Below are 64,571 nucleotides of genomic sequence, written 5' to 3'. Positions count from 1 at the left end.
CACACACACACACACACACACACACACACACACACACACACACACACACACACACACACACACACACACACAACATAGCTTCTCCTCTGGGCCTCTCCTGCCTACATCTGACAGTGTGCAGCAGCACTCTGCTATTGTTGGAAGTGCTTTGAAATGTCCTACATGAAAGAGACTAGATGGCAAGCTGTTCAGAGGCCAAATGAAATGCTCCATTAGTAGTATTTGTTTGGGGAATTGGACTGTATTTCCTACATCCCTAGTGTAATGTATGTTAGGTTATGTCTGTGTGAGTTTATGTATCGACTGAGCCCCAGTGCGTGTGCGCTCCATATCCACCCTCTCTTCTTAATCTCTTCTCTTCCTTTCATCCTTCCTTTCATCCCCCTACGTCTCTCTACGATCCCTTGCTACAACCCTCTCTCCATTTCACTCGACCTCTGTCCATTCCCTCCCTCCCTCCCTCCCTCCCTCCCTCCCTCCCTCCGTAGGGGTGATGGATGTGCAGACAGGCTTTGCTACTCAGGGCTGGTTTATTGGGCTCGTGACCGCCATCGTGCTGTTGCTGCTGGTACTGCTTATCCTCTGCTTTATCAAGAGGGGCAAAGGGGGAAAGTATTCAGGTAGGTGTAAATAGAACACCACCAGATACCAGACAAACCACGCCAGGTCTAACAAACCACATATACTGTAGAATATAGTTTCTAACAAATTGCATATATTCCTGTAGGTAGTTCTAACAAACCACATATAAAATATGGTAAGTAAGTAGCCTTGCAGAAGCCTTGGCTGTTTCTATAGTTTGAGGCAGCTTGATGTACAAGTACATCCCCTGGACAGGATGCTAGTCAATTACAGGGCCTTACCCCAAATCTATCTCCTTAATGCTGAGTGCCAAGCAAAGACGCATCAGGACCCATTTTTACAGTCTTTGGTATGACTCGGTCGGGAATAAAACTTCCAATATCAGGGCGGACACTCCAACCACAAGTCCACTGAGTTGGGCCGTACAGATTGTTTCTGAGAAACCCTATATGTCAGGGAGTTTCTGACAAATCACATGATATGTAGCAGACCACGCAGCTCTAAAAAAGCACAACACTATATTGTTGTGCTGCTAGTTCACTAGCTGGCCAACGTCTATGGCATTACCAAAACCTCAGCCAGCCACTAGCTTAGAAAGGACCTTCTACTGATTAATGAACAGATACTGAAATTGAATTATCTCTCTTTCTCTCTCCCTGTCGCTCTCTCTCTCTCTCAGTCAAAGATAAGGAGGAGGGTCAGGTAGACTCTGAGGCGCGCCCTATGAAGGATGAAACATTCGGAGAGTACAGGTTGGCCTGTCTAATCAGACGATATACTGATTATTAGGCATTGATCATGTATTAATATTCCTTCAGACCTGTAGATTATATAATCGTTGAATATTAGTTAAAAGGATAGTTTACCCAAGTTACAAAATGACATATTGGTTTCCTTACCTTGTAAGCAGTCTTTGGACAAGGTAAGACAGCGATCCATGGTTTGGCTTTGTTTACCTGGCTGCTGTCATGAAAATGCAAAAAAAATTAATAAATAATAATAAAAGCAAACAATGCAAGTCCATACCCCGCAAATTAGCATGTTTTAAATGTCAACATGATCGCTTTGATTCCCTGCTTGAAAAGATATAGGTATGTTTTTATCCCAGCCTCCTGTGTTCATTACTGTTCCTCTCTCCCATAATGCTTTCCCCTGCTTGCCAGATCTCTTGAGAGGTATGCTGTAAGGTGCTCTACTCTGCATGCATTTTCTGCAACTGAGTCCAAATAGTCAATGTTTTTTCTAGAGGCTCTCCCATTTATCGTCTCCGTTTCCCAGTATATCTAGCCAATACCCTTCCTATGGCTATGTGATACAACACAATGACTGACATTGGTATGTGAACCGCACAGGAGGTTGGTGGCACCTTAATTGGGGAGGACGGGCTCGTGGTAATGGCTGGAGTGGAATCAGTGGAATGGTATCAAATACATCAAACACATGGTTCGATGCCATTCCATTTTCTCAGTTCCAGCCATTATTATGAGCCGTCCTCCCCTCAGCAGCCTCCACTGGTGAACCACCCACACATAGTAACAATCTCTCCTACCTACCAACCTCCTTTCATCTCCCTCGTTCTTTCTATACCTTTCTATCTGTCTTTCTCTACCCCCTCCCTCTCTCCCCACAATTTCTCCCTCCGTCCCTCCATCCTGTAGTGACAACGAGGAGAAGAGGACAGCCAGCCAGGCGTCTCTGTGTGATGAGAGCAAGCTGTGTACCAGTGACGACAACCTGGATGGCTATAACAACGGTAGCATTGCTGTCACCGAGGTGACCATGGAAGACTCCCTGGTCAGCCAGTACAGCCGACCCAGCAAAGCCACCCCGGACCCGGGCACACTGCAGGACAGCTCCCCCCTCAATCCCAACACCACCGCCATTTTAGATTAGGCTAGTTAGTTAGAGGTGGCCGTTTTAGATGGTCCCGTTGCCTTAGTAACTGTTTATCTGTCAGACCAAAACATCTCTGTCAACTACAGTACAACATGTCAACAATATAAACATGCCCACTGACCACACACTCCTAGCTATCTGTAATACATCTATCTAGCTATCTACTTGACTTTTCCATTGATAAGCTCACTGACTATATGATCAATATACTACTGACCATTCAGAAGCATCTGCTATTCTACAATGTTATCTATCTAGCCATATACAGTATTATAGATATGTACAACATGTTCACTATGAGTTCCAGTGCCTACTGGCCCTCAACACAGAGCACCAGATTACATCTCCACTCTAGTCCTCTCTCCTCCTCTGCTCTGCTCCTCTCCACTCCTCTCTTATCTACTCTACTCTACTCTCCTCCTATCTACTCTACTCCTATCTACTCTACTCCTATCTACTCTACTCCTCTCCTCTCTGCTCTACTCTTATCTGCTCTCTACTCTTATCTGCTCTCTACTCTTATCTGCTCTCTACTCTTATCTGCTCTCTACTCTTATCTGCTCTCTGCTCTACTCCTCATCTGCTCTACTCCTCTCTGCTCTACTCCTCATCTGCTCTACTCCTCATCTGCTCTACTCCTCATCATCTACTCTACTCCTCCTCTACTCCTCATCTACTCTACTCCTCATCTACTCTACTCCTCATCTACTCTACTCCTCATCTACTCTACTCCTCTACTCTCTACTCTTATCTACTCCTCTCTACTCTACTCCTCTCTACTCTGCTGTACTCTACTCTCGCCTTTTCACCACAAGTGTGACTTCATTATTGGTATGATATTGTAATTTATATGTAGACCTCTAGCTTTCTGTATCTATTCTGTCTGTCTCTTTCTACAGTGTATTAAACTATGTCAGCTGATAAATGTAATATTTCCCATACCTCTTCATGTCATGGCATAACATAACACTACTACACGCTATAATGTGTGGTAGGGAGCAGTAGTTCTATATATTTACAGTTAGCTGGTAGTAAAATACACAGATGCACACACGCTCGGACACACACACACACACACAACACACAACAGCACACACACACCACACACACACACACACACACACACACAACACAGCCCACACACACACACACACTCTCTCTCTCTCTATTCCTTTCAAGCCATGGACAATGCACGCTGGCAATCCAAAACAGGCTTACCTGATCAGCAGATTGGGCTGAAAGGCAAACGTGTAGATTGGTTGCTTTTGGCATCTAATGTGTAGAATGTATTCTTTGTAGGGCTGGGTAGAAATAATATTTACATGCCAAAAACTCTTTGTTTTGAATTAGACAATGGTAAGAATGATGAGAAGAAGCAGACAGAAACAAGCATTTAGAGAAAAGGTGAACAGAGGAATCTCTATAGAGAAGAACGAGACCTAGAAAGATCAAGCTTAATGTAAATACAACCCAAAATATTGTTATTTATCAATGAGTTTGTTTGATAAAAATGTGTGTTTTTAAGTTTACTTAAAAATACATTTAATGATTGTTTTGTAACAACGAACCTATGAATGAATACTTTCCTGTTTTGACAGATGATGTCGGTGATTTGGCTGTTAAAACAAATAGTCAATAGTAAAGAAAAAAACTAAAAGGCCAAAAATGTATCTTCACACCATTCCTTGAATAGTTCCTGTTACAAACGCTCAAAAAGAAAACTAAAAATATACATTTTACATCACTAGTAGTAGAAGTGCGCATGTGAGATTTGGTTCTGGGTGTCGAGATTAATCAGTAGTTCATGTCATTTTAAAATATACAGTAGAATCAAAACCAACCTATTGAAAGCAGAGGTTAAAAGTAGGTTAATGTTCCTCATGTACATCAATGTTTTGTTTCCTGACTTTAAAGTGTCCCTTTAAGCATTGCAGTCCAGTGAGTATCTGTTGAGAGTCTATGTACTGTGTCTGAAAAGGCTATTTATTCCCTATGTAGTGCACTAATTTTGGGAATAGGATGCCATTTCATACACTTTTTGTGCTGAGGCAGTGTGATGATGATGATGAGGCAAGGAGGGATGCGGTGAGCTAACTTGTGATGAAGCACCACAGGGAGCATATGCAATGTGCTGGCTCTGCTCTCACTGCTCACCCAGTCAATCTAGCCTACAGTCTATTCTGAGACAGACCCAGGTTAAAATAAGATTTTTTTTATTTCAAAGAAGAGTTTGATTGGGCCTGCCTGGACTGCCGGAGACCAAGGTTTGCACTTTTGGGACTATTCTATTGGTTCCATTGTGCCAGGCAATCTCAATCAAGCACAGCTTGAAGTATTTGAGAAAGGGTGAATACTATTTGAACCCAGGTCTGACTGCAAGCCAAACGGTTACTGTTCAGTGCATCCCCAGGGAGATGGGATAGAGAAAGTGGGATTGTCTCTGGCTTGGCAGAAAGACAGTGGGTCTGAACGAGAGGTTTGAGTGAGCCCAGCTCCCTGTAGTTTGCTGTTACAGACACACTCAGGACAAAAACATTTCTTTTTAGAAATCTATTTTCATATGGGAATGAGAAAATGAAGTAATATGCCAGTTATTCTATCACGACTATGGTTTGCGTCACAAATGGCTCCCTATATAGTGCACTACTTATGACCAGAGCCCTATGTGTTCAGAGAAATAACCATATGCCCTGGTCAAAAGTGCACTATATGGGGAATAGGGCGCCAATAGAGCTGCTAACCATCTGTGTTTATCATGGTGTGATTTCAGGACAAATGTTTGCTTTGAATGAGTGAACTACTGAACACACAGATACTCAGTCTACTGTCTGCCAGCCTGCCTGCCTGCCTGCCAGCCTGCCTGCCTTTCTATATATCTATCTGGCTCTGCTTTGCTTCCTACGTGGTCAGTGAGGAGATCGGCTAAGTCAGGCTTAGTGCTAGTGTTTGCTTTTTCCCTTTCCTGTTTTTTATACTTACAACATAAAATCAAATAAAAAAAGAAAGTGATTAAGAATTGCATATAGAGGAGAATGACAGCAACAGCTTCTTTTAGGACATGACATTCATGGATTTATATTCATGATGGAGGGAGGGGGGGGACACTGTGTATTTCACTGCCTGAGGGGAGACAGAGTGCCTCTGTGTGCTTTGTTTGAGGTGCAACACTAGTAAAATGGATTTGGGGGACAGGAAGGTACAGTCGTGTATTCATACCCTGGTCCCAGATCTGTTTGGGTTGTATGGCAAACTCCTATGGTTGTTGTCATGCTAAAGTTGTAGGAGTTGTCAAGACAGCACAAACCGATCTGGGACTGGGCTAGTGTGCTCGTGCCATTGGTTGAGACTGAAGTGAAGTGGGATCACTGTATGGAGGGGGTCTTGTACTGTATGTTATGAGCCCAATGACAATGTAACTAACTGCATTATGAATCAGCTACTTGTAACTAAATATGTGATTGATTAAATAAATAAAGAACTTGGAACAATCTGAACCAAAAGAGGCATCATCGGGTTGTGTCATCATTTAAATTACTCATAGCATCCATGTCTAAAGATGGTAACATGCATGTTTATCTTCAAAAGATAAGCCAAATTAGATACTGACCACTACACATGAAACATAAAAGAACAGCTAGATAGTCATTTTATACCTAAAATACAGCTCCTGAGAGAATAAGTTGCAGAACACTGCAACATTTGACCTAGTAACTAAATCTTAGGGCCAATAAAACAGTCCCTCTTTTTATGTGAAAACTGGAACTTTCAATTCTTTCACCATGTACGGTATCGCTTTATACTTTGACAGTAACGTGTTTGTGTGTCTCTGTTGTGAATGGTTACGTGGCAAGATATCTCTCACCAAGTATCTGTAAAGAAAGAATGTAATGAGTGAAGTGTCTCAGTGTGGTTGTGTTCTATGATTACCATTTGTGCTGCTCTCTGGCCAGCCGTTTGTCGTATAGGTCCATCTCAATCCTCTCCTCCTTCTGCAGCTCCATTGCTTTCCTCTCCTCCTCTTCGTCCTCTCTGTTCTGCTCCGTGCGCTGGAAGTCCCAGGCAGCGGCTCTCTGCTTTTCAATCTCCCTTAGTCTCCAAAATGTCATCTGGGAAAACAGGAGAAATATAAGAAAGGATGAAGATCCAAGGAGTGGTTCATGATGAGATTGCTTCTGTAGATGAATCAACAATGATGATTGTTTTCTCTCTATGTTTGTGAGATAGACATCTTATTTCTATGATCACAACAACTTATTTTACTATATACAGTCGTGGCCAAACTTTTTGAGAATGACACAAATATAAATTTTCTGCTGCCTCAGTTTGTATGATGGCAATTTGCATATACTCCAGAATGTTATGAAGAATGATCAGATGAATTGCAATTAATTGCAAAGTCCCTCTTTGCCATGCAAATGACCTGAATCCCCAAAAAACTTTCATTGCATTTCAGCCCTGCCACAAAAGGACCAGCTGACATCATGTCAGTGATTCTCTCGTTAACACAGGTGTGAGTGTTGACGAGGACAAGGCTGGAGATCACTCTGTCATGCTGATTGAGTTCGAATAACAGACTGGAAGCTTCAAAAGGAGGGTGGTGCTTGGAATCATTGTTCTTCCTCTGTCAACCATTGTTACCTGCAAGAAAACACGTGCCGTCATCATTGCTTTGCACAAAAAAGGCTTCACAGGCAAGGATATTGCTGCCAGTAAGATTGCACCTAAATCCAACATTTATCGGATCATCAAGAACTTCAAGGAGAGCGGTTCAATTGTTGTGAAGAAGGCTTCATGGCGCCCAAGAAAGTCCAGCAAGCGCCAGGACCGTCTCCTAAAGTTGATTCAGCTGCGGGATCGGGACACCACCAGTACAGAGCTTGCTCAGGAATGGCAGCAGGCAGGTGTGAGTGCATCTGCACGCACAGTGAGGCGAAGACTTTTGGAGGATGGCCTGGTGTCAAGAAGGGCAGCAAAGAAGCCACTTCTCTCCAGGAAAAGTTTAGTTTAGTTTATTAATTCGACCATTTAAAAAAACAAGCACACATAAAACTTAAGGAAAAACATAATGGACAGACTGATATTCTGCAAAAGGTACAGGGATTGGACTGCTGAGGACTGGGGTAAAGTCATTTTCTCGGATGAATCCCCTTTCCGATTGTTGGGGGCATCCGGAAAAAAGCTTGTCCGGAGAAGACAAGGTGAGCGCTACCATCAGTCCTATGTCATGCCAACAGTAAAGCATCCTGAGACCATTCATGTGTGGGGTTGCTTCTCAGCCAAGGGAGTGGGCTCACTCACAATTTTGCCTAAGAACACAGCCATGAATAAAGAATGGTACCAACACATCCTCTGAGAGCAACTTCTCCCAACCATCCAGGAACAGTTTGGTGACGAACAATGCCTTTTCCAGCATGATGGAGCACCTTGCATGATGGAGCACCAAAACATCAATATTTTGGGTCCATGGCCAGGAAACTCCCCAGACCTTTATCCTATTGAGAACTTGCGGTCAGTCCTCAAGAGGCGGGTTGACAAACAAAAACCCACAAATTCTGACAAACTCCAAGCATTGATTATGCAAGAATGGGCTGCCATCAGTCAGGATGTGGCCCAGAAGTTAATTGACAGCATGCCAGGGCGGATTGCAGAGGTCTTGAAAAAGAAGAGTCAACACTGCAAATATTGACTCTTTGCATCAACTTCATGTAATTGTCAATAAACGCCTTTGACACTTATGAAATGCTTGTAATTATACTTCAGTATTCCATAGTAACATCTGACAAAAATATCTAAAGACACTGAAGCAGCAAACTTTGTGGAAATTTATATTTGTGTCATTCTCAAAACTTTTGGCCACGACTGTACAGTTGAAGTCGGAAGTTTACATACACCTTAGCCAAATACATTTAAACACAGTTTTTCACAATTCCTGACTTTTAATCCAAGTAAAAATGTCCTGTTTTAGGTCAGTTAGGATCATCACTTTATTTTAAGAATGTGAAATGTCAGAATAATAGTAGAGAGATTTATTTATTTCAGCTTTTATTTCTTTCATCACATTCCCAGTGGGTCAGAAGTTTACATACACTCAATTAGTATTTGGTAGCATTGCCTTTAAATTGTTTAACTTGGGTCAAACATTTCAGGTAGCCTTCCACAAGCTTCCCACAATAAGTTGGGTGAATTTTGGCCCATTCCTCTTGACAGAGCTGGTGTAACTGAGTCAGGTTTGTAGGCCTCCTTGCTCGCACACACTTTTTCAGTTCTGCTCACAAATTTTGGATAGGGTTGAGGTCAGAGCTTTGTGATGGCCACTCCAATACCTTGACTTTGTCAGTACCTACTGATTCAAGGGGTTTCCTTTATTTTTACTATTTTCTACATAATAGTGAAGACATCACAACTATTAAATAACACATATGGAATCATGTAGTAACCAAAAAAGTGCTAAACAAGTCTAAATATATTTTATATTTGAGATTCTTCAAAGTAGCCACCAATTGCCTTGATGACAGCTTTGCACAGTCTTGGAATTTTCTCAACCAGCCAGGTTAACATGTTCTCTTCTTCCTTACTATTCGGGGTAATGTGTAGTCTGACTTTAGATTTGTCATTACGAGCAATTTTTACCTCAACCATAGACTCAATTAGCCTCGTAACCAGACAGACTGCTCTGATACTTCATATCAGTGAAACAGAATGTCAGCTCACAAGATCAGGCTGGTTGAACCTCCTAAGTCAAGAGACTACCTGTTAAAATGGCTCTGGAGATATCTGTCTGTACCACAATGTCTGTGTCTGTAGTGCAGCGAAGCTACTATGCATAATGGGTAATTAACAGAAACCACATAATTGACATGAAAAAACAGCGTGACCATAAGCATTTATATTGATGCTTCCCACTGGGATGAATCTATTCATACCAAGTCAGTCAGGCAAATGAGACGAGGGGAAAAGCTTTTATAAAAGGAGACTCACTCTGCCCACGCATAATGTGTCTGTGTGTGTTGTCGCGTCTAATGTGCTCGTTATCTCTCCTGAGTGAGTGTGTACGCATCATTTAATTTCTTCAATCCGTTTTGTAATTATTWTTTTTTTAAACCCATGTGTACTCACCAGTCTCACCAGACTGGCTTCCTGATCTGCATCCTTGGCTGGTGTGTGTGTGTTACAGTGTATGTGTGTGTTTTTGTGGTGTGTGTGTGCGTGCGTGCAAATAGAAAAAACATGTTGACTCCCCCTACTTGTAGAGAAACACCAACGCCATCCTCCTCTTTCATGTTGCCAAAACTGTCTATCACTCTGTGATACAGTACACACTTTTAGTTTTTGTTGTCCTAGGCTACCTGGCTAAAATGCTTGCTCACTAGCCTAACTTCCTTTCATGGGCAACGATTAGTCAGCTAGTTAACATTAGTCTACTACATCTAGCTACATGTTGAACTTCCATCCTCTCAGGCCAGGTGCACAATGTATGAATTTATGGTTGGATCAGAATCGCTGTTGTAATCATTGGCCAGTACAGAGAATTAAGTAAAACCACATCTCCATACAATTTTAGGAAAGGAACAATTTTAGCTAGCTAGCTAGCCACCAGAGGACAACAACACAACGAGATGCAACAATTACAAATTTTCTGTCAATAATGACGTTTGGCTTGATGTGATGTGATTGGTGTGAAGCCAAATCCAAACTGGCTTCCCTTGAAACTTTTTTTTGTGCGCCAGGACCATTCACAGTGGAGTTCACTCAGTTTAGCTCAATGCAGATTGCCTATTATTATTTATTTTTTTAATGATCAAGGGAGGCCAAATGCTCTCTGGCTTTGCTTGCATTCAATGCTACGGGGACAACAATGTCAAACTCTTTCTGACCAGAAATGATCAGGTAGATAGGCTACACATACTGAGACAGAGGGGCGCTGTTTCATTTGCTTGGATGCTTTCTCCGGTCAGATACACTACATGGCCAAAGTATGTGGATACCTGCTCATTGAACATCTCATTCCAAAATCATCGGCATTCATATGGAATTGGTCCCCCCTTTGCTGCTATAACAGCCTCCACTCTTCTGAGAAGGCTTTCCACTAGATGTTGGAACCTTGCTGCAGGGACTTGCATCCATTCAGCCACTGATGTTGGGCGATTAGGCCTGGCTCGCAGTCGGCGTTCCAATTCATCCCAAAGGTGTTCGATTGGGTTGAGGTCAGGGCTCTGTGCAGGCCAGTCAAGTTCTTCCACAAAGATCGGAATTGCGCATGGTGATCTTAGGCTTACGTGCGGCTGCTTGGCCATAGAAACCCATTTCATGAAACTCCCGATGAACATTTGCGGCTGAGCCATTGTTGCTACTAGGCGTTTCCACTTCACAATAACAGCATTTACAGTTGATTGGGGCAGCTCTAGCATGGCATACATTTTACAAACTGACTTGTTGGAAAGGTGGCATCCTATGACGGTGCCACGTTGAAAGTCACTGAGCTCTTTAGTACAGGCCATTCTACTGCCAATATTTGTCTATGGAGATTGTATGGCTGTGTGCTCAATTTTATACACCTGTCAGCAACGGGTGTGGCTGAAATAGCCAAATTCATTAACTTGGAGGGGTGTCCATATCCTTTGGCTGTGTAGTGTACATTTAGCCTCTTGTGAATTGAAGGAAATGTTTGTATTTTTCTTTTTTTCTTGGTCAATTTTTTGGGGAAGCCTGGCTTCCCTTGGCATCCATGAATACACTCCACTGTCTGTCTATTTCTTGCCCTCTGTTGCTTACCGATGACCTTCTCTCATTGACCCTCCATCTCCTCCAGTTCTCTTCTCTCCAATGCTTGAAGATCCGAGCCTGGAGCGCAGCCTCCGTGGCCAGTCGGCGTTCCACTGCCACATTGGAAAGGTTGTCCACCGGCAAATGAACTTTATACATTCTCGCTATAGTTTTGAACGGGGCTGTAGTTGGCTGAAAAGTTAAACAAAACAGATATTTGGTTGCTTTGGCATTTAAACCTTCTAAAATGATTGCGGTCTGATATCAATTTCACTGTAATAATTTTATCAGTCAGTGTACTGACATTCGAAATAAACATTTACGCTTGAAGTTTTTTATGGCATTTTGATAAATCGTAGCAGCAAGATCTCGCGAGAAGTCGTTCCCTTACGCGCGCTCAGTGGTCTCCAATCCTGCAGGAGGACTGGAAAATGGCGCATTGTTGTTGCAAGGTAATCGCGTTAGTTAGCCTAGCACATCGATCGATAATGTAACTTTTGATTATTTTATAACAAATATTTACAATTTGCGTGCATGGTACGAGTTCAATCGCTAGCTAGCATTAGCTTCTATCACAACAACACAGATTCTTTGTTTTCGCACAAGCGATCTGATCATAATGGGTTATTTGAAGCTAATAGAGATCGAAAACTTCAAATCTTACAAGGGCCGACAAATCATCGGCCCATTTCACAAGTTCACTGCGATAATTGGGCCCAATGGATCCGGTAAGTTATGGTCTATATTGCAAGTATTCTATCTAGCTAATGCTTATTTTAGCGTTACTGCACTGCTGGTAGGTAACGTTACTAGTTTATCCGGGTTGACTATTTGCTACATTTGTTTCAAGCCGCAATGCTTTAATACTTTGTTGACAATGACAGCAATGTACATGCATATGAACCGTTGTATTTGAATTAATATTGGCTACAACTGTAGTTAGCCAATATTTAGCTGGATAGCTATCAATGGCCAACTTCGTTTTGCATGGCTAGGTGCACTGGAGAGTTCTTGGACCAATGAAATGGTGTAAATTGTGTAAACTCTGCCCACCCGGTGCACAGGGACATGCAAAACGAACGCGCCCTACACATTCCTTCCCTGACGGTCACCCAGTCAGTAGGAACAAATAAATGAGATTTCACATGCATAAACATTAGAGCAGCACTTTTATTATGTAGTCTTAACCTAGCCAGCTACTTACGTCCTTTTCCAAATCAACCATATTTGCACGACTTGAATAGATTATTCACTGACTCCATTCATATTCTCTACCTCCCAGGCAAGTCCAACCTCATGGACGCCATCAGCTTTGTGCTGGCTGAGAAGACCAGTAACCTGCGTGTGAAGACTCTGAAGGACCTGATCCACGGAGCTCCCGTGGGGAAACCAGCAGCCAACAGAGCGTTTGTGAGCATGGTGTACCATGAGGACAGTGGAGAAGAGCGCACCTTCACTAGAATCATCATTGGTAAGCCACGGCGTTCCCCACTGACTTTCTCAACACAGATCCATTGGTAGAGAGAAACTATGTGGTTAATGACACCTAACTCAATTTCGTCTGGTCCTCTTTGAAGATGTTTATATATCTGATGGCGCAAACAAGGTTGATATGCAAATCCCCCCCCAAAATATACTGTAGATAAAAGTAAGGATCTGCGTCAGTCTGCATAACAACTTTCTTCCATGTTGTCTGTGTGTGTCAGGCTCCTCCTCAGAGTACCGAATCAACAGTATGGTGGGGGGGGTCTGGCAGAGTACAGTGAAGAGCTTAGGACACGCACAGTAATGGATATAATAATAGTTTTACCCGTTTTTATGCACGTCTTAGGCTCGTCGTCAGAGTACCGAATCAACAGTAAGGTGGTGAATCTGGCAGAGTACAGCGAGGAGCTGGAGAAACTAGGCATCCTCATCAAGGCCAGGAACTTCCTCGTCTTCCAGGTGAGATAACTCACACAGGGCTCCCAAGTGGTGCAGCGGTCTAAGGCACTGCATCTCAGTGCAAGAGGCGTCACTACAGACCCTGGTTCGATTCCAGGCTGTATCACAACCGGCCGTGATTGGGAGTCCCATAGGGCGGCTCACACTTGACCCAGCGTCGTCAATAAATAAATATGTAAATAGGATTTTGTTCTTAACTGACTTGCCTAGTTGTTAAATAAAATAAACACACACACACACTAATATAGTCACAAGCAAACAAATGGTATAAATGAACACAAGCATTTTCTTGATCTTTGTTCACAATATATCACGCACATGCAAACGATTTACATAATTAAGCAGAATGTGTGTAGACTTTTCTTATAACTGAATTAAAACTCTAGAGACCATTTGTCCATGGACCTCTCTTAACCTATGTATGACAGTGTTAGTAACCTTTGACCTCTATGTATTCCCCAATCAGGGTGCTGTGGAGTCCATAGCCATGAAGAACCCTAAGGAGCGTACGGCTCTGTTTGAGGAGATCTCCCGGTCTGGGGAGTTGGCTCAGGAGTACGACCGCAGGAAGAAGGAGATGGTGACGGCTGAGGAGGACACACAGTTCAACTACCACCGCAAGAAAAACATCGCTGCGGAACGCAAAGAGGCCAAGCAGGAGAAAGAGGAGGTATGGAGGACACATCCTGTCTGGTGGCACCACATCCTGCTCTTTCCCTCTCCCCGTCACTCACGTTTTAATCTTCTGGTGGAAGTTCATACTGGGACTTTGAGAGTGAGATTGTTAGACTGACATACTCTTATCCCTTCCTCCATACATATAGTCCTTTGTTGTGGTTCTTATGACACACATTTTGTCACTATCATCTAACATTGATGAAGACCAGTTGGTCAAAATGTTAGACCTGTGAAATGGAATAAACATTTTCCTGTTTTTCTCCTGAAAAAGGAAGTGCGGGACTTGTTTTTTTCCTTCAATACACACACACACACACATTCACTTTCTGCCTCCTCCTCTCTAGGCTGAGCGTTACCAGCGTCTGAAGGACGAGGTGGTGAAAGCCCACGTCCAGATGCAGCTGTTCAAACTGTATCACAATGATGCTGAGATCGAGAAGCTGAACCGCGATCTGTCGCAACACAACAAGGGCATTGACAAGGACCGCAAGAAGATGGACCACGTGGAGGAGGAACTGAAGGAGAAGAAGAAAGAGCTGGGGAGGATGATGAGAGACCAACAGACTGTGGAGAAAGAGATCAAGTAAGTGGGGATGATGGATGGAGGGAGGGAGAAAGAGCTGGGGAGGTGATGAGAGACCAGCGAGTAGGGAGCGAGGGTGGGAGTGAGCGAGGGAAAGGAGGGATAGCTCGTAAGGAAGGAGCCTAAGAAATTGTGGAGATTTGATAGGCCAGGGGAAATAGTTGCCATTTTGGAAGTTAAAGAGGGAATATCGTACCCCCCCTTACAGGGAGAAGGACGCTGAGCTGAACCAAAAGCGACCCCAGTACATCAAGGCCAAAGAAAACACCTCCCACAAGATCAAAAAACTAGAAGCAGCCAAGAAGTCCCTCCAGAACGCCCAGAAGCTGTACAAGAAGAGGAAGGGGGACATGGATGAGTTGGAGAAAGAACAGGGAGCGGTGGAGATGGCCCGGCAGGAGTTCGACGACCGAATGGAGGAGGAGGCCCAGAGTCAGGGACAGGACCTCACACTGGAGGAAAATCAGGTTTGAGACAGGGAGCCTATGAAGAGTCATAAGGATTGTGGTGACTTTACTTTCATTAAGCCRATGACTATTATTTATTTAATCAACTATGTTTAATTGTTACCTGATTTTTAAATGAATCATGTAACATTTAACTCATAAGGATCTGAGGCACCACGAGAGCAGTTGTTTAAAGAGTTACCATCTCCTGAATTAAACTCTAAATGTCTTTACCTATAACATCCATAAAACAGTCAACATATTAATCATAACCTCTTATCATATCATCATTCTGAACAATCGTAACCACATGCATCTGCAAAAACCTCAGCCGTACTCATGATTCAGTACTACACATAATTGAATTAATTATTTACTAGCTAACTAAATAATAACACAGAATAAAAATACATACTTAATACATGAGAAAAAGGTCCCTAACAGACTGACAACATATGGCGGCGTGTTACATAGAAAATTAAGAGAGGGGTACAATTTAGAACTATCCTCAGAGTAATCATATACTTTGCACACGAACCGCCGCCTTTTTGGAATAAGAGATAATAAATGCACTTACGTTATGTGTGAATGCCTTCGTTCACCGTTTATCTCGGTCGGAACCAGCCCTCCTTAGGAAGGTTGTTGGCCTTTCAGCGGCAAGCTTTTATGGCTCTGATTGCCCGAAATGGGTCTCCCTTTTCCCGTCTTGTACTGTTGTTCACTCTGGAAGATAGCTAGCCAGCCGTGTCAACGGTTCCCATTGCTGATAAGCGTTTTAGGATACGGTGATTTGAAGAGTAGTACAGTAGGATGATTTGAAGAGTTCGATTTTCTAGATATTTGACTCAAGACAGCTAATCAGCCGTACCAGTGATTGTCCGAGAGGGGAGTTTTCTCCTCTCCACCTCGTGTTGATTGTCAGAGTTTTAACCACTTTACACGCACACAGCTGCAGCCTGGCAATGTTCTGGTCTAGTCTGGGAGGTGAGTTGAGTTGATTTCATTCACCTCGTGTTGAGGTTCAAAGTTCCAACCATTTAAAATGTTTCCTGGTCTAATGTTGATTTCTGTTACCAAGCCTTTTATGCACTCTGGCCGAAGGGTACGGTTCCGTCAGTCTGACCTCAGTCAGGGCGTGGCTACTTACTATGTACAGTTTATAGCAGATAGATTCTCTTGTACCTTCTAAAATCACACTCTGCTTCATTATAATCTATGAATGGTCATTAGGAGAGAAGCATGGAGGAGGTGGCCCAGAGCCAGGGACAGGATCTGGTGTATTTTTGTTTTTTTAGGTTAGAGCCTATGTAGTCTATGGAGGGTCATAATGGTGTTGGGGTTATAGTGACTTATGTAGCGTCAGATGGCTCGACAGGAGTCTTTTACTGCTGCTCTTTAATTATTTGTTACTTTTATTTCTTATTTATTTTAGGTATTTTTCTTAACTGCATTGTTGGTTAAGGGCTTGTAAGTAAGCATTTCACTGTAAGGTCTACACCTGTATTTGGCGCATGTCACAAATAACATTTGATTTGAATTGAACCATACAGTAATATATACTACTCTCCACCTCTTCCCCCTCCTTCCCTCCCCAGGTGAAGGTGTACCACCGTCTGAAGGAGGAGGCCAGTAAGCGGGCGGCCACTCTTGCCCAGGAGCTGGAGAAGTTCAACAGAGACCAGAAGGCAGATCAGGATCGCCTCGACCTGGAAGAGAGGAAGAAAGTGGAGACTGAGGTAAAGGATGCTGATACAGAATAAAGGGTTGTGCTCATTGGGGCACCCAACGGAAAAGTTGAAGGAGTGACCAAAGAGAGAGAAACGTTATTCAAATGTTCATCTGCAGGCAAAGATCAAGCAGAAGATCCGTGAGATAGAGGAGAACCAGAAGCGTATTGAGAAGCTGGAGGACTACATTACCACCAGCAAGCAGTCTCTGGATGAACAGAAGAGAATGGAGGAGGAGCTGACTGAGCAGGTGGAGGGGGCAAAGAACAGGATCGATGAGATCAACCTAGAACTCAATCAGGTACTGGGACGCTATCTGTCAATCATTCAATCAGTCATTGATTGATACTGAAACACGTTGGGAAAGACGAAACATGTGTTGACATTACATGATAGCTCACAAATGCCAATCTGGGGAAAAAACTGAATCTTATCATTTCAGTTTTGCTGTTATGGATTTTCTAGCAAATGGCAAGTCCCTGGAACCTGTCATATACATGGTTTGGGCTGAGGACATTAAGAAATTTGATTGACAGCCTGTCTCTCTGTGTCTGTTCCCTAGGTGATGGAGCAGCTAGGAGACGCCAGGATCGACAGACAGGAGAACAGCAGGCAGGCACGCAAAGCAGAGATCATGGACAGCATCAAGAGACTGTACCCCGGATCTGTGGTAAGACCTGGAGGCTAGCATAGGGTAACGACAGAGTTGTCTGTAGAGGCTAGGGGTCAGAGGCTAGCATAGGGTAACGACAGAGTTGTCTGTAGAGGCTAGGGGTCAGAGGCTAGCATAGGRTAACGACAGAGTTGTCTGTAGAGGCTAGGGGTCAGAGGCTAGCATAGGGTAACGACAGAGTTGTCTGTAGAGGCTAGGGGTCAGAGGCTAGCATAGGGTAACGACAGAGTTGTCTGTAGAGGCTAGGGGTCAGAGGCTAGCATAGCTAGGCTAGCACACCGTTCCCTGTAAAGGCTAGAGGCTACCTGTCTGGTAGCAGAGATCATGTAGAGCATGAAGAAACTCTAACCCAGATCTGTGGTGGGACTGGGGACTGGATGCTGGCACAGGACAACCACAGAGTTCACTTTCAATGCCTGTCAATCAATCACATTTATTTTATAAAGCCCTTTTTATATCACCAGTTGTCACAAAGTGCTTATAAAGAAACCCAGCCTAAAAGAGGAAGCAATGCAGATGTAGAAGCACAGTGGCTAGGAAAAACAGGCCAATACTCTGTGCCGGGTGGAGATTATAAGAGTACATGGCCAATAAGGCCAGATCATTCTTCAAGATGTTTATAGATGACCAGCAGGGTCAAATAATAATCACAGTGGTTGTAGAGGGTGCAACAGGTCATTACCTCAGGAGTAAATGTCAGTAGGCTTTTCTTAGCTGAGTATTCAGAGGTGGAGACAACTGGTCCGGTAGAAAGATGGTCTCTCTCTGTTTTACTCTCCTCACACCTGTTCTTGTGTTCTAGGCATGTTTCTTCTCTTGGAATATTGATAATATATGCCATTTAGCAGACACTTTTATCCAAAGCGATTTCCAGTCATGCGTGCGAAGCGCCATGCTCTACTAACTGAGTCATCAGAACATTGAAGTCATCGTGAAATTGTTTTTACATATTCCAAAGCTCACGTTCTCTCCCCACACCCTCCCTCCAGTACGGCCGTCTGATCGACCTGTGTCAGCCCACTCAGAAGAAGTTTCAGATCGCTGTGACCAAGGTGCTGGGCAAGAACATGGACGCCATTATCGTGGACTCAGAGAAGACCGGTAGAGACTGTATCCAGTACATCAAAGAGCAGAGAGGAGAGCCGGAGACCTTCCTGCCACTCGACTATCTGGAGGTACGATGCTAAGAATGGATGAATGAATGAATGGATGGATGGATGGATGGATGGATGAGTCTGCATCCAGTACATCAAGGAGTAGAGAGGAGAGCTGGAGACTTTCCTTCAACCTCGTCTATCTGGAGGTAAAACACTGGGGTAAACTACGGTTAATGGGACTGGTCGCACTTACATAGGGTGGAACCCTAACAGTTACCTCAGTCTTTACTGTCCGGGTCTCTCTGTGGTTGTGTCAGTCTTTACTGTCCGGGTCTCTCTGTGGTTGTGTCAGTCTTTACTGTCCGGGTCTCTCTGTGGTTGTGTCAGTCTTTACTGTCCGGGTCTCTCTGTGGTTGTGTCTCCAGGTGAAGCCTACAGATGAGAAGCTGCGTGAGCTGCGTGGAGCCAAGCTGGTGATCGATGTGATCCGCTACGAGCCGCCTCACATTAAGAAGGCCCTGCAGTACGCCTGTGGTAACGCACTGATCTGTGAGAACGTAGAGGACGCTCGACGCATCGCCTTCGGAGGGCCCTACAGACACAAGGTACAAACACATGGACACACACACACACCTTCACTGGTTGATTGAAAGTTATGCAACCTAACAAAATGTATTTTTCTGTCTGTCCGTCCATCTATTCCCCTCTCTCTCTCTATCTCATCCTCACTCCCCCCCTCTCTCTCCCTCCATCCTCTCTCTCTCCATCCTCACTCCCCCTCTCTCTCTCCAGACGGTGGCCCTGGACGGTACACTTTTCCAGAAGTCTGGTGTGATCTCGGGTGGAGCCAGTGATCTGAAGGCTAAGGCCAGGCGCTGGGATGAGAAGGCTGTGGACAAACTCAAGGACAAGAAGGAGAAACTCACTGAGGAACTCAAGGTAACCTGTCTCTAAAAACGTTATAGGCCTGTACAATGAATTGGGGTTTGTGTATATAAAGTTTCTTTCCTGAAAAGCACATGATTCTGGGTGCTGATAAGCCAGTGCTGGACTTGTTTACCCTCCGTTCATTGACTACTGTGTGTGTGATGTATCTGTGCAAAATATACTAAACTAATTTAGTATCAGAAATCTGTGGCGGATGCTCACTACATTATCCACAATGCACCTCTCTTGTGTCTACAGGAGCAAATGAAGGCTAAGAGGAAGGAGGCAGAGCTGCGTCAGGTCCAGTCTCAGGCCCACGGCCTCCAGATGAGACTAAAATACTCCCAGAGTGACCTGGAACAGACCAAGACCCGCCACCTCTCCCTCAACATGCAGGTATGGAGGTGTAGCAACACAGTGGGCCACAGCACAAAGTGTGTCAGTTGGTTTTGTAACTTGAGGCTGTGGAGTAACATGTGTCTCTAAGTGCCCATTTGTGGTTACATGATGACCTCTAATTGGTCATTAAGAGTCATCAATAGTAGTAGTGGTGTGATTCATTAGACTAACTCAAGTCATTTTCTCACTTCCTGTAGGAGAAGTCTAAGCTGGAGAGTGAGCTGGCTAACTTCTGCCCTCGCATCAACGACATCAAGAGGATCATCCAATCCCGTGAGAAGGAGGTCAATGATCTGAGAGACCGTATGAACGTTGTGGAAGACGAAGTGTTCATCGAGTTCTGTAAGGAGATCGGAGTCAGGAACATCAGAGAGTTCGAGGAGGAGAAGGTCAAGAGGCAGAACGAGATCGCAAAGAAACGGTGAGTCTCTCATCATCCCCTGTGGGTCAATATGAACCGAGTCAACCTGTTTTTAATGCACTGCAGACGTCCATTTTGTGACTCGCCTGTCTCTCAGTTTCTCTGGATAGTTTGACCTAACATCAGCCATTTTGGGCCTAGTCTGTCACTCAGTTTCTCTGAGTGTGTTGACCCTTGACCCCTACATTAATCCAGTTCATGCCTTGCCTTTAGCCTGTCTCTCAGTTTCTCGGAGTGGGTTTACTTAGCTAACGTCGTCCATTTTGTGTCTGTCTTTGTGTCCTCTAGGCTGGAGTTTGAGACCCAGAAGACTCGTCTGGGCATCCAGCTGGACTATGAGAAGAACCAGCTGAAGGAGGACCAAGAGAAGGTCATGATGTGGGAGCAGACCGTCAAGAAGGACGATGCCGAGATAGAGAGACTCAAGAAGGTAAGTCGAGGCTGAGATACAGACTCAAGAAGGTAGAGACACTATGGCAATATATAGAGTCTCAAGAAGGTAGAGAGGTTAATGTAAACGGCTTCTAAACGACAGTGCATTCAAAGTATTCACCTCCCTGGACTTTTTCCACATTTTGTTGTTACAGCCTGAATTTAAAATGGATTGAATCCTGATTTTTGGTCAGTGGCCTACACACTATACCCCATAATATCAAAGTGGAATTATGTTTTTTTATTATTTTTTATTTTTTATACAAATGAATAAATAAATAAAAAGTTGAAATGTCTTGAGTCAATAAGTATTCAACCCCTTTGTTATGGCAAGCCAAAATAAGTTTAGGAGTAGAACTTTGCTTAACAAGTTCATGGACTCTGTGGATTATTGCACTCTGTGTGCAATAATAATGTTTAACAATGTTTAACATGATTTTTGAATGACTACCTCATCTCTGTACCCCACACATACAGTGCATTTTGAAAGGATTGAGACCCCTTGACTTTTTCAACATTTTGTTTTGTTACAGCCTTGTTCTAAAATTGATTAAATTGTTTTTTCCCCTCATCAATATTCACACAATACCCCATAATGACAAAGCAAATACAGGTTTTTAGAATGTTTTTAGAAAAAACGGAAATATCACATTTACATAAGTATTCCAGAGATGTTCGATCGGGTTTTCAGCTGTGCTAACATAATTGCAAAAGGGCTTTCTAATGATCAGTTAGCCTTTTAAAATGATAAACTTGGATTAGCTAACACAACGTGCCATTGGAACACAGGACTGATGTTTGCTGATAATGGGCATCTGTACGCCTATGTAGATATTCCATAAAAAATAAGCCGTTTCCAGCTACAATAGTCATTTACAACATTAACAATGTCTACACTGTATTTCTGATCAATTTTATGTTATTTTAATTGACAAAAAAAATAGCTTTTCTTTCAAAAACAAGGACATTTCTTAGTGACCCCAAACTTTTGAAAGGTAGTGTATATTTAATCCATTTGGGATTCAGGCTTATACTACATTTTGGACACGACAAAATGTGGAATAAGTCGAGAAGTAGGATGAATACTTTCTGAAGGCACTGTAAGTCTGTGTCCCGATTCGCTACCCTTCTCCTGAAATGTGCAATTGCACACTCCTGCTCGTGGATTTAACAATCAGCTGCCAACCACCCTCCACCAATCCAATGCTTTTAAATGCATGACGAGGAAATGTTGGGACGTGGCCTAAATTCTCAGACCGATGGCGTCAATCAAATGTGTCATTTCTTTCTTTGTTGGTCAGATTGGAAGAGCTTTCAACCCTTTTCTCCCTGTGTCTGTCTTTCCCAGGAGGAGCACCGCCACATGAAGACCATAGATGAGACCATGGCCCAGCTGCAGGACCTGAAGAACCAGCACCTCACCAAGAAGTCAGAGGTCAACGACAAGAACCACCAGATGGAGGAGATACGTAAGAAACTGGGAGGAGCCAACAAGTGAGTCTCAAAGTTTAGACACGCCCACGCACACAAACCAAACCCTCATCCTCTTTTTTCCACCCATTTCTAAAAGGCACATATTTTTTGACTTACTACATTGATTTATTTATGTGTTTTAAGAAAAAAGAACAGTTGTAGCATTGCCATTTTGTTTCAGTGTGTGTTTGTGTTTGTAGTTTGCAGCAGCATTTTTTGAGCAATGTGTTATTCCCTCAGGGAGCTGACCCAGCTGCAGAAAGAGGTGACGGCCATCGAGACCAAGCTGGAGCAGAAACGCAGCGACCGCCACAACCTGCTGCAGGCCTGTAAGATGCAGGACATCAGACTGCCGCTATGCTCTGGGACCATGGACGACATCGGCCAGGGAGAGGTACTAAACACACTCTTTATTTTTCTCGCTCTCTCTCTCTCCTGTTTTTTTTTCTTCTCTCTCATGCCTTTCTTTTTTTCTTTCTCTCGCTCCTTCTCCCTTCTGACCAGGGTTTGGTAGGTTACTTTCTAAATGTAATCCGTTACTAGTTACCTATCCAAAATTGTAATCAGTAACGTAACTTTTGGGTTCCCCAAACACGGTCATGTAATCTGATTACATTCAGTTACTTTTAGAAGAAGACAAAAATGTATGTTACCAATTGAACGACATCTATTGCAGGATAAATCAATGTTAAAGTTTACATATCTGGCCATATATGGATGTTACATTTTACTTTATGGGTTGGTTAGATAGGCTTCTTCTAACCCACCGCTTTCTACTACATATAATAACACTATTAAATTATATCTTTACATTAAATAAAAATAAGTGTGCGAGTTTGAGCATGTGTCCATTAGGACTATGGATGCATTTTTTTTATCAGCATGAATTAGATTGGTTAATAAAAGCCTTACTTTAATTCCATAGGCTGGGATCAGCACTATGCAGCTGTTGCAAGAGCACATTTTCACTGGCTTTCCGCTAGGTTTCAAAAACAATGATTAGATAGGCAGCTTAAACTTCTTGAATTGAACCATTATTGGGTTCAAATATACATTTAGATTTGTTAACAGCATCCACAACAACCATAATCCGTAAGGCTCCAATAATTAAATGAGAGAGCAGCAGTGTGATTCAACAATAAGTGATATCCGTATTGCCGCAGACTACACCACTGCTGTCATCCTTACCTCCAAGTGTTTATTCAAGTTGGATAATCTTTGGATGCTGACAGCAGTCGCACCATTGGAAGATAGCTTGGACTGTAGCCTACAAAAGCCTATTCCTGCTCTTTTTCCATGATCCATCAAAAACGTTTGGTGTGTCATAGTGGTCTCTGTCATCATAGTGGTCTCTGACATGTGTGTCTTCATAGTGGTCTCTGACATCATAGTGGTCTCTGTCATCATAGTGGTCTCTGACATGTGTGTCATCATAGTGGTCTCTGACATCATAGTGGTCTGACATCATAGTGGTCTCTGACATGTGGTCATCATTTGGTGTGTCATCATAGTGGTCTCTGACATAGTGGTCTCTGACATCATAGTAGTCTCTGACTCTGATAGTAGTCTCTGACCATCATAGTTGTCTCTGACATGTGTCATCATTTGTGTGTCGTCATAGTGGTCTCTGACATCATAGTAGTCTCTGACTTCATAGTAGTCTCTGACATCATAGTGTCTCTGACATGTGGTCATCATTTGGTGCGTCATAGTGGTCTCTGACATCAATAGTAGTCTCTGACATCATAGTGTCTCTGACATGTGGTCATCATTTGGTGTGTCGTCATATTGGTCTCTGACATCATAGTGGTCTCTGATTTGTGGTCAGACTTGCTCAGGTAGAACAAACTTAAGCTTCGCCTTTTTTCAAAGCTGATTTGAATGTCATTGAGTCAAAGATTTTTTTCGCAAACATCCTTTCTGAATTTAAAAGTATTCATCTAGTTTTTCAAACGTGTCTATCTGATTACAAGATTTGCTTGTAAAGTAACGGATTACAGTTAAGATTTTTTTAATCCGTTACTCCCCAACCCTGCTTCCACCCACCTGACTTGACTGCCTCACTGGTGTCACTCTCTCCCCCTCTAGGGAGCTCCAGCAGGAAGAGTCTAGCAGCAGTCAGAGAACGTTCAGTACTGTCTGGCTAAAGAGGCTCTCATAGAGATAGACTACAGCATCCTGCTTGAAGACCTCAAGTAAGAAGTACAACACATGCCTGAACCCTGCATACTAAGCTGTGTCTGGAGAGTGTGCAAGTAGATACTTTAGATGTGTTGGAGAATTGGACATAGTTCTCTCTCCACAAACTCAGACTCTATATCTATGTGTACTGTAGCTGTTCATCATGATTCAATACCCAGCAATAGGTTGTTTTAGGCGAGTTTGAAATGCAGTGTGAGCCGAGGATATGAGTCACCTAACATATTGTGTGTGTGTGTGTGTGTGTGTGTGTCTGCGTCTGCACTCTCTCAGGACGCCGCTGGCGAGGATGAGATCAAAGGAGAGATGCACACACTGCAGCAGCCGCTCAACGACGAGCAGTCTATACTGCAGAGGATCAGCGCACCCAACATGAAGCGCATGGAGAAACTAGAGTCTGTCAGGGACACAGCAGGAGGACCAGCGATGGTAAGAGAGAGGAGGAGGTCAGGGTTTAGTTGGAAGGTGTGGAACCCAACATGAACCATGGAGAAACTAGAGTCTGTCAGGGACAAGTTCCAGGAGACAGCGATGGTAAGAGGGAGAGGAGGAGGTCAGGTTTAGTTGAAGGTGTGTGAACCCAACATGAAGGCCATGGAAAACTAGAGTCTGTCAGGACAAGTTCCAGGAGACCAGCGATGGTAAGAGGGGAGAGGAGGAGGTCAGGGTTTAGTTGGAAGGTGTGGAACCAACAGAAGCATGGAGAAACTAGAGTCTGTCAGGGACAAGTTCCAGGAGACACACGGATGGTAAGAGGAGAGAGGAGTCAGGTTAGATTGGAAGGTGTAAACCCAACATGAAGGCCATGGAAACTTAGAGTCTGTCAGGGAACAAGTTCCAAGGAGACCAGCAGATGGTAAGAGGGAGAGGAGGAGGTCAGGTTTAGTTGGAAGTTGAACCCAACATGAAAGGCCATGTGAGAAACTAGAGTCTGTCAGGAACAAGTTCCAAGGAGACCAGCGATGGGTAAGAGGGAGAGGAGGAGGTCAGGGATTTAGTTGGAAGTGTGAGAACCCAACATGAAGGCCATCGAAAACTAGAGTCTGTCAGTGACAAGTTTCCAGGAGCAGCTGATGGTAAGAGGGAAGGAGGAGCGTCAGGGTTTAGTTGCGAAAAGCTGTGAAACCCAACCATGGAAGCCATGAGAAACGTAGAGTTCTGTCACAGGACGAAGTTCCAGGAGACCAGCGATGAAGAGGGAAGCAGGAAGGTCAGGTTTTAGTTGGAATGGTGCGTGGAACCCAACATGGAAGGCCATGGCAGAAACCTAGATTCGTCAGAGGACAATTCCAGACGGAGACCACGATAGGACAGAGGGAGAGGAGGAGGTCAGGGTTTAGTTGGAAGGTGTGGAACCCAACATGAAGGCCATGGAGAAACTAGAGTCTGTCAGGGACAAGTTCCAGGAGACCAGCGATGGTAAGAGGGAGAGGAGGAGGTCAGGGTTTAGTTGGAAGGTGTGGAACCCAACATGAAGGCCATGGAGAAACTAGAGTCTGTCAGGGACAGGTGGAGGGGGATGAATTGAGAAATGTAGAACCCAGGCTTACACTTGAGTCTGGAGACATGGGCTAACGTAATCCCTCTCACTGAATGTATGAAATGTTACTGAAACAAGAAAGAATTTATAATTATTGCATTATGTGTTGATGATGATCTATTCTGTATTCCAGAGTTTGAGGCGGCCCGTAAGAGAGCCAAGAAGGCCAAGCAGGCGTTTGAGCAGATCAAGAAGGAGAGGTTTGACCGCTTTAACGCCTGTTTTGAGGCTGTATCCACCAACATCGATGAGATCTACAAAGCCCTGTCACGCAACAGCTCTGCCCAGGTATCACTCTCTRTGACCAGATAGCATATTGTTTTGTCCTATTGGGTTGAGTCAAATGGAGTGTCCTTGGCAGGGGCTGACTTTTACATGGTTAACTGTGTTCCCAGAAGAAACTACATTTAACTTATTCAAAATAATGTAAAAAAAATTGGGACTAAAAGTTATGCTTTTAGTCTAAAGAAATAAAACCATCAGCTTTTAATTGTGAGCGAGACAACTATTCCTTCTTGGATGTTRTGATATTTGGCTGCACCTCTGTGTACATGTTGGTTAAATATCTGTCTACCCCCCAGGCCTTCCTTGGGCCAGAGAACCCTGAGGAGCCTTACCTGGATGGGATCAACTATAACTGTGTGGCCCCTGGAAAGAGGTTCAGACCCATGGACAACCTGTCTGGAGGGGAGAAGACTGTAGCCGCCCTGGCTCTGCTGTTCGCCATACACAGCTACAAGCCTGCCCCATTCTTCGTCCTGGATGAGATTGATGCTGCTCTGGACAACACCAACATCGGCAAGGTGTCTAAAACCCTGCTGCAAAAATGACATTTTTGTAATCTCCATACTCCTTATCCCCCCCCCCCCTTCATTTTACCTTCAGAACAGCCTCAATTCATCGAGGCATGGACTCTACAAAGTGTTGAATGCGTTCCACAGGGATGCTGGCACTTGTTGACTCCAATGCTTCCCACAGTTGTATCAAATTGGCTGGATGTCCTTTGGGTGGTGGACCATTCTTGATACCCACTGTTGGGCGTGAAAAACCCAACAGCGTTGCAGTTCTTGACACRAACCGGTGYGCCTGGCACCCACTACTATACCCCGTTCAAGGAACTTCTATTTTTTAGTCTTGCCCATTCACACATACACAGTGTGTTCTCACTTGCATCAACAAGTGAAAACAATAAGGGATCCTAGCATCTGGATTCACCTGGTCAGTCTGTCATGGAAAGAGCACGTATTCTTAGTGTATAAAGGGGATAGGTTGGAAGTAGGATGCCATTTCAGACGAGCCTCATGTTATTGTCATGTCTAATGTGTTGTCCATCCATATTTGTGACCAGAGCCATATATTTAGAGAGTTGGGCCAACTTTAAGAATGGATGCCATGTTGGCACCTTCGAGCGTTCCATTTATCCATTCATGACGAGAATTTTGAATATTGTACTTGTCATTGCTTTATTATTCAGTGAACAGCTTTTGGTCAATATTGCCCGTGGGGAGCTAACATGGCTGCCATGGAATGTAGGTAATATAAATGCATCATAATGCAGAAACTTCAACGTCCTAACTCTCTAAATATGTGACCCTGCAGGTGGCCAACTACATTAAGGACCAGTCAGTGAATACTCAGGCTATAGTGATCTCTCTGAAGGAAGAGTTCTACACCAAGGCTGACTCGCTCATCGGGGTCTATCCAGAGGTATGCTCACACACAAGCACCGCATAAACATAAGATGCMACACAYCTATCCATAAATCCTTTTAAYACTTTCGCATAAAAAGAAATACTTTCCATAAGACTGTCTTTACATTTTAGTCAAATGTAGTCGTGTGTTGATGTTTAATAATGGCAAAACTGACAGCACCACTCTTTCCCCTCCACAGCAAGGAGATTGCGTCATCAGCAAAGTACTAACCTTTGACCTGTCTGTGTACCATGACGCCAACCCCAACCCCAATGAGTAGAACCCCAACCAGCAGGACATCACTCGGAGGAGAGRAGCGAAATTAAACGACAGGCATACCTTTWAACTCATTGGCATTTTGACATTCTGCTTGGTCAACTGAACCATGGTTGTATTCCTTAGGGCAGGCAACTGAAAACGTTTTAAAACATTTTGTAACTGTTAAGAGAATTATGTTCTCAATGTTCATAAACCAATTCAATCAAACTACTCAGTCTGCTAGATCAGGATTTGTAAGATACTGATTGAAATGAAACAGACGGAGGCCCAGCTAAAATAGTCAATAAGGTTTATTCACGGGAACGTTCTAAAGTCAAGAATACAAAACAATTCATTTTATACTGGCTTCTTTCTCACTCACACACATTCACACAACCATACGCACACWTWTTCACACTAACATTAGCACACAATGTCCTGCTACGCACACACATTCACACTAACAGAAGGTATCCTCTCCCAAATCTCTAGTCAGGTCGGTGCCGAATTTTGCTCAGACAGTCTGTGTTTAAAATACCATAAAGACATAAACATKAGCTATATTGTTTTACCCTAATTCTGACTAGRACTACACATTTATTGATTATGATTTTATACATTCTAATCAATTCCATACAATTATATGTTTCAGGGTGGAATATTCTAATCATTAAATTAACAGATAAATCCCATTAACAGTAACTGACAATGGAAATGAGTGTTTTTTTTAAGTCCAGCTAGTCCCTTGCTGTCTCTGCCCGTTTTATACCTCTTTAAAAAAAAAATCGCTGAAATGTATGTATCTGAAATCCTGGTAAGTACAGCCTGCTTGGGCATTTTTCATTTATTGTGCTACTTTCATTATCTGRTTTGTGTTAGAATTGGAAAAGCCTTAGGTCTCATTTGATGTCTGCTTCATTGCCAGTCGGATGTCATCCGATTCCCCCCCAGTTTAACTAGCTTTGATCCAAACTGAGTTGCTCTGGTTGTTTCACTTCTTCACGATGTGGTTCAATGTCAGCAATGCCTATGGTTATAATTTCTCTGTATTTTGCCTAAGATCAAGTGTAGTATCAAGTCAGGAATGGCTACAGTTGGTTTCACCAACAGGAATGGCACCAAATAAGAAGTTTTTGTACAATGTACGACCATAAAGAAAAACAACCCAAGRAAATACCTTTGCGGTGTTGAAGAAAAACACTATAATACCTTTCTCAGTGTCGGAGATGGAGAACCTGTCGAGTTTGAGGTGGATGAAGAGAGCAGACGCACATTTGGGCCCTGTGTTTTGCACAATCATGTGCCATAGCAAGATTTTATCCTGTATTTTAAGGGTTATCTAGAAATGAGAATTACACCAAAAATGAAATAATTGTCTGAGGATGGTGCTGGACCATCTGACCTAAAATAAAAGGGGACAGTTTGAAAAAGCTTTAGATGAAGGTTAAAATCCAGGCATGTCACATGACTGTGCAAAACACAGGACCCTACTTATTGAATACTGTTTAATGATCTTTAAATGCATCGAGTACATTACAAACTGTCATGAGATAATCATGGAACTCCATTAGGGTGACCAATATCATTTTATCACCTAAATAGAGGTGACAACTGCTGAACATCACTTTAAAATGATAATGAAAAGCAATTATTACCTTAGTCTTTGCTAATAATGTGTTTCTACTGTAGCACGTCTAGGTACATCTGTTTCTAGCAGAAAGTTCGTATCCAATCTTCATGAATTGTATTATCACTTTTGGACAATTTATTTAGGTGTTAAAGTTATTAGTAGCTGAGTACCATTGATTTGGGGAAGTGATGTCTGCTTTTGATAGTGGCTTTGAAAGTGTCCCATGGCATTTATTTTGAATCAGTCCAAGACATATGATGTAACTCCAGTTATGGGTCAGTCCTGCTTCAGAAATGTTGTSTATTCCATTGACGGTGGATTGATTCTTTTCAGTTAATAAACACAACTATTTTAGAACTTGTGTGTTCCAATGGAGTAGCAGCAGCAGCGTGACATTTGTCATGTTATTCTGCAGCATATGTTATCATATTKTTCAGCGCAATTCAAGCTAATTCATCTGTTGTTCTGCGATGCACTCCAGAAAGGACAACTCCGGTGGACTGGCTAGGTTCACTCACTCATGATATTTCTTAGTATTTATTGATATCTCACGATATTATATATTTTTTGGAGGGGTATTTAATTAGGGTCCCCATTTGGATGTTGTGAAAGCAGCAGCTGCTCTTCCTGGGGTCCACACAAAACATGACATAATACAGAACATTAATAGACAAGAACAACTGGAGGACAGAACTACATACATTTAAAAAKACACACATAGCCTACATATCAATACATACACACAAACTATTTAGGTCAAATTGGGGAGAGGCGTTGTGCCATGTGCTGTTACGGCTTTTTGAAACCAGGTTTGCTGTTTGAGCAATATGAGACGGAAGGGAATTCCATGCAATAATGGCTCTATATAGTACTGTACGCTTTCTTGGATTTGGGACTGTGAAAAGACCTCTGGTTCATTCCTGGTGGGGTAAGTGTCTGTGTCAGAGCCTGTTTAGGTTGACTATGCAAACAATTTGGAATTTTCAACACAATGTTTCTAATAGAAAGTAGAATTGATGTAGTCAGTCTCTCCTCAACTCTTAGCCAAGAGAGACTGGCATTCATAGCATTTATATCAGCCCTCTGATTACAAGGAAGAGCAAGACGTGCCGCTCTGTTCGGGGCCAGCTGCTGCTTAACTAGGTCTTTCCTTGCAGGACTCGACCACACGACTGGACAATAATCAAGATAAAATAAAACTAGAGCCTGCAGGACTTGCTTTTTGGAGTTTGGTGTCAAAAAATGTCTTTATTATGGACAGACCTCTCCCAATCTTTACAACCATTGAATCTATATGTTTTGACCATGACAGTTTACAATCTAAGGTAACACAAAGTAATTTATTCTCCTCAACTTGTTCAACAGCCACACCATTCATTACCAGATTCAGCTAAGGTCTAGAACTTAGGGAATGATTTGTACCAAATGCAATGCTCTTAGATTTAGAGATGCTTAGGACCAGTTTTTCACTGGTCACCCATTCCAAAACTCTTATGGGTTACAGTGACTTCATTAGCTGTGGTTGCTGATGCGTATATGGTTGAGTCATCAGCATACATGGACACACATGCTTTGTTTAATGCCAGTGGCAGGTCATTGGTAAAAATAGGAAAGAGTAGAGGGCCTAGAGAGCTGCTTTGCAGTACACCACACTTGACATGTTTGACATTAGAGAAGCTTCTATTGAAGAAAACCCTGAGTTCTATTAGATAGATTGAGTTCTATTAGATAGATTGAGTTGTATTAGATAGATTGAGTTCTATTAGATAGATTGAGTTCTATTAGATAATTGATTCTATAATAGATGAGTCTATTAGATAGACTGAGTTTATTAGATAGACTGAGTTGTATTAGATAGATTGAGTTGTATTAGATAGATGAGTTTATTAATAGACTGAGTTGTATTAGATAGACTGAGTTGTATTAGATAGCTAGTGTATTAATAGATGATTTAGTAGATAGATGATTTTCTATTAGATAGACTGAGTTCTATTAGATAGACTGAGTTCTATTAATAAGACTGATTGATTAGATAGATTGATTGTATTAGATAGACTGAGTTGTATTAGATAGATTAGTTCTATTAGATAGACTGAGTGTAATTAGAGAGACTGAGTATAGATAGATTGAGTTATAGATAGATTGAGTTCTATTAGATAGATTGATTCTATTAGATAGATGATTCTATAGATAGACTGATTCTATTAGATAGACTGATGTATTAGATAGATTGAGTTCTATTAGATAGATTGAGTTCTATTAGATAGATTGAGTTCTATTAGATAGATTGAGTTCTATTAGATAGTTTGCCATATCGTGGATTCAGAGCTGAGGTTGAAAAGCCATAACACATATGTTTTCTAAATAATAGGTCATGGTCAATAATGTCAAAGGCTGCACTGAAATATAACAGTACAGCTCCTACAATCTTATCAATTTCTTTCAACCAATCATCAGTCATTTGTGTCAGTGCAGTACATGTTGAGTGCCCATCTCTATAAGCATGCTGAAAGTCTGTTAATTTGTTTACAGAGAAATAGCATTGTATTTGGTAAAAAACATTTTTTCCCAACAGTTTGCTCAGAGCTGGCAGTAAGCTGATAGGTCTGCTTTTAGAACCAGTAAAGGCTGCTTAACCACTCTTGGGTAGCGGAATGACTTTGGCTTCCCTCCAGGCCTGAGGACAAAGACTTTCCTCTAGGCTCAGATTAAACATGACAGATAGGTGTGGCTATAGAGTCAGCTACCATCCTCAGTAGCTCATCTAAGTTTTCAATGCCAGGAGGTTTGTCATTATTGTCATTACAAGAATGGAAGGAAGCGGGTGTTTTTCGATCGCCTACGAATTCTCAGAAGGCAGCCCGCCCTTTGGCCCCTTTTCTCCGCCTTCTCTTCACGGGGATCTGGGCCTGTTCCCGGGAAAGCAGTATATCATTCACGTCGGGCTCSTCAAACTCGTTAAAGGAAAAAAGGATTCTGCCAGTCCGTGGTGAGTAATCACAGTCCTGATGTCCAGAAGTTATTTTCGTTATGTACGTTATTTACATTATGTACAAAATAAGTTTCAAAAATAAGTTAGAAACAAACAAAAACACAATTGGTTGGGGACACGTAAAACATCAGCCTTCTTCTCCGGCACCATCTSATAAAAGTCCCCATCCACCCCTACCCTGTTACTCACCCTCAATACTCTCTCCACCTCAATCTTAGTTAAAAATTACACACAAAAAATAGCTCTCTAAGTCTCAAAGATGAAATACATTATGGTCATGGACTAAAGCTGTGCTGAATTGACAAAATGTGCATGGTGTGGTATTATAGATCACGGGCCCAGGCCCAGTTAATACCGTACCTAACATAGGACCACTTCCATTTCCACATCATAATGTGCTGTGTTGCCATCTAGTGGTCATGAGTCATACAGGCACCTCTGAAGATGAGGGATAAGCGGCAGGTAACTCAAGTGACAACAAGGGGTTTAACATCGTCTATAAATATAGAAGCAGCTTCAATCAAACTACGTTACACAGATTTCACCAATACCTCCAACAGGATAAATATAAGCTCAACCAAGGTCCATTTTTACTGTTTTCCAAGCATGATGTAGACAATTACACAGACATTCTTTCAACATTGCAAGATCTCAGAACAGAGTCCAACTAAAATAAACAGTGTAATAAAATCCTAGCCTATATCAAAACACACATATCAGTTGATATGTCTTTAACATCAACATACCATAAACAGTCTAATAATCCCCAGTTTACAATTGGCTCATTCATCCCCCTCCTCTCCCCTGTAACTATTCCCCAGGTCGTTGCTGCAAATGAGAACGTGTTCTCAGTCAACTTACCTGGTAAAATAACGGTAAAAAAAAAAAAATAATATAAAAAAAAAAATTACATTCAAAATAATGTCAATTAAGAGTACATCTGCATTAAAATACATCAGCTAAAACATTAATTCAATAATTCAATAGACCTTTTTTCTTCAATTCTCAATGTGTGTGTGTTTGAGGTAAAGCAGGCTAGCATAACTTCACCTCAGAATGTGACTGGACACACACCCCTCCACACACACAGCAAAGAGCCTCAGTCAGTGCTAGTTAATGGAATGTGAGACAGACTGCAATATTCCACTCTGGAATCATATAAAGACATTTGGCATTCCAGTGATTCTACAGTAAATTACTACATTACAATGACCGTTACAAGCTAAGCTATTCACATTTAGCATCCTCAGAGGTTTCACTCATCTGTGTCCACTCCAGGCAGAGACAGCCTATCAAACAACACATTTTTCAAAGCCAGCCAAACTATCAATCATCATTACATGGCTAAATAAAGCAATACCTTTTCCTTTCTTGTGTCTTTAAGTGCAAAGGATATCATCAGGAAGTGCAAAATGAACCACAAGTGGTTCTGATGATAAACAGTGCTTAAACTAGGAATGAACTTGGCTTGGCACCAGCTAATAATTAAGGTAACCAATTACATACCGGCAGCCTATTTACAGTGAGCCTATCATTCACAAGCATTCAGCCTACCTAAAATATCCGGTGCGCTGAGGTAGCTTCACAAAACAACAATGCTACAATGAGAATTGAAAATGATTTGTAAAATGTGCTTAAGCATGTTAAAAATATTCTGAATCAGTCCTATTTTTCAAAGCTTATTTTGGATAAAGTGATTGTAATATATCCAGTTCCATTTCCTGTTTTATCTTTCCATGCAGATGATGCAGAGATGATGATGGAACCAACTTCCACTTTGCTGTTTGGCTATACTCCTCATTTTGATACACATCTATATTCTCATGACAGCACCCACCATTTTGGAAACAAAGTACAAATGGGCCAGCGATCGTTCCAAACAGAATTACCATAACGCTCATAAACAATCCTAAATGTGCAGGGACTGTATTGAAATGGCAAAGGGATTGAAATCCTGAAGAACAACATGTAGCTAATGACACTACAACAGTAGCAGATGTGGACGAAGCTTGTGAGGTGACTCTAGCCACTGATCTGAAGTCAGCCATTGAGGTTTAACTAAGCATCTTGTGTCGGTCAAAGACAGTCTTGCGCTGTTCCTGGACCTGTTTTTTCCAGCGCTGCTGGGCTCCCTCTACCCGTTCCAGTACTGTGTTACCTCTGCCTCCCTGGGCAGCAGCAGCACACTCAGGCTGCGGCCGCATGTCCTGTAAGGGAGGGGTGGGGGGGTAGACAGAGAGAGACACAGAGAGGAGAGAGAGAGACAGACAGACAGAGAGTGTACAGGACGTTACACACACACCTGTTAATCAGTGACGTAGAAACCAGCAAACCAGTAGAATTGTTCCTCATAACACTCACATCCCACAGCCTCCCGACAGACGTAACATTGCGTTGCAGATGTTAAGAAGCAGAGACCATATCTTCCCGAGTCTGTTTCCTATGTGTGGTGTACAGTGCCTTCGGAAAGTATTCAGACCGCTTGACATTTTGTTACATTACAGCCTTATTCTAAAATGGATTAAAAAAAAATCCTCATCAATCTACACACAATACCCCATAATAACAAAGCAAAAACAGGTTAAGAAAATTTTACTAATTTATAACAAAATTAAAAAACTACTCACATTTAGAGTCGTGGCCAAAAGTTTTGAGAATGACACAAATATTTATTTTCACAAAGTCTGCTGCCTTAGTTTGTATGATGGCAATATGCATATACTCCAGRATGTTATAAATAGTGATGAGATGAAATGCAATTAATTGCAAAGTCCCTCTTTGCCATGCAAATGAACTGAATCCCCCAAAAACATTTCCACTGCATTTCAGCCCTGCCACAAAAGGACCAGCTGAAACGTCAGTGATTCTCTCGTTGACGAGGACAAGGCCGGAGATCACTCTGTCATGCTGATTGAGTTCGAATAACAGACTGGAAGCTTCAAAAGGAGGGTGGTGCTTGGAATCATTGTTCTTCCTCTGTCAACCATGGTTACCTGCACGGAAAAACGTGCCGTCATCATTGCTTTAGCAAAAAAAAAAGCTTCACAGGTAAGGATATTGCTGCCAGTAAGATTGCACCTAAATCAAACATTTATCGGATCATCAAGAACTTCAAGGAGAGCGGTTCAATTGTTGTGAAGAAGGCTTCAAGGCACCCAAGAAAGTCCAGCACGCACCAGAAGTTGATTCAGTTGCGGGATCAGGGCACCACCAGTACAGAGCTTGCTCAGGAATGGCAGCAGGCAGGTGTGAGTGCATCTGCACGCACAGTGAGGCGAAGACTTTTGGAGGATGGCCTGGTCTCAAGAAGGGCAGCAAAGAAGCCACTTCTCTCCAGGAAAAACATCAGGGACAAACTGATATTCTGCAAAAGGTACAGGGATTGGACTGCTGTCGACTGGGGTAAAGTCATTTTCTCTGATGAATCCCCTTTCTGATTGTTTGCGGCACCTGGAAAAAAGCTTGTCCGGAGAAGCGCTACCAGTCCTGTGTCATGCCAACAGTGAAGCATCCTGAGACCATTCATGTGTGGGGTTGCTTCTCAGCCAAGGGAGTGGGCTCACTCACAATTTTGCCTAAGAACACAGCCATGAATAAAGAATGGTACCAACACATCCTCCGAGAGCAACTTCTCCCAACCATCCAGGAACAGTTTGGTGACGAACAATTCCTTTTGCAGCATGATGGAGCACCTTGCCATAAGGCAAAAGTGATAACTAAGTGGCTCGGGGAACAAAACATCGATATTTTGGGTCCATGGCCAGGAAACTCCCCAGACCTTAATCCCATTGAGAACTTGTGGTCAATCCTCAAGAGGCGGGTGGACAAACAAAATCCCATGTTTTTGTCAATAAAAACTTTGAAACTTATGAAATTCTTGTAATTATACTTCAGTATTCCATAGTAACATCTGACAAAATATCTAGAGACACTGAAGCCGCAAACTTTGTGGAAATTAATATTTGTGTCATTCTCAAAACGTTTGGCCACGACTGTACATAAGTATTCAGACCCTTTACTCAGTACTTTGTTGAAGCATCTTTGGCAACAAGCTTGGCACACCTGTATTTGGGGAGTTTCTTCCATTCTTCTCTGCTTCTCTGATCCTCTCAAGCGCTGTCAGGTTGGATGAGGAGGGTTGCTGCACAGATATTTTCAGGTCTCTCCAAGTCTGGGCTCTGGCTGGGCCACTCAAGGACATTCAGAGACTTGTCCCGCAGCCACTCCTGTTTTGCCTTGGCTGCGTGCTTAGGGTCGTTGTCCTGTTGGAAGGTGAACCTTCGCCCCAGTCTGAGGTCCTAAACGCTCTGGAGCAGGTTCTCATCAAGGATCTCTCTGTACTTTGCTCCGTTCATCTTTGCCTTGATCCTGACTAATCTTCCAGTCCCTGCCGCTGAAAAACATCCCGACAACATGATGCTGCCACCACCATGCTTCACCGTAGGGATGGTGCCAGGTTTCTTCCAGGCGTGACACTTGGCATTCAGACCAAAGAGTTCAATATTGGTTTCATCAGACCAGAGAATTGTGTTTCTCATGGTCTTAGAGTCTTTAGGTGACCATTGGCAAACTCCAAAACGGGCTGTCATGTGCCTTTTACTGAGTAGTGGCTTCCGTCTGGCCACTCTACCATAAAGGCCTGATCGATGGAGTGCTACAGAGATGGTTGTCCATCTGGAAGGTTCTCCCATCTCATCAGAGGAACTCTAGATCTCTGTCAGAGTGACCATCGGGTTCTTGGTCACCTCCCTGACCAAGGCTCTTCTCCCCCGATTGCTCAGTTTGCCAGGTGGCCAGCTCTAGGAAGAGTCTTGGTGGTTCCATCCCCACTGTGTTCTTGGGGACCTTCTATGCTGCAGACATTTTTTGGGTACCCTTCCCCAGATCTGTGCCTCGACACAATAGAGTCTCAGAGCTCTACGGACAATTCCTTCCACCTCATGGCTTGGTTTTTGCTCTGACATGCACTGTCAACTGTGGGACCTTATATAGACAGGTGTTTGCCTTTCCAAATCATGTCCAATCAATTGAATTTACCACAGGTGGACTCCAATCAAGTTGTAGAAACATCTCTAGGATGATCAATGGAAACAGGAGGCACTTGAGCTCAATTCCGAGTCTCCTAGTAAAGGGTCTGAATACTTATGTAAATAAGGTATTTCATTTTTTTATTTTTAATACTTTTGCAAAAATGTCTAAAAACCTGTTTTCACTTGATGATTATGGGGTATTGTATGTAGATTAATGAGGATTTTTTTTGTTTAATCCATTTTAGAATAAGGCTGTAACATAACAAAATGTGTAAGAAGTCAAGGGGTCTGAATACTTTCCGAAGGCACTGTATATCTGTTTATATACCTCAGAGTCGTCCTCATTGTGAAGGGGTTGGATGTAGGGGTCATGTTTACGGATGAGAGGTTCAACCAGCAGCAGGAACAACATGTAGAGTAGCAGAGAGCCCACCACTGACAGGTAGATGATGATCGTCACCTGGGGGGGATGGAAAATAAATGTAGCTTGGATTCAAGTTTAGCAGACAAAGCCTTTGGCTGCTTTCTGACATGATTTATTATTCATGTTATTTACAAATGCAGTAATAGTTAGTATGTAAAAAAAGAATGGAACAATTTTAATAAAAAAATGAACTATAGAATACTTAATAGAATAGAAATGTATGTATAAATTATGACATTTGATGAAAACAGCTGCCACCTGCATAGGACTGGGCAATATGGCCTAAAAATCCAATCTAAAAAATTAAAAACAATTATGACACACATACCCCCCCCTGGAAAGTATTCAGACCTCTCGACTTTTTCCACATTTTGTTACGTTACAGCCTTATTCTAAAATGTCTTAATCGTTTTCCCCCTCATCAATCTACACACAATACCCCATAATGACAAAGCCAAAACTTTTTTATTGTTGACTTTTTTTTTTTTTTTTTTTTTTTTTTTTTTTAAACAACGGAATTATCACATTTTACATAAGTATTCAGACCCTTTACCCAGTACCTTTGGCAACGATTACAATCTTGAGTCTTCTTGGATAGGACGCTACAAGTTTGGCATACCTGTATTTGGGGAGTTTCTCCAATTCTTCTCTGCAGATCCTCTCAAGCTCTGTCAGGTTGGATGGGGAGCGTTGCTGCACAGCTATTTTCAGGTCTTTCCAGAGCTGTTCGATCGGGTTCAAGTCTGGTCATGATGCTGCCACCACCATGATGAGATGGAGGCCACTGTGTTCTTGGGGACCTTCAATGCTGCAGACATTTTTTGGTACCCTTCCCCAGATCTGTGCCTCGACACAATAGAGTCTCAGAGCTCTACGAACAATTCCTTCCACCTCATGGCTTGGTTTTTGCTTTGACATGCACTGTCAACTGTGGGACCTTATWTAGACAGCTGTGTGCCTTTCTAAATCATGTCCAATCAATTGAATCTACCACAGATGGACTCCAATTAAGTTGTAGAAACATCTCAAGGATGATCAATGGAAACAGGATGCATCTGAGCTCAATTTCGAGTCTCATAGCAAAGGGTCTGAATACTTATTTCCATAAGGTATCTTTTTTTTTCTTTTCTTCTTCTGGCCATCGTCGATCCACTTTTCATTTTCCATTTGTTTTGTCTTGTTTTCCTACACACCTGGTTCTCATTTTCCCTCATCAAGTGTTGTGTATTTACCCTCTGTTCCCCCCATGTCTTTGTGCGGAATTGTTTATTGTTAAGTGCTTGTGCACGTTATGCTGGTGTGTGACGGGTTTTTACCCATTGATTTATTGTACTGTTTACAGTGGTTTTATTTATTAAACTGCGCCGTTGTAAATCAGTTTTGCTCTCCTGCGCCTGACTTCTCTGCCGCCAGTACGCACCCCTGACAGAATTCCGCACCCAACTTATGGAGTCAGCAGGAGCAGGTACCCCGGGTATAGGGGTGGAGGAGCGCGTCCGGGAGCACGCAGCAATGCTCCACCATCTTGGCACCACCATGGACCGCGTTGTCCAGACAATGGACCGCTGGGAGAGACAGGGAGTTCTCCCAGCGCYTCCACCAGCACAACCGGGGTCTCCACTACGCGCCCCTCCTTCTCCTGGTCCCAGTGGGATTCGTCTCTCCCTTCCCCAGGAATATGATGGGATGGCTGCGCACTGCCAGGGATTGCTCTTACAGCTGGACTTATACCTGGCAACCGTCCACCCGGCTCCTTCAGGCCGTGAGAGGTTGTCCGCCCTCATCTCGTGCCTCACCGGGAAAGCCCTGGAGTGGGCCAACGCCGTGCGAAGAGAGGGAGATGCGGCGTTGGACCAGTTTGAGGAGTTCACCCGCCGCTTCCGGGCAGTCTTCGACCACCCGCCCGAGGGTTGAGCGGTGGGTGAACGCCTCTTCCATCTGAGGCAGGGGACGAGGAGCGCCCAGGAGTTCGCCCTGGAGTTTAGGACCCTGGCTGCCGGCGCGGGATGGAACGACAGGGCCCTGATCGAGCATTATCGCTGCAGTCTGCGCAAGGATGTCCGTCGAGAGTTGGCCTGCAGAGACACCACCCTCACATTCGACCAGCTGGTGGACCTGTCCATCCGGCTGGACAACCTGCTGGCTACCCGCGGACGTTCAGATCGGGGTCTGTTGGTTCCCCCTCTCCGATACCCATGGAGATTGGAGGGGCGGTGCGCAGGGAGACCGGCGCGGGTTCTAGCTCGTGCACCATCTGTGGCCACAGGGGTCACACTGCCGGTCGGTGCCGGGTTGGTTCCTCTAGGTATCGAGGCAGCAGGCAGGGCGCTCTGGCGTCACCCCAGGTGAGCCGGCACCATTCTCACCCAGAGCCCTCTGTTGCACATATGTTTGTGTATGTCACTTTTCCTGAGTTTTCCCCGCATTCCCAGCATAAGGCTCTCGTCGATTCAGGCGCGGCTGGGAATTTTATAGATAGATCGTTCGCCCATAGTTTAGGGATCCCCATTGTTCCTGTGGCTGTGCCCTTCCCCGTTCACGCCTTAGATAGTCGACCATTAGGGTCAGGGTTGATTAGGGAGGCCACTGCTGGGCATGGTGACGCAGGGGGATCACAAGAAGAGAATTAGTCTCTTCCTTATTGACTCTCCTGCATTTCCCGTGGTGCTAGGCCTACCCAGGTTAGCTTGTCATGACCCCACTGTTTCTTGGCCACAGAGGGCTCTCACGGGGTGGTCGTGAGAGTGCTCKGGGAGGTGTTTAGGGGTTTMMGTTGGTGCTACTACGGTGGAAAGTCCAGACCAGGTCTCCACCGTGCGCATTCCCCCTGAATATGCCGATTTGGCTCTCGCCTTCTCCAAAGATCAGCCTTACCTCGGGTTTTCCGAGGTAAGGCTGAGAGTAACGGACAGGTGGAGAGATTTAACCAGGATGTGGGTAGGTTTCTGAGGTCTTATTGCCAGGACCGGCCGGGGGAGTGGGCGGCGTTTGTGCCCTGGGCAGAGATGGCCCAGAACTCGCTCCGCCACTCCTCCACTAACCTCTCCCCTCCAATGCGTACTGGGGTATCAGCCGGTTCTGGCTCCTTGGCATCAGAGTCAGACCGAGGCTCCTGCGGTGGACGACTGGTTCCGGAGGAGACATGGGACGCCGCTCATGTTCACCTTCAGCGCGCACTGCTTTTCAAGCAGTCAGGAATAATTAGATTATTTCCGGGCTTCTAAAATTACACCGAGGCTAATTATAAGCCTTCAACCATAACACCTACTGATAATTGTATTAGTTTTTCAAAATAGTTTAACCTGCTTTTATTTCAATAATCACTGATCTGGCTTTCAAGTGTATAAGTCTATGAAAATGCAATTTTTGTTACAAATGTAACCAGAACCATGCACATCCACTAATAATGAACAACGTCTGGTAGCAGTCTTTATAGAACATTAACACAGGTTTCAAACAGTTTCACAAGCACAAGCCCACCGCTAGCGAGTAGCCAGCTAGTTTGTATATTTAAAGTCTAGCCAACTTGGATCTATTTGTTTGTTAACAAGGTAGAACAGTTGAACTGTTATGAATACACCCTCCTGTCTGCCTCCAACTGTTTGAACAAAATAGCCTGCGGCCTACATAGATAAAAATGTGCTTATTTCTCAGAATGAGAAAGAGGTGTCTGCCAATTCCTTATACAAACATATGCGGGAAGTACTTTCTATTTGAGTGTTTACCAGCATTTGTAGCTTGAGTCTGATAATTATATGTACAAAACAGTAAATCTGATAATACTTGTGGAATATAAAAATATATGCTTGGTATGTTTTCCAGTTTCTTGAAATACTTTATAAATGCTACTTATTATTTCTATGTGAAATGGTCTATTCATTCCTTCTACATTTTTGTAGACGCTCTTATCCAGAACAACTTACAGTAAGTAGTGAGTGCATACATTTTCATACTGGTCCCCAGTGGGACTTGAACCCAACAACCCTAACGTTGCAAGCGTCATGCTCTAATGGGGCGGCAGGTAGCCTAGTGGTTAGAGCGTTGGACTAGTAACCAAAAGGTTGCAAGATCGAATCCGCGAGCTGACAAGGTACAAATCTGTCGTTCTGCCCCTGAACAAGGCAGTTAACCCACTGTTCCTAGGCCGTCATTGAAAATAAGAATTTGTTCTTAACTGACTTGCCTAGTTAAATAAAGGTAAAATAAATAAAAAATAACAACTGAGGCACATCATCACAAAACACTTGATGTCTCAATTTACTGTATTGGTCATTGTTTTTCTTCATGGTGATGGAAAGTCTACAGGTACAAACCTAGATGACCAGCCTTATGTACAATACAATAATGTACATTAAGTGGTTTGTAAGGATGGTAAATAAAAACTGCACAAAAAGTGGTTGTTTTCTATGTTATTTGATCAAGGAAAATATTTAATTTGATGTGGATGTTTTGTGTCTTTGCCCATAACTCTGCACCTTTTGATGTAAATGTTTGAGGATTCCATTAGAATGACAATCGCAGAGAAAGGGACAGGGCAACAACTCTTACAATTCCAACTATTGAATCCTGCAAGATACTGTTCTGAATTATACAACCATATTATACAATTATACAACTACCTATGTATTGGTCTGGTGGTACCTATATATTGGTCTGCTAAAACAGGACTATTAAAGGCCCAGTGCACAACTTATGTGAAAAAATATTTTATTATTATACTTTTTTATTTTTTATTCTGCACCCCTACTTCCCTCGGCTATGTATACAAATACATATTTTTATGAACATTTACAAAACACACACTAGACAGCTAGCCCATAACAGTCTGTGGCAAAACTGAAGCTAGTGTTACATGGTACTGCAATGTCGCACGAAACAGGATTAAGCATTCATTTCCCACAATCATGTTCACTGATACTCTCAGTAGGGTCTGTTCTGAATTATGGGAGTTGAGATATAAAAAGGGGATCGTTACAAAGGTTAAATCCTCCTCTATTACAGTAAAATAATGTCTCAATGTGTTTCGGTGTCCATATGACCCCTTATGTCAGACCAAACCTAAAATGCAAATAGCGAGTTGAAACTGCTTGTTGTCAGATACAAACCTTGATTCTTGCACAATGGCACTTGGAACATCGCACTAAAAAAATTAAATAAATGAATTTGATATTTATCGCCCAGCCCTACACCAAGTCAGTGGGGCCTCGAGCAGAGCACTTAACCCTTAACCTGCTCCACAGGTGCTGCTCTCTGGCTGACCCTGTGCTGCACGTGGCACAGAGCAGCACTTGGAGCAGGTTGGAGGTTTAGTGGCTCAAGGTCAGGTGGTAACTGAGATGATGCCAACAACCCTGAGGTCATGCCAAGTTTTGTTTGTCTAAATTTGCCACTTGGTACTGCCTTATTCGTTAAAAACCTGGTCGTCATTTCACTGAAAACACAGTTGTACTGTAGGTGTTGCTGCCTCCGTGTGCGCTCATTGGTTGAGGCATCCCTGAGAACAGACCATCTAGGGTTATCTTTGTGTGGGGGCACACTGTATGTTGGGGGTGAATTGGAGAAGCCCGATGAAGTATTTATAAACAGCGAATGGGCACAGGAAAAACCATCAGTGGTTGGTTCCCCTGAGATACAGAGCATCGTCTACAGACTCTACTTAGCACAGGTAAGATCTACTCCGGTCTCATCTTCATATCGTTTATATGAGTCCTGTAACACGTGTACAGCATAGCATTTTGCATATTGTACCACTAACACAATTATTTCCTTGAAAATTAACAATGTTTGTCCTTCCTCTCTTTTTCTTACTTAATTTGTATTTATTTTCTCATCTCCTCTGTGAAGACTGTTAGTGTTATATCTCCTCTTCTCTGTGAAGACTGTTAGTGTTGTATCTCCTCTTCTCTGTGAAGACTGTTAGTGTTGTATCTCCTCTTCTCTGTGAAGACTGTTAGTGTTGTATCTCCTCTTCTCTGAAGACTGTTAGTGTTGTATCTCCTCTTCTCTGAAGACTGTTAGCGTTGTATCTCCTCTTCTCTGTGAAGACTGTTAGTGTTGTATCTCCTCTGAAGACTGTTAGTGTTGTATCTCCTCTTCTCTGAAGACTGTTCGTTTTTGCCTCAGGTTCTTTCTGACTCACGTGTGGCTTGACTAGGCTATATTTTGTCATCCTGTTGACATGCAAATGTCTTTGAAACCCTGCCTTCTATTTTTTCCCTCTCGTAGTTTTCTTTCCCCTACTGAAAGCCATGGCCTCCCTCTCTCTGGGACTGCTGTTTCTCTGTATGCTGGTTGGCGTCCATTGTGCAAACGTCAGGGTGTCCGGCCTTCATGCCAGCAGCCTTGATGGGGACGCTGCTGGTAATTTCCCTGACCCCTACGTCAAGGTTTGGTGTGGTGGCGAACCCGGTGGCATGACCGAGTGGCACAGGGATACTGAAAACCCATCCTGGAGTGCTATATTCAACTTTCTGAATGTGCATTCCAATGCATCCCTGAAGTTTGAGATCTGGGACAAGGACCTAATCTATGATGACCACCTGGGAACATGTACCACTAAGCTCCATCCTGGCAGTCACAGCATAAGCTGCGGTCTGAAAAGTGGAACCTTGTACTACACTTACAGTTACCAGTAAGCCAGCCATAATGTACAACATCAGTTACCAGTAAACCAGCCATAATGTACAACATCAGTTACCAGTAAGCCAGCCATAATGTACAACATCAGTTACCAGTAANCAACATCAGTTACCAGTAAGCCAGCCATAATGTACAACATCAGTTACCAGTAAACCAGAAATAATGTACAACATCAGTTACCAGTAAACCAGAAACAATGTACAACATCAGTTACCAGTAAGCCAGCCATAATGTACAACATTCGGCCATCACATACCTTAATGAAATTCTAAGGAATTTTACAGATGAACATTAAGGCCTAAATAAAAACGTGCATTTCTGAACAATGGTCTCAGTCTGGTTCTCTTATTTATTTGGACAGTAAAGCTAAAATGTTGACATTTGTTTCTATACTCCAACATTTTGGATTTGAGATCAAATGTTTCATATTAGGCAACAATACAGAATGTCACCTTTAATTTGAGGGTATTTTCATACATACAGATACAGGATCTTAATTTGATCACTTTTGTTGCTGAGAATTTTCCTACACCACATAAATTCACTGAAACCCCACACTAACCCACAGTTATATTAACAGTACTGCACTTTGATGAAGCCTACTATTGTCTAGCTAATAGTTTAATCACTGATCAAGCACATTATGGACTAAAGGTTCAAATCCTGTTGCTGCAGGATTATTTTACTGTTTAGAAATGAAAGTGCTTTTTGGGTCTACTCCCCCATTTAAAGAAGTCAAGTATTTGGACAAATTCACTTATAGTGTATTAAAATAGTCAAAAGTTTAGTATTCGGTCCCATATTCCTAGCATGCAATGACTACATCAAGCTTGTGACACTACAAACTTGTTGGATGCATATACAGTTTGTTTTGGTTGTGTTTCGGATGATGTTTTTCCCAATAAGAACTGAATGGTGAATAATGTATTCTGTCATTTGAAGTCACTTTTATTGTAAATAAGAATAGATGTTTCTGAACACTTCTACGTCAATGTGGATGCTACCATGGTTAGGAATAATCATGAATGAATTGTGAATAAGGATGAATGAGAAAGTTACAGAGCACACAAATACCATACCCCCCCAAAAGTATTATTGGTATCAGTGAGAGGTTAGCATTTCTTTAGGGATAATGTATGATCTTTAGTCATGATTTTGGGGGTATGATCATAATTTTTCACGATTCATTCATGATTATCCGTCATCATGGTAGCATCCAGTGTTCAGAAACATCTATTCTTATTTACAATAAAACTGACTCCAAATTTACAATACACATTATTCACCATTCATTTCCTATTGGGCAAAATATAATCTGAAACACGACTGAACAAGGTTGTTTGTTATCAAACCAATAATTAGTGGCCCGGGATTAGTTTAAAACAGCCCGCGACATGGTTTGTTAAATTATATAAAATCCGCGACAGATTGAAAAAAGGTAGATTTTCCCTCTGTGGCACTCAAAGTCTGAATAAATCAAAGTGCTGAAAGATGTGGTAGTATCATATGAAACGGTACTACAGTATTCTAAAATGTTAATAAGTATCATGACGTATTGGTACCGTGATATTACCGTGGTACAATCTGTTCCGTTACTAATGATGTAACTTGTTGAATATCATACTCCTTCCTACACCAATGTATCTTTAGCATTAAAACTTGTCACTTTTGACCAGGTAATATCAGTTGAAATCTACTCTGTGTGTCATTGTAAAGGGTCAGGTGTACCTTGATGGTGTTGCTGCTGCGTTCCTCATACTTGCACTCACACAGCAGACAGTAGGCCTCCACATCATGGCCTGGCACTGGCATGGGCTCCACTACATGGAGGCACTTACTGAGCAGACAAAGGTACACACATTATAAATAACTAATCTCTTATTATTAGTCTACTTGCCTCTATGTTAGTCCAAGATGTAAGCCTGACACTTTTATTCATTCTTGACAGAACTACATTGAACCATGAAGACATCAATCAGCAAATTGTGTGAGTGGGGGATCCTTAAATCCACAGCTTCTTGACAGAACTAGTTAAATGTACTGTGGAAGACAGCAGGAGCGAACAAAGATGAGTGACTGAGTTAGACCAGATTGTGAATTCTGCATGATGTGCATAGGGCTTATGTGATAGAATATTTCTCACCAATCTTTCTGGGAGACATTCCTGCTGTAGATGTGTCCAGTGATGTTCCTGTAGGGTGGACAGATACACTTGCAGCGCACGTCTTCAAAACTCTGTGAACATAGAGAATAACATTATCKTCATGGGGATCTACAAAACACAGTGAATTGTTAGCCTGTACTCTCAGAAAAAAAGAACCTAAAAGGGTTCTTTGGCTGTCCCCATAGGAGAACCCTTTGAAGAACCCTTATTGGTTCCAGGTAAAACCCTTTTGGGTTCCATGTAGAACCTTTTCCAGAGGGTTCTACCTGAAACCAATAAGGGTTATCCTATAGACGGGTTAGCTAACAACATCACGAAAACGACGTGCTCCAATTGGGCAGAAGTCTGTGTGTTGTTGTGATTCTGGATGGTCAGATAGCTAGCAACAACGACAAGAAACTGCCATGTGGGAATCGTAGGTTGCTCGTGTCAGCTAGTTTTATCTTGTTCTTGATACCAAGTCTTGTTTTGAGGTCTATGCTAATATGGCAAAAATTCCCTAGCTAGCTAACCAACAACTGTAACAATGTATTTGAGCGACCACAAGCGCACATTRTGTGTAAACTTATTTATGTTKTCAATAAACATTTGAAATATAGTCGAAATATATATAATACATATATTTAACATGTTGTCAACAATCTAAGCCAACCCTGTCTGTTTTGTGTCTGTTTTGCGGCATAGTTGCTAAACAACCAACCCGTCTATGGGGATGGCCGAAGAACCCTTTTTTCTAAGAGTGTGGTCCTAGATCTGTTTGTGCTGTCTTGCCAACTGACAATGACCGCAGACAGCATAAACAGATCTGGGACCAGGCTAATGATTTGTGTGAGCATCATCAGAAATTGACACTGTACACCAGTGAGTATGGCCCCGTCAATTAACATACCTTGCTTGCGTGTGCAAACGAGAACACCTCACAGAGCAGCACAAGCAGCAAGCCAAATAGGAGACCTGGAACTCTGTTCTCTCCTGGATGACATACTGACAGACAGGAAGACAGGTAGCAATCTCCTCAAACTGGACTGGAGGAGGAAGACCACTGACGTAGCTATATCTGGGAGGGAGAGGTGGTCACACGCACACTCTTTATGGTACGTTTTCCCACAGGTTTGCTTTTGCTACATTTTTAAATAAACACATTTATTTACAACTGCTGTCAACAGTAACGTTAAAGGGGGCAATCTGCAGTTGCTATATCCATTTTTGGACTTGTGAATTAACGATATGTACCCATTGATTCTTGAGATTAGTTGAACTGTCGTACCCCATCAGAACCCCAAATCTAAGCATGTTTTACCCAAATGTTTGTAAAGAGGAGTAAATGTAAACACTATTTAGCCTAAGTTTGATATATGGGATGGTCAGTCTTTGCATTCATAGCTATATCTCTGATTTTGAGAGTGGTTACATTTCTCAGCTTTGTTATTGTTTTAACTGCTGATTTCTGCTTTAACGTTAATAGCTGGCTAACAGTAGCTAGCATGCTGTCGATAAAGGCCTTTATTAGAGGCTAAGTCGAAGGCATTCGTGTCATTAATTAATATGTGTATGTGGCAAAAGTAACATTACAAATGCCACACCAGCGTAATATGTATTAGCTGGCAAATATCTGTGAAAAATGTTATTATTTGCTACGCACATACCACAGGACTTTTGCTTTTCTTTGTTCTTCTTCAGTGGGGTGTAATGTCGGTTGGTAGCGAACTGTGAGTGCTTTATCGCCACCTTCTGGGCTGGAATAGAAAGACCAGAGCCCATAGGTTTTTCTCTGGAAAGGACTGGTGTATTTAGGATTCCTGGCAATGCACAAATGATTTACATATTTGAATGCAATTTAATGCCTGCTGGGGAAAAAGCCTCAGTCCAGCGTGTGGAATATTGGCTAAAATGTCTGTTTACGATGTGTAGCCTGATGTATCATTTAACATTTTAGTCATTAAGCAGACTCTTATCCAGAGCGACTTACAGGAGCAATTAGGGTTAAGTGCCTTGCTCAAGGGCACATCGACACATTTTTTACCGTGTCGGCTCGGGGATTTAAACCAGTGACCTTTCGGTTACTGGCTCAACGCTCTTAACCACTAGGCTACCTGCCACCCTCGAATCCTCTCTTTAGCTATAACGTAAAACCCTGCTTCTTCTTCTTGACCCGATCAATATCTCTATTTCCTGGTAATCCTATCATATATATTCTTTCAGCCTAGACTCTAGGCTACCTTTAATACGTCATACAAATCAATAACGTACAGATGCAGCTCAAAACACTTGAGGTCCTAGTCATCATGCGGAGAAATGGCAGAGGGAGACACTGATACTTCTCTAATGAGCTTTAACATCAGTGTAAACACTTCTCTGTATTGTCTGGTCGTCTTCCTCTTTCCCTCCACCTGAATCTGTCCTGTATTTCAGACTGGTCTCATAGACTAGACGGAACATAGTTAAAGTAAGTCYAGGACAATGAAATTAGTATGATATGTTTGGTATAGTTATATAAGACAGAAGGTTAACTCTACTGGAGGGATGTTCAGGCGCCGCTCCAGGATGTCCCATAAGTGTTCAATTGTGTTGAGATCTGGTGACTGACACGCACACACACACACACACACCTACCAGACGAGCTAAATGCCTTTTATGCTCGCTTCGAGGCAAGCAACACTGAAGGATGCACGAGAGCACCAGCTGTTATAGATGACACCAGCTGTTCTAGATAACGTTCTCAGTAGCCGATGTGAACAAAACCTTTAAACAGGTCAACATTCACAAAGCCGCTGGACCAACTGTCAAGTGTCTTCACTGACATTTTCAACCTCTCCTTGACCGAGGCTGTAATACCTACATGTTTCAAGCAGACCACCATAGTCCCTGTGCCCAAGGAAGCGAAGGTAATCTGCCTAAATGATTACCGCCCCATGGCACTCACATCAGTAGCTTTGAAAGATTGGTCATGGCTCACATCAACAGCATCCTCCCGGACACCCTAGACCCAATCCAATTCGCATAATGCTCCAACAGATCCACAGATGACGCAATCTCTATCGCACTCCACACTGCCCTTTTTCACCTGGACAAACGGAACACCTATGTGAGAATGCTGTTCATTGACTACAGCTCAGCGTTCAACACCATAGTGCCCACAAAGCTCATCGCTAAACTAAGGACTCTGGGACAAAACAAAACTGCAACTGGTTCCTGGACTTCCTGATGGGCCTCCCCCAGGTGATAAGAATAGGCAACAACACGCCTGCCACGCTGATCCTTAACACTGTGGCCCCTCAGGGGTGTGTTCTTAGTCCCTTCCTGTATTCCCTATTCACCCACGACTGTGTGGCCAAACACGACTCTAACACCATCATTAAGTTTGCTGATGACACAACAGTGGTAGGCCTGATCACCGACAACGATGAGCCGGCCTATAGGGAGGAGGTCAGATACCTGGCAGTGTGGTGTCAGGACGACAACCTCTCCCTCAATGTGAGCAAGACAAAGGAGCTGATCATGGACTACAGGAAAAGGCGGGCCGAACAGGCCCCCATTAACATCGACGGGGCTGTAGTGGAGCGGGTCGAGAGTTTCAAGTTCCTTGATGTCCACATCACCAACGAACTATCATGGTCCAAACATACCAAGATAGTCGTGAAGAGGGCACGACAAAACCTTTTCCCCCTCAGGAGACTGAAAATATTTGGCATGGGTGCCCAAATCCTCAAAAGGTTCTACAGCTGCTCCATCGAGAGCATCCTGACCGGTTGCATCACCGCCTGGTATGGCAATTGCYCGGCATCTGACCGTAAGGCGCTACAGACGGCCCAGTACATCACCAAGCTTCCTGCCAACTAGGACCTATATAATAACTGGTGTCAGAGGAAAGCCCATAAAATTGTCAGAGACTACAGTCACCCAAGTTATAGACTGTTTTCTCTGCTACCGCATGGCAAGTGTTACCAGAGCGCCAAGTCTAGGACCAAAAGGCTCCTCAACAACTTCTATCCCCAAGCCATAAGACTGCTGAACAAAATCGCCACTGGACAATTTACATTGACCCTCTCCCTTTTGTACACTGCTGCTACACGCTGTTTGTTTGTTACCTATGCATAGTCATTTCGCCCCCACCTACATGTACAGATTACCTCAACTAGCCTGTACCCCCGCACACTGACTCGGTACCGGTACCCCCTGTATATAGCCTTGTTATGTTATTCTTATTGTGTTACTTTTTATTATAATTTTTTATTTTAGTCTACTTGGTAAATATTTTCTTATTTTTGAACTGGTTAAGGGCTTGTAAGTAAGCATTTCACGGTAAAGTCAACACTTGTTGTATTCGGCACGTGACAAATAAATAAAGTTTGATTTAACACACACACACACACACACACACCTTTTAAACTCCCTATGCCCCATTGAGACCCCTCTTTCAAAGTCACTGAGATCTCTTCTTCTAGCCATGGTAGCCCAAATAATGGACAACTGGGTATTTTTATACATGACTCTAAGCGTGATGGGATGTTCTTTGCTTAATTAACTCAGGAACCACAGCTGTGTGGAAGCACCTGCTTTCAATATACGTTGTATCCCTAATTTATTCAAGTGTTTCCTTTATTTTGCGGTCAACAATATTAGGAGAGGACTTCAAGAAATAGCAGAGGGAGCACCCCCCTATCCACATTGATGGGACCAAAGAGGAGAAGGTGGAAAGCTTCAAGTTCCTCGGCGTACACATCACTGACAAACTGAAATGGTCCACCCACACAGACAGTGTGGTGAAGAAGGCGCAACAGCACCTCTTCAACCTCAGGAGGCTAAAGAAATGTGGCCTAACACCCTAAAAACACTCACAACCTTTTACAGATGCGCAATTGAGAGCATACTGTCGGGCTGTATCACCGCCTGGTACGGCAACTGCACCACCCACAACCGCAAAGCTCTCCAGAGGGTGGTGCGGTCTGCTCAACACATTACCGGGGGCAAACTTCCCGGACACCTACAGCACCCAATGCCATAGGAAGGCCAAAAAGATCATCAAGGACATCAACCACCCGAGCCACTGCCTGTTCACCCCGCTATCATCCAGACGGCGAGGTCAGTACAGGTGAATCAAAGCTGGGACCGAGAGACTGAAAATCAGCTTCTATCTCAAGGCCATCAGACTGCTAAACAGCCATCACTAGCACATCAGAGGCTGCTGCCTGTAGACATAGATTAGGGATCACTGTCTACTGTTAGAAATGGATCCCTAGCCACTTTAACAATGTTCCGTATCTAGCATTACTCATCTCATATGTATAAACTGCACTCCACACTATTCTACGGTATCTTAGTCACTTTTAAGTTGTGTTTATATATTGCGTCACCCATTTCATATGTATATACTGTATTGTATTCTATAATACACCACTGACTGTTAACCAGTCATCTCCAGCACATCAGAGGCTGCTGCCTATAGACACTTTAAGAAAATGAAACACTAGCCACTTTATGTCTCCGTATCTCGCATTACTCATCTCATATGTGTAAACTGTACTCTATACTATTCTACGGTATCTTAGTCACTTTAATTGTTTGTAAATATTGCATCACCCATCTGATATGTACTGTATATACTGTACTCTATACTATGTCACTGTATCTTAGGCCAACGCTCTGACATCACCTGGAAATGTCCTTGTTTTTTAAAGAAAAGCACATTTTTTGTCCATTTAAAATAACATCAAATTGATCCGAAATACAGTTAGACATTGTTAATGTTGTAAATGGCTTTTGTAGCTGGAAACGGCAGCTTTTTATGGAATATCTACCTAGGCGTACAGAGGCCCATTATCAGCAACCACCCCTCCTGTGTTCCAATGGCACATTGTTAGCTAATCCAAGTTTATAATTTTAAAAGGCTAATTGATCATTAGAAAACCCTTTTGCATTTAGTTAGCAGGCTTAAAAAAAACAACTTGTTGTTCTGGATTAAAAAAGCAATTAAAAAACTGGCCCTTCTTAAGGACTAGTTGAGTAATCTGGGAGCATTTTTCAGGGCATTTTGTGAGGTTTGGATTAACAGGGCTCAATGGGCCCAGAAATTAAGAACCTTTTTTCTTTTTCTGGAACTCGTTCAGGTCTATCTTTTCTGGAGGAAAATGGGAAAGGCTATTCCATGTGAGAAAATTAGCAAAAACTGAAGAATCTCGTACAACGCTGTGAACCCCCCTTCACAGAACAGTGCCAAACTGGCTCCAACCAGTATAAGAAAAGGAGTGGGAGGCCCTGGTGCCAACAACTGAAGCAAAATTACATTAGAGGTTCTAGTTGAAGAAAAACAGATGCCTCACAAAGTCCTCAACCTTGGCCGTCATTAAAATAGTACCTGCAAAAACACCAGAGTTTGCAAAGAAAAAAGCCATATCTTCAGACGGCCAATAAATAAAGAAAGTTAAAGATGTGCAAAAGAACAACAGAACTGGACAGAGAACTTCTTGCCTAGAAGGGCCAGCCCTCTTCCACTGGTGATTGTTGAGACTGGTGTTCTTGCGTACATTTAAATTGCACTGCCAGTTGAGGAGTTGCGGAGACGGTCGTCTTCTCAACGTAAACCACTTAATGTACTGCCCTCCTTGGCTTCAGTTTTTGCCAACCCCGGGCCTTCCTTAACTCTCTTCTTTAATTTCTGAGTTTTAAGAGCCATTTTTGACCTGTTCAAACTAACAGTTTTCTACCATTTAGAGGGCCAACTAAGGTTCTACCGTAGAGCAGTAAACTAAAGGTTCTACCATAGAGCAGTAAACTAAAGGTTCTACCGTAGAGCAGTAAACTAAAGGTTCTACCGTAGAGCACTAAAATAAGGTTCAGCCATAGAGCAGTAAACGGAACACTTCACCTCCTACCCCGTTAGAAAATGCTAAACCCTAGGGGGATGTCACAACATGATTTTGTGAAACCCTATGGATTAAAGAGGTACAACTACCATTTTCATTATTTTTAGGATATATAAAGTATAGAAGCCTCATTTATTAATAAAGAGAACTGGAACTATAGACATGCTATTAAAAAAAATCCTTTAAAATCAAAGTGCTGTTTAAAGCTGCAATATGTCACTTTGTGGGCCACCTGACCAAATTCACATAGAAATGTAAGTTATCGATCTGTCATTCTCATTGAAAGCAAGTCTAAGAAGTGGTAGATCTGTTCTGTGGAGCTATTTCTATGCTTCCCATTCTTAAGTTTTGTTTTTGCGTCTTATACTTTGGGTTTTGTACACCAGCTTCAAACAGCTGAAAAATATATTTAAGAGCTGTTTAGAATGGCACAATGATTCTCTACATGAAGACTGCAGGTTTTGTCACATAAACTGAAATTAGTCAAACTAAACTCAGCAAAAAAAGAAACCCTGTCTTTCAAAGATAATTCGTAAAAATCCAAATAACTTCAGATATCTTCATTGTAAAGGGTTTAAACACTGTTTCCCATGCTTGTTCAATGAATCGTAAATAATTAATGTACATGCACCTGTGGAACGGTCGTTAAGACACTAACAGCTTACAGATGGTAGGCAATTAAGGTCACAGTTATGAAAATTTAGGACACTAAAGAGGCCTTTCTACTGACTCTGAAAAACACCAAAAGAAAGATTCCCAGGGTCCCTGTTCATCTGCTTGAACGTGTCTTAGGCATGCTGCAAGGAGGCATGAGGACTGCAGATGTGGCCAGGGCAGTAAATTGCAATGTCCGTACTGCGAGACGCCTACAACAGCGCTACAGGGAGACAGGACGGACAGCTGATCGTCCTCGCAGTGGCAGACCACGTGTAACAACAACTGCACAGGATCGGTACATCCGAACATCACACCTGCGGGACAGGTACAGGATGGCAACAACAACTGCCTGAGTTACACCAGGAACGCACAATCTCTCCATCAGTGCTCAGACTGTCCGCAATAGGCTGAGAGAGGCTGGACTGAGGGCTTGTAGGCCTGTTGTAAGGCAGGTCCTCACCAGACATCACCGTCAACTACAGGGTCCGTCATGGTCTGGGGCGGTGTGTCACAGCATCATCGGACTGAGCTTGTTGTCATTGCAGGCAATATCAACGCTGTGCGTTACAGGGAAGACATCCTCCTCCCTCATGTGGTACCCTTCCTGCTGGCTCATCCTGACATGACCCTCCAGCATGACAATGCCACCAGCCATACTGCTCGTTCTGTGCGTGATTTCCTGCAAGACAGGAATGTCAGTGTTCTGCCATGGACCGCGAAGAGCCCGGATCTCAAACCCATTGAGCACATCTGGTACCTGTTGGATCGGAGGGTGAGGGCTAGGGCCATTCCTCCCAGAAATGTCTGGGAACTTGCAGGTGCCTTTGTGGAAGAGTGGGGCAACATCTCACAGCAAGAACTGACAAATCTGGTGCAGTCCATGAGGAGGAGATGCACTATAGTACTTAATGCAGCTGGTGACCACACCAGATACTGACTGTTACTTTTGATTTTGACCCCCCCTTTGTTCAGGGACACATTATTCCATTTCTGTTAGTCACATGTCTGTGGAACTTGTTCAGTTTATGTCTCAGTTGTTGAATCTTGTTATGTTCATACAAATATTTACACATGTTAAGTTTGCTGAAAATAAACGCAGTTGACAGTGAGAGAACGTTTCTTTTTTTGATGAGTTTATTAGAATTTTAGCAACCAGGAAATGGCGGAGTGATTTCTGCATATTGTACCTTTTTAAGAAGCTGATAAAAAGAAAAACAGAGAAATGTTAGGAGGAAACAGTTAATCTGGTTTAGACCAGTTCTAGTGTTGTTCAGTCCGAGAACTGTTGGTGTTTTTCTGCCTCATATAAGTGGACAGCTGTCAATCACACACCTGAGCCCCGGGAGAGGAGGAGGAGGAGGGGGGGGGGAGAAGAGGAGGAGGAGGATGAAGAAAGGAGGAGAGGAGTTGTGGTGAGTCTGGTGCCGAGGGGAGAGGAGAAGAGAGTGTATCTGAAATGGATGCAGTGTAGAAGAGGTAGAGCCTCTAAGGGACAGAGATGCTCTTTGAGGGAACTGAGAGGACTGACTGCTGAAGCAGAGCAGGAGATTCAGCCAGACAGAACACGAAGCCCTAGCAGCTACCATGACACATGATGGACACACACACACACACACACACACACACACACACCTAAATGAATAGGCAGCATTGCAGCAGGGCTTTGTGTGGCATTCTAGTGAGGCTAATATGACACAGCAGGATTCCATTCATTACACGACTCACACACACACACACGCACAACACCTCCACAAACAGAGACCCTTGTCCCTCCACTGTTTTCCTTAAGCATTGTAGGTGTTTAGGGGGGAAACGGAGACAATTTTCATGTGCAAATGTCAGTCAGTCAGCTCCCAGCATTCACAGTCTAGCCTTCTCCAGAGGATGGGGGGGGTGAGACACTGTCTGAATAACACAGCAGCTCAGTGCCACTGTGTTCTGGGGTCACAGTCTTCTAAAGTGATGACAGAAAACAATCCCTAACAAACACACACACAGACATTTACATTTAAGTCATTTAGCAGACGCTCTTATCCAGAGCGACTTACAAATTGGAAAGTTCATACATATTCATCCTGGTCCCCCCGTGGGGAAATGAAACCACAACCCTGGCGTTGCAAGCGCCATGCTCTACCAACTGAGCCACACGGGACTAGACAGACAGACACACATTTCCTGGCACACACACACACACACACACAAGCATCACCACACACACACACACACACACCACACACCACACACACACATCACACACACGCACACGCACACGCACACGCACACACACACACACACACACACACACATAAACAGCATCTTGAAAATAAAACACAAGAAAACAATTACATTTTCATGCATGTCCCCAAAGTTCATGCTAATCTCTGTAGACTGGTACAAAGTGTCCAAAATATCCCTGTTCAGGAAGGAGGGGAGATAAATATCACACATGGAGAGGAAGAGGACAGAGGGAAGGATTGATCCCTATCTCCATCCATCGGTCCGTCTGTACAGACACACTCTACCTTTTTATCAGAGTCAAAGGAAGACACCGTACATCATCCTAAAATGGGGCTCATCGCTCCTCTACACCTCCTCAGGTGTGACAGGCAGGGACATGACAAGGATACATAGTGCGGCCCAACAAACATAATCAACACATTTAAAGACATTAACATGACATATACATTACCAGTCAAAAGATTGGGCAAATCTCAAAAAGACACAGCGGTTGGAACCAAAAGGACAGATTTCCACGGATCTAATGTAAATTGCTTGTGTTTCTTGGACCAAGCAAGTCTCTTCTTTTTACTAGTGTCCTTTAGTAGTGGTTTCTTTGCAGCAATTCAACCATGAAGGCCTGATTCACGCTGTCTCCTCTGAACAGTTGATGTTGTGACGTGTCTGTTACTTGAAGTCTGTGAAGCATTTATTTGGGCTACAATCTGAAGTGCAGTTAATGCTAATGAACTTATCCTCTGCAGCAGAGGTAACTCTGGGTCTTCCTTTCCTGTGGCGGTCATCATGAGAGCCAGTTTCATCATAACGCTTGATGGTTTTTGCGACTGCACTTGAAGAAACTTTTTGAAAGTTCTTGAAATGTTCCCTATTGACTGACTTTCATGTCTTAAAGTAATGATGGACTGTCGTTTCTCTTTGCTTATTTGAGCTCTTCTTGCAATAATATGGACTTGGTCTTTTACCAAATAGGGCTGTCTTCTGTATACCACCCCTACATGTCACAATACAACTGATTGGCTCAAATGCATTCCACAAATGAACTTTTAACAAGGCAAACCTGTTAATTGAAATGAATTCCAGGTGACTACCTAATGAAGCTGGTTAAGAGAATGCCAAGAGTCTACAAAGCTGTCATCAAGGCAAAGGTTGGCTACTTTGAAATATTTTTTATTTGTTTAACACTTTTTTGGTTACTACATGATTCCATATGTATTATTTCATAAATGTGATGTCTTCACTATTATTCTACAATGAAGAAAATAGTACAAATAAAGAAAAACCCTGGAATGAGTAGGTGTGTCCAAACTTTTGACTGGTACTGTATATAACAATTCTTTATGTTATTAGCATTTATGACCTATGCATACTGTATTCTTCTGTGTTTTGATTATAATTGAGTTGTTAATTTATTTATTAGTTAGTTAGTTTAATACCATCCATACACTTTGTCTTCCTCATAAGATTCATATTGACAAATATAAATAGAACCTCAGGAGGCTGAAGAAATTTGGCTTGTCACCAAAAACACTCACAAACTTTTACAGATGCACAATTGAGAGCATCCTGTTGGGCTGTATCACCGCCTGGTACGGCAACTGCTCCGCCCACAACTGTAAGGCTCTCCAGAGGGTAGTGAGGTCTGCACAACGCATCACCGGGGGCAAACTACCTGCCTCCAGGACACCTACACCACCCGATGTCACAGGAAGGCCAAAAAGATCATCAAGGACAACAACCACCCGAGCCACTGCCTGTTCACCCCGCTATCATCCAGAAGGCGAGGTCAGTGCAGGTCCATCAAAGCTGGGTCCGAGAGACTGAAAAACAGCTTCTATCTCAAGGCCATCAGACTGGTAAACAGCATCACTAACATTGAGTGGCTGCTGCCAATGTACTGTCTCAATCTCTAGTCACTTTAATAATAAAAAATTTGATGTAATAAATGTATCACTAGTCACTTTAAATAATGTCACTTTATATAATGTTTACATACCCTACATTACTCATCTCATATGTATACTGTATACTGTACTCTATACCATCTACTGCATCTTCCTATGCTGCACGGCCATCACTCATTCATATATTTATATGTACATATTCTTATTCATTCCTTTACACTTGTGTGTATAAGGTAGTTGTTGTGAAATTGTTAGATTACTTGTTAGATATTACTGCACGGTCTGAACTAGAAGCACAAGCTTTTCGCTACACTCGCATTAACATCTGCTAACCATGTGTATGTGACCCAAAACATTTGATTGGATTTTACAGCCTGAATTTTAAATTGAATAAATTGAGATGTCGTGCCACTGATCAACACACAGTGCCTCATAATGTTTTTTTTTGTTTTATTCATTTTTGTTAATGAATAATACATTTAAAGCTTAAATGTTTTGAGTCAATAAGTATTCAACCTCTTTTGTATGGCAAGCCTCAATAAATTCAGGAGTAAAAATGTGCTTAACAAATCGTATAATAAGTTGCATGGACTCATTACGTGTTCAATGACAGTGGTTAGTTAACATGATTTTTGAATAACTACCTCATCTCTGTACCCTACACATGCAGTTATCTGTAAGGTCCCTCAATGGAGTAGTGAATTTCAAGCACAGTCAACCACAAGGACCAGGGAGGTTTTTCAATGCCTCGCAAAGAAGGGCACCGATTGGTAGATGTGTAATAATAAAAACATATATGAATATGTTGAATTGAGTATTGCTAATGCAATGGAACGTTCCCATGCAGACGTCAATACAGTTAATGTGGCCTCTGAAATGCAGGATCACTATCTGGTGATGCCGTGTTAGAAACATACACTGTGTTCTGTTATATTCCATCGTCTTTTATCCATCCACCTTGTAGTGGTGATTCTCAACCCTAGATGTTTAGTACGTATTTAAGGGGTTCCGTGAAAAAAGGAAGTAAAAACACACAGCTGCCCTTGTACAGTAGACCCAACACAACTCCTGTGGAATGAACACGTCAGAGACAAAACCAACGCACCATATAGCAAATCCGGTGCCGACAGACAGTAGTTTGACCTATCACTGCGGTGGTACCAAGGGCATCAGGAAGGAGAGAGGAGGACATGAGGGATCTCTGTGCGATTATTTAGTGACTTATGGTAGGTGCCTGTCAGGGATTTAACAATAAATGGTGGCAGCCAAGAATTACACTTTCCCTTTTTTTTTATCTATCTAACCCTCCCTGGTTCCCCCTCCCTGCCTCTTTTCACCCCCCCTCCACCCCCATTCGTCCTCTCTGTCCTCTTCCCTCCCCAGAACCTCTCTCTGTCTTTGTTGTCTCCCTTCTCACTTGACAGCAATAACTTCCAAGTTGCAATGAATTTTGTAGCGATATGTCCTCTGTTGTCGTAATGTGTATAACAGACTGATTTAAAAAATGCTGTGGTGGTGTTACAACACACATCTCTACAATGTATTTTACCCTGTTGCCAGGATACATGTACAATGTATTTACCCTGTTGCCAGGATACATGTCAAATGTATTTTACCCTGTTGCCAGGATACATCTACAATGTATTTTACCCTGTTGCCAGGATACATCTACAATGTATTTACCCTGTTGCCAGGATACATGTACAATGGATTACCCTGTTGCCAGGAATACATCTACAATGTATTTTACCCTGTTGCCAGGATACATCTACAATGTATTTTACCCTGTTGCCAGGATACATCTACAATGTATTTTACCCTGTTGCCAGGATACATCTACAATGTATTTTACCCAGTTGCCAGGACAAACGTCTAATACTGCAGTGGGTCTGGTGTGACCTGGCCGGTTTAGTTTGAGGGTTTTGTCTCATCCTGTTTGATACATTGCCTCTCTCTCTACTTGTCATTCCCTGTTGTTACATAATGTTTCTAACAGACTGAGCAGAGATCAGAGATGGACTTTCCAGTGTAAATGCTGCTTGCATTATTCATTCCAGCCCGCCAGTCTGTCTGTCAGGTCTGTTTGTGTGTGTGTGTGTGTGTGTGGTGTGTGTGTGTGTGTGTGTGTGCGTGTGTGCGTGTGTGCGTGCGTGCGTGCGTGCGTGCGTGCGTGCGTGCGTGCGTGCGTGGTGTGTATCACTAGGGCCCACAACATGAATAATTGATCTGATGTGATTAAAGTTTTGCGACCCTCCCTTCTCTCTCCTGGTTGATGAAATGACACCACAGCTGCCTGTGTTCACATCCCTGTCTCTTTAAGTTGTTCCCTTCTCCTCTCAATCAAGCTTGTTTCAATTAAATAAAGCTGTTACAATAGCTTTGTTTACTGAGTGTTTCTCTGGTAATATGAAGGACAGTGACTTGTCTGCAGTGCCTCCCTTTCATGTGGTTCCTCCCGCAGTAACAACATTCCCTGATTAGACTAGACTGTTTTTGTGCAGAAACACAACTCTCTGTTCCTCCAAACATGTTAGAATGATGAATCCTTATTTGTGGATAGACTGAGAATCAGATAAAACTGTAATTGTAAATGGCAGACTGTCTGATACAATGAAACACATAAATTAACACTTTAACAGGGTCCTGTTGAGAGCAACCTTGGTCAACTTGACTCTACTGCCCTCCCTCTGCATGTTCTCCTCTCCCTCCCATGTCCACACTACATACTACATTCTTCACGCTACACGCTACACGCTACACACACACACTCTGCTAATTTCCTAGTAGGATCACTTCTCACTCTCTCCTCTCTCCGCTCTTAACCTTCAAAGCCCAACTAAGAATGTCACTTTGATGTGTCTCCCAGAGCCGAGGAATGAAATCCATGACAGAGAGCGTCTTGAGGAGGGAGAGATGGAGGGAGTGTGGGAAGAGTGACAGGTAATGACAGTGGCTACAAGCTGTGACCTTTGGAATGGTCAGGGAAGCATGACGACCAGGCTCAAGGTGACAGAAGAGGATCACTTTGGGGGAGAGGAGGAAGTGGAACGGACAAAGTTTGTGTGTATGGTTTATTGGTAGTAGCAATAGAGAGGATAGTTGGGATAGTAATAGTTCTGTAAGGGAATCATTGTTGTAGCTATAGTTACTAAAACACAAACTGTACCATTCACACTAATAAAGAAGACAACATACGTCCCCTCTAACGAGGCTTGGAACACAGAAGTGAATATATCACAGTATTATTGATGGGATTTTAACTGGTCATGTGAATCTGGTAGGCATGAGAAGTGTGCACAGAAAAGACTAGAGAAGCATATATGGACAGTGAGAGGAGCGTTAGAGGGAGGAAAGGTAGAGGTAGAGAGGTAGAGGGAGGAGAGGAGAGGTAGAGGAAAGAGTGGTAGAGGGAAGAGAGGTAGAGGGATGAGAGGTAGAGGGAGGGGAGGTTGAGGGAGGATAGGTAAAGGGAGGTGAGGAGTGGTAGAGGATAGAGAGGAGAAGTAGAGGATAGAGAAATAGAGGGAAGAGAGGAGAGGGAAAGGAAGGAGAGCAGAGGTAGAGGAAAGAGGTAGAGAGAGTAGAGGTAGAAGGCGGATAGGTAGAGGAAGGAGATGAGAGGTAGAGGGAGGAGAGGAGAGGTGGAGGAAAGAGAGGAGAGGTAGAGGAAGGAGAGGAGAGGTAGAGGAAGGAGGGGAGAGGTAGAGGAAGGAGAGGGGAGGTAAAGGAAGGAGAGGAGAGGAGAGGTAGAGGGAGGAGAGGAGAGCTAGAGGGATAGGGAGGACTAGTCCAGCCCAGTCCCTGGTGGCGGCCTTTCAAGTCGCTAGTCTTCCTGTCCTCTCTGTCAGGCCTTAACAAACACCCCGTCACACACACACACCACCCAGACTGGGCCTCACCAGCAGTCCACGTGTCTGCATTCTCTCTCCCCTTGAGGCTTCAGAGAATACTAAGAAAGCAAGCATAGACGTTCTGCTGGAGAAAGAGAGAAGGGGGTGAAGTGGTGAGGGGGGTTGACTGCTCACATCAAACTCCCCGCCTTTTCTTTTCTCTCAGTTTCTTTCGCTCCTCTCTTCTCATCTGCTTTGCTCTGGAGGGACCTTCTGTTTGGCAGCTAAGCACTGGAGCGTCTCACCCTAAATCCACCTCAACTCACTTCACTCTGTCTCGCTCTCTTTCAGTCTGTCTCTCTCTCCCCACAATCTTTCTCTCTCTCGCTATCTCTCCATCTATCTCTCTATCTATCTATCTATCTATCTATCTATCTATTCTATCTATCTATTATCTAGTCTATCTATCTATCTATCTATCTATCTATCTATCTATCTTCTATCTATCTATCTATCTATCTACTCTATCTATCATCTATCTATCTATCTATCTATCTATCTATCTATATCTATCTATCTATCTATCTCTATCATATCTATCTATCTATCTATCATATATCTATCTATCTATCTATCTATCTATCTATCTATCTATCTATCTTTGTCTTGTCTCTACCTCTCTCTCCTACCCACTCTGTAGTTCTCTCTCTTCCAGCAGTTAGAAAAAATCTTGATGAAGTAAATACGGGAGCGAGACAGAGACAGATGTGAGAGAGACATAATGGAGGTTTAAAACAGTATAAAATACTTAGGTGCAGAGGATTGAGGGGGGGGGAGGAGTGAGGGGTATTCATTTCTAATAAGCTATGCTTCCTAATAAGAAATGCAGAATTAGAAATGAGAGTGAGAGAGACAGAAAGAGAGAGAGAGAGAGACAGAAAGAGAGAGACAGAAAGGAGAGACAGAAGAGAGAGATGAGCGAGAGACAGAAAGGAGAGACAGAAAGAGAGAATGAGCGAGAGACAGAGAGAGAGAGAGAGACAGAAGAAAGAGAGAGTGACAGACAGAGAGAGAGAGAGAATAACACAAGAGGTAAATGGAGGTTGTTATACAAGGAAATTCAAAGTATAAGTTTCTTGTTAACTTTATGATAAATGTAACACATCGGTTGGGGTTTCTAGTTAACTCTATGATAACTGTTAAACATCGGTTGGGTTTCTGGATAACTCTATGATAAATGTAACACAACGTTTGGGGTTTCTGGATAACTCTATGATAAATGTAACACATCTTTGGGGTTTCTGGATAACTCTATGATAACTGTTAAACATCGGTTGGGGTTTCTGGATAACTCTATGATAACTGTTAAACATCGGTTGGGGTTTCTGGATAACTCTATGATAAATGTAACACAACGGTTGGGTTCTGGATAACTCTATGATAACTGTTAAACATCGTTGGGGTTTCTGGATAACTCTATGATAAATGTAAACAAACGGTTGGGTTTCTGGATAACTCTATGATAACTGTAACACATCGGTTGGGGTTTCTGGATAACTCTATGATAAAGTGTAACACAACGGTTGGGGTTTCTGGATAACTCTAGATAAATGTAACACATCGTTTGGTAAAGATGGGAGGATATTACAGATTGCAGTACCCTCCCTCTCTCCAGGCCTCTCTTCAGTTCCCAGCCTCCCTAGATCGCTTCACAAGTGTTGGGGATTAGGTGAAAGGGCTCTATTGATTTGACTCTGATCTCAGATCACCCTGTCTGTTACAGTTGATTCACAGCCAGTCCTTTTGCTTCTCTCAGAGAAAGAGAAAGACTGTGTGTGTGTCCGTGAGTCGCACAACTTGTGTGAATATATCTATGTGTATTTATTTATGTGAGATTTGCCTCTTTCTGTGCCTAAAATGTGTACTTCCTAATCAGAACAGGCTTGTACATTTTATACGAAATATGAAGTCCTGTTGAGAATAGGAATCCTTATATACCATCCTTAATAGCCACATGCTCTGTCACGTATCACTCAGTGGTTTCGGGTGACGCGAGGGCAGGTGGTGTGGAGCGCTTTCAGAGCTGCCAGGTTCCATAGCGTGGTGTCATGTTGGAAGCAGACAGAGGAGGGTGAGTCACTGCGACATTTGGAGGAGGGCCGGTGGAGACCTGCCTCTACGCCTGCAGCTTGGAGCCGCAGCTGACCAGATGATCAGATCTGCAGCTCCAGGGGCTCCAGGACCCTCGCAGCAACAACAAGCACCTCCCAGTGAGGAGCATGTCAGGACACACCCTCACCTCCCCAGGTGTGGTGTGTGTGTGTGTGTGTGTGTGTGTGTGTGGTGTGTGTGTGTGTGTGTGTGTGTGTGTGTGTGTTGTGTGTGTGTGTGCTGCTGTTGTGTGTGTGTGTGTGTGTGTGTTGTGTGTGTGTGTGTGTGTGTGCTGTCTGGTTGTGTGGTCTGGTGTGTGTCG

The 64,571-nt window shown here is 43.0% G+C and overlaps 3 protein-coding genes and 1 long non-coding RNA gene across 4 annotated transcripts in view; 3 read left to right on the top strand and 1 right to left on the bottom strand.

Moving 5' to 3' along the window:
- LOC111966131 (neural cell adhesion molecule L1-like) overlaps positions 1–5,987 on the top strand; it is a 57,344-nt gene extending 51,357 nt beyond the window's left edge. The window contains exons 21-24 of the mRNA XM_070444339.1: positions 489–620; positions 1,262–1,334; positions 1,746–1,757; positions 2,241–5,987. Coding sequence (XP_070300440.1) covers positions 489–620; positions 1,262–1,334; positions 1,746–1,757; positions 2,241–2,475 — 452 coding nt within the window. The 3' untranslated portion in view covers positions 2,476–5,987. The remainder of the gene's footprint in view (positions 1–488; positions 621–1,261; positions 1,335–1,745; positions 1,758–2,240) is intronic.
- A 5,648-nt stretch (positions 5,988–11,635) lies between these two features.
- LOC111966130 (structural maintenance of chromosomes protein 1A) lies at positions 11,636–29,717 on the top strand. Its single transcript, XM_070444338.1, has 23 exons — positions 11,636–11,969; positions 12,524–12,712; positions 13,073–13,185; positions 13,652–13,855; positions 14,208–14,446; positions 14,655–14,913; positions 16,488–16,628; positions 16,738–16,920; positions 17,182–17,289; positions 18,282–18,467; positions 18,815–18,994; positions 19,182–19,328; positions 19,575–19,712; positions 19,913–20,136; positions 20,425–20,566; positions 21,917–22,062; positions 22,282–22,552; positions 24,514–24,618; positions 25,608–25,659; positions 25,914–26,068; positions 26,362–26,583; positions 27,380–27,487; positions 27,672–29,717. Exons 1-23 carry the CDS (start codon positions 11,861–11,863, stop codon positions 27,750–27,752), a joined length of 3,702 nt encoding a protein of 1,233 aa, XP_070300439.1. The 5' UTR covers positions 11,636–11,860; the 3' UTR covers positions 27,753–29,717.
- A 4,355-nt stretch (positions 29,718–34,072) lies between these two features.
- Positions 34,073–48,385, bottom strand: LOC111966817 (proton-transporting V-type ATPase complex assembly regulator TMEM9-like). The gene is given in 7 exon segments (XM_023991757.2): positions 34,073–34,559; positions 37,711–37,842; positions 46,174–46,282; positions 46,589–46,680; positions 47,499–47,547; positions 47,549–47,666; positions 48,256–48,385. Coding segments are annotated over 7 exon segments (768 nt in total). The 5' UTR covers positions 48,371–48,385; the 3' UTR covers positions 34,073–34,406.
- Positions 43,247–44,241, top strand: LOC139028053 (uncharacterized). Its single transcript, XR_011480226.1, has 2 exons — positions 43,247–43,471; positions 44,032–44,241. It is a non-coding gene; the product is annotated as an uncharacterized lncRNA (long non-coding RNA).
- Positions 48,386–64,571: the final 16,186 nt, after the last annotated feature.

Source organism: Salvelinus sp. IW2-2015, linkage group LG7 (genome assembly GCF_002910315.2).
Source record: "Salvelinus sp. IW2-2015 linkage group LG7, ASM291031v2, whole genome shotgun sequence".
NCBI lineage: Eukaryota > Metazoa > Chordata > Actinopteri > Salmoniformes > Salmonidae > Salvelinus > Salvelinus sp. IW2-2015.
Note: the sequence above shows the minus strand (reverse complement) of the source record. Positions and strands in the feature narration are given on the sequence as shown.

Coding starts and splice junctions, on each gene's coding strand:
- LOC111966130 (XM_070444338.1), top strand. CDS start 11,861: ATGGGTTATTTGAAGCTAATAGAGATCGAAAACTTCAAATCTTACAAG. Junction 24,619..25,607: donor TCAGCGCACCCAACATGAAG/CGCATGGAGAAA, acceptor CCCAACATGAAG/GCCATGGAGAAACTAGAGTC. Junction 26,584..27,379: donor ACAACACCAACATCGGCAAG/GTGTCTAAAACC, acceptor GTGACCCTGCAG/GTGGCCAACTACATTAAGGA.